The 72089-nt window shown below is 44.6% G+C and overlaps 1 protein-coding gene and 1 long non-coding RNA gene across 2 annotated transcripts; both read left to right on the top strand.

The window, feature by feature from the left end:
- Window positions 1-13457: 13457 nt before the first annotated feature.
- LOC143773836 (uncharacterized) lies at window positions 13458-18125 on the top strand. The gene is made up of 2 exons (XR_013215390.1): window positions 13458-13612; window positions 16936-18125. It is a non-coding gene; the product is annotated as an uncharacterized LOC143773836 (long non-coding RNA).
- Window positions 18126-31494: 13369 nt separating this feature from the next.
- Window positions 31495-62764, top strand: DDX41 (DEAD-box helicase 41). Its single transcript, XM_077265931.1, has 17 exons — window positions 31495-31738; window positions 31814-31897; window positions 39483-39642; window positions 40546-40620; window positions 40898-40958; window positions 43179-43315; window positions 44871-44943; window positions 45037-45190; window positions 45664-45800; window positions 52141-52303; window positions 52629-52760; window positions 56260-56331; window positions 58361-58457; window positions 61246-61395; window positions 61630-61701; window positions 61788-61898; window positions 62254-62764. The coding sequence occupies exons 1-17, from the start codon at window positions 31715-31717 to the stop codon at window positions 62388-62390; spliced, it is 1839 nt and encodes a 612-aa protein (XP_077122046.1). The 5' UTR covers window positions 31495-31714; the 3' UTR covers window positions 62391-62764.
- Window positions 62765-72089: the final 9325 nt, after the last annotated feature.

The following is a 72089-nucleotide window of genomic DNA, read 5'->3' as shown; positions in this document are numbered from 1 at the left end:
TTAGTAGATTGAGGGCAGAGGAAGGGACGGATTCTGGCAATATGTTTGAGTTGGAGGCGACAGGAGGTGGCAAGAGTTTGGACGAGCGGTTTGATGGACAGGGCAGAGTCGAGAGTTACCGTGAGGTAGCGGATTTCAGGTGTGGGAGAGAACGTGATTCTGCTTACCATAATAGATAGATCAGGTAGGGGAGATTGGCATTGTCTACATTGAGTTTTAGGAAGCGAGAGGTGAAGAAGGAGGATATGGCTGATAGACACTTCGGGATTCTGGACAGCGGAGAGGTGACATCTGGGCCAGAGAGGTAGATCTGAGTGTCATCAGCATACAGGTGATACTGGAAGCCATGGGACTTTATGAGTTATCCTAGGGCAAGGGTATAGATGGAAAAAATTAGGGTCCCCAGGACAGAGCCTTGAGGGACACCAACAGAGAGAGGGCGGAATGAGCCAATACAGTCTGCTGTGCCTGCCCAACGACCGCAGAGTTGCCCAGATAATACCCCTACTGATTACTGGGTGGCCACCCTGCTGCATCCCTGCTGCAAAGACAAAGTACCATTATTACTTCCGTCACTGGAGCGGGATGGCAAAATGTGTGAATACAAGCACATGCTGGTAGGGGCACTACTGACGGCATTCCCACCTGACAGAAGAAACACAAGGCAGAGGAGGAGGAAGTCGCCAACGCAGCTGGGGCACCACCTCAGAAGGGAGGGTTAACATGGCTAAAATGTGAAAAAAATTCATCAGCATGACACATCATCCAGCACCACCATCTGATACGGTCTATACAACCAGGTGCCAGCGTTATAACAACATGGTGGAAGAGTACATGTCTATGTCCACACGTCTGCATGTACTAAGTTGGGTCTGCCCATTTAACTTCTTGGTTTCCAAACTGGACACATGGCCTAGGCTTGTACTTTTTGACTTGGAAGTGCCGGCATGCCCCGTGGCAAGTGTAATGTTGGAACATGTTTATCACAGCAGGGGATAGGCGCATCCACCTGTCCAAAGCCAACGTGGCCACTCTCGCATTCATTAAAAGAAACCAGGAGTGGAGTCCACAGGACTTGTCTGTACCTCTGGCAAACCAGACAAATGTACCATCTGCACCCAGACATTGTTATATTTTATTTGCCATTTGTTTTATTTTGGGGCCTTACCAAAAAGGAAGAGAAATAAAATCCACAAAAATAATGTTGGATACCATCAGACCTGCCTCTTCCACCTACACTGCAATGTCCACCTCCTGCTAGTCCACCTACACCACCTCCTCCTCCACTAGGACATCCGACTACTGTATCTACATTGTTCTTTTTTTATTTTATATTATGTTCTTCTAAGTGCTGTCCCTAAAAAAAAAAAAAAAACTTGGATACCTCATCCCCTGCCTCTTCCACCTTCATCGCCACATTCGCCTCAAGCTCCTCCACCTACTACACCTCCTACATTTGGACCTATGTCTCTTTTTTCAAGATTATTATTATTACTTTTTATTCTCTGTTCCATTTTTCACCTTTACCGCTTACTACCCCCATTTTACAGCACGAAAGTTCGAGACCACATTGGCTGTGAGCTGGTCTCATTATGCTGGGAAGGGCCCAATAAACATTTACCTTTTCAGCCTATTAATCAGTGAACAGCTCTCTGCTTTTTCTTAGCTGGTTATTAAAAAATGGGTGGACTCACCCAAAAAATTAATTGGGCCCCCTCCATTTTTAATAACCAGCTAAGGCAAAACAGACCGCTAAGGGCTGATGTTAAATAGCTGTGAAGGTCCATGGATATTGGCCCCTACCAACACTAATAAGACTAGTCCTCAGCTGCACGAGAAATGGAGCATCCTGATTGCTTTTGTGCAGTGGCAATTGGGGTAATATATACAGCTCTGGCCAAAATTAAGAACCCACCACATCAAAACCCTGTCATGGGCAGCCCATTCTCCAGACCTGAACCCAATTGGAAAACTTGGAATGTAATCAAGAGGATGATGGATAGTCACAAGCCATCAAACAAAGAAGAACTGCTTATATTTTTGCGCCAGAAGCAGTGTGAAACACTGCTGGAAAGCATGCCAAGATGCATGTAAGCTGTGATTAAAAATTATGGTTATTACACAAAATATTAATTTCTGAATAGTGATGGGCGAGCACTAAAATGCTCGGGTGCTCGTTGCTCGGGCAAATTGGAATTCTCAGGTACTCGGCCAGAACAGCGAACCCAATATAAGCCTACGTGAGACCAGAGTATTTTTACTGCGATCCCCCGGGGGTCCTTTTAATTTCTAAAAACATCTGAAAATGATGGAAACACTGCTCAAAAGACACAGGAACATCATGGGGATAAGCCCTAGAAGCATTCCTGACTCCTAGTTCACAGCCTTAGGCCGGTTTCACACTTGCGTTGGTAGCAGCTGCGGACTTCCTCCGTGAAGCTCCGCCGCTAGCTCCGCCTATTTCTGCATGCGGCCGGCATGCAGCCTGTATACCTATATTTAACATTAGGTACGCAGGCCGTGCCGCAGTATGCGGATGCTTCCGCATGCGTCGTTTTGACGATGCGGAGAAAAAAAATTGCTACAAGCTGCGTCCTACGCTGGTCTCCGCATCGTCAAAACGACGCATGCGGCAACATCTGCATACTGCGGCACGACCTGCGTACCTAATGTTAAATATAGGTACACAGGCTGCATACCGGCCGCATGCAGAAATAGGCGGAGCTAGCAGCGGAGGGCGGGGCTTCAAGGAGGAAGTCCGCAGCCCTCCGCAGCGGCTACCAACGCAAGTGTGAAACCGGCCTTAATCATTTTTTTCCGAGATTCATGCCATTTTTCCCGGTGCCACAAAAAACACATTAAAACGAAACCAAAACAGGTTTTGCTGCGAAATATGTCAAGGTACATCCTTTGTAGGTTAATCACTTGCCTGTAAGGCCAAATATTTAACCCCAGACCGAAAATTTCCTCTCCCTCTTAGGCTTAGTTCAGACGCAGCGTTTTTGAAGCGTTTTTCAACTTTAACATTGCTTTCAACCACTACAAATGCATTCACTGGGAAATGTCAAAAATACTTTTCAAAATTTATTTTACAATTGCAAGGTAAGGATGCATTCCAACTAGCGCTGGGGTCCGCCAGGAGGGGATCCGTAATGGATCTGACCTCCTGGTGACCCCAGCTAAGGCTGGCGGAATCCTGGAGTTACCAGGAGGTCAGATCCATTATGGATCCCCTTCTGGCGAACCCCAGCGCTACTGGGAACACAGCCTAAGATGTGTATATTTCAAAACATAATTATGTGCATAAAACAACAAAAAAGTAAGTAAATGGGCACGCCAAATATAGGCATTTTATATGCAATTTTTTTATGAAAACCTTTTTTGGTTGTAGCAAATTTGGTGCAGGAATATTTATTTGTAACTTTACATATTCCCCCGACAATTCTCACATATTATTTTTTCGGCTGAATGTTCCTTGCATACATTTTGTCCGCAAGTAGAACAGAAACGCTCCGATTTTCTTTCCTTCTTTGCTGGACAAATACAGCAGCGCTGTCATGCAGAATCCACACTCTTCCCAGCAATAGCAGAGTCATAAAAGTTCTTCCCCAGCAACAATACAGACAAAAAGACTGAGTATCACATGTAAACCTAGTACAGGCCTAAAAGGCCCCAGGAGCGTGAATATGGGGTAGTCCCAAAAAAAGGTTGTTATACCGAAATGTCTGTAACATAAAAATATATGACTAACTGGAAATTACTAACAACTATATACCTGAGGATTACCTAGATTTTCAAAATTCTAACTAAAGTACTTTTACAGAAAATAGAAAACAGGGTTAAACTGAGATATCATGGAGTCATCAGACGAGTGGCCATAAACCACTAGAATATAAAAGCCACAAGGATTTAGACCAAACCACCACAGGCAGAGTTTCAGTAAACCTTAATGTTTTACAATGACAAACCGCAAACATATAGAGGCTTCGAACTGTTTCTGAAGTGAGAAAACAAACATTTATCAAGATTGTGTCACTATAAGCATTGTCTGTCACATCTGTAAATGTTTTACAAGAAATGCAGCTATGTGATTGTCTGAATGCATTTGGTATACAGTATTTAAATCTTGTTTACAAATCGCCATTTGTATATTCGCCATTTGTACATTTGAGGCAGCCAAAGTTATGTCTCTCAAGGAGAGAAACTAATGTAGTGGACAAAGAAATATTTGTAATAAACTACTGAGCCAAACTAACATCATTGCATTATCAAATTTATATGAAGTGTATTGTGTCCAATTTGTGCAACCAGGCAACACAAAAAGGAGCTTTTCCAGTGAGCTCTTTAAGGTACACAAATGTGAAGTGTTTGCCATCAAGGATCTGGTTTCACCAATGGGGGGTACCTTTTTTAAAAATATACTATTGCCATCACAGCCACCCATGCCCAAACTTTACGGGCCTATAACAATTCAAAGCATGTTCACCCAGGTCATGTCGTCGGAGATAAGGAAGAGACATTGCAGGAGACAGTTAAGAATTAGGGCCAATGTAGTGGTGTGGGTCTCTGAGACTTGTAATGCAGTGCATGATCTGCCAAACAATTCCCCAATGGGGGTACCTTTTTTTAAAGTACACTACTGCCATCGCATGCCCCTAGCCCAAATATCAACGGCCTATAACAGTACTGAGCACGTTTACCCTGGTGATCTAGTGGCAGGAACATTTTAGATTGCAGGAGACCGAGTTAAGAAGTCGGCCCAATGGAATGTCATGTCCAATTCCCCAATGTGGGATCCTTTTTTAAAAAAAATAAGAGAGTGCCATCACAGCCCCCTTGGCCAAAATGCACCGTACAGAGCACGTTCACCCTGGTGATCTACTGGCAGATACAGGATAGATTGCAGGCGACCGAGTTAAGAAGTAGGCCCAATGTAATGTCATGCCCAGTTCCCCAATGTGTTGTCCTTTTTTAAAAAAAAATAAGTGCCATCACAGCATCCTTGGCCAAAATGCACCGTACAGACCACGTTCACCCTGGTGATATATTGGTTCTGGATGAGGAGGATGAGGATAAGAACAAACAGACCAAATCTGTAAGCGTATACCCATGTGGGGTTGTGAAGAGGTGCATGAGAATACGCCTCCCCAAAAGAGAGAATGTATTTGAGGTTATGTTTCGCTGTTTTCACTTGGTGGTGTACAGAAGTCTTTCCCAATCCAGGTTCATTTTTATAAGAGTCAGCCTGTCAGCATTTTCAGTTGACAGGCGGATGCGCTTTTCTGTTATAATTCCACCAGCGGCACTAAAACCCCTCTCTGACAGAATGCTAGCAGCAGGGCAGGCCAGGACCTCCAAGGTGTAGAGAGCCAGTTCATGTCACGTGTCCAGCTTGGATACCCAATAATTCAAAGGCACATAGGAATCCCGGAGGATGTTTGTACGATCTGCAAGGTACTCCCTCACCATCTTCCCAAACATTGCACTTCTTGTGACAGCGCCCCTTGCCTCTGTGCCGCCACGATGGGAATGTCTGAGAAAACTGTCCCAGAACTTGGCCATTGTTCCCCTGCCTGAGCTGGATTGTACTTCTGTCTCTCTCTTGCTTGGAGTCCTTGGTTGTACAACAAACTCTTGACGTCTGCTGCCAGCGTTCTCACATGGGAATTTTCTAAGTAATTCCGCTACAAGGGCCCTGTGGTACTGCAAAATTTTAGTACACCTCTCTGCCTCAGGCAGAAGAGATTGAAAGTTCTCCTGGAAGCGTGGGTCTAGAAGTGTCACCCAAAATTTTGATAATCTGAGGGTCACGTGAAATACAGTGCAACATAAAGTCAGCCATGCGTGCCAGACTGCTAACAGGCAAGACTTCCGTGTCCTCATCAACAGGACGCCTGATGATGCTGTCCTCCTCCCTGTCCTCAGGTCATCCCCACTGAACAGAAGCTAATACAGATGTGTTTGTAGTACCATCTATAGCACATGAAAGTAGCTCCTGTTCTTCCTCCTCCTCCTCATTGCCTAACAATCCAGGTTGAGAAGACATGAGGCTGGGCTGAGTGTAATCCTCCTGTATGTTTCCTTGCTCCATGTCCTCGTGCTCCGCCTGCAATGCATCCTCTCTGATTGTGAGCAGATAGTTTTTCAGAATGCTGAGAAGCGGGATAGTGATGCTAATTATGGCATCATCACCACTCACCATCTTAGTGCAGTCCTCAAAGTTTTGGAGGATGTTACATATGTCTTACATCCATGTCCACTCCTGAGGTCTTATGTGTGGAGTCTGACCTGAAATTCGATGGCCTTGTTGATGTTGGTAGTCAACAACGGCCCTCTTCTGCTCACAAATCCTTTCCTACATATGCAGCGTAGAGTTCCAGCGCGTGGGGATGGGGACATCATACAATAGTCGGTGAGCTGGAATCTGAAAACGCTGCTGAAGCATGGCAAGGGCGGCTGAAGCTGTAGCTGGCTTTCTAAAATGGTCAGACAGACGGCATACTTTCACTAGCAGATCCGGCAGCTCCGGGTAGCTTTTCAGAAATCGTTGAACCAAGAGGTTAAGCACATGGGCCAAGCAAGGTGTGTGTATGAGCTCACCTTGCCTCAGAGTAGCCATCAGGTTACGGCCATTGTCACACACGACCATGCCTGGCTGTAGGTTCAGTGGTGTCATCCAAACATCTGACTGCTTTTTCAGCGCTGTCCACAACTCTTCTGCATTGTGCGGTTTGTCACCTATGCAGATTAGCTTCAGCACAGCCTGTTGCCGCTTGACTGAGGCAGTGCTGCAGTGCTTCCAGTTTCTGACTGATGTGTTGATTTCAGAGATGGAGGATGAAGAGGAGGAGGAGGAGGTGCAGGAGCTGTAGACTGTGGGGGCAACCCTGATTGACATAGGGCCAGCAATCCTCAGCGTGGGGAGGAAGTGTTCCATCTCAAGGTCCAACTGGGTCCCGGCTTCCACTATATTAACCCAGTGTGCCGTCATTGAGATGTACCGTCCCTGCCCACAAGCACTTGTCCACGTGTCCGTGGTTAGGTGGACTTTCCCGGTAACAGCATTGTTGAGGGCACGGGTAATGTTGTGGGACACATGCTGGTGTAATGCCGGTACAGCACACCGGTAGAAATAGTGGCGACTGGGGACCGAGTACCTTGGGACAACCGCCCCCATCAGGTTGCGGAATGCTTCTGTCTCAACAAGCCTAAAAGGCAGCATTTCTAGCACAAGCAGAAGAGAAATATTAGAATTGAGGACTGTGGCCTGTGGGGCGTTGGCTGGGTATTTCTGCTTGCGTTCCAAAGACTGGGTTATAGACAACTGAACGCTGTGCTGGGTCAAGGACGTGGACGGGCTTGCTGATGGTGCTGCTTGACTGTGGGCCACAACAGGTGCAGGGCTAGAGGCATCTTCACATGCACGGTGTACTTGGGATTGGCTTCTATGCAAAACAGTGGAAGAAGCAGTGGTGTGACCAGCAGGCAGTGGTCCTCGAGCCTGGGGTTCGGCCCACAAAGTCAGGTGCTTTGCTTGCATGTGCCTGATCATGCTGGTGGTCAGGCTGGTTGTTTTACTACCCCTGCTGAAGCAGGCATGGCAGGTGCTGCAAATGGCCTGTTTAGGGTTATCGGCATAGTCTTGAAAAAATAGCCAGACTCTGGAAGATCTCACAGGTGGAATGGCAACTTCACTCATGTTGGTGTTACAGGGAACGGATGCATGCCCTCTGTCTGTGGCCACCACACTGCTTCTTCCTGCCTGTTGGGGGATATGCCTCCTTCCCCATTTGTGCTGCTGTCCTCACTACGCATGTCCTCCTGCCAGCTTGGGTCAGTTACTATGTCATCCACCACCTCGTCTTCCACATCTGCACCCTGATCCTCCTCCTGACTTTCTAGAAATTGTGTCTCATCATGGTCCACCTCTTGTGACACTTTCCCACCATTGCCTTCGTGTGACTGGGGCTGGTCAAAGCTTTGGGCAGCTCTACATGCGATCTCATCTTTCCCCACTTCAAGTTGACTGGGAGAGATTTCTGAATCTTGAAATGGAAAACTGAACAGCTCTTCAGAGTGTCCAAGTGTGGGATCAGTTGTCTCAGGGCACTCGGCATGGTGGGCGGAAAGAGGATCAGGGTGAGGAATATCCTGGCCTCACTCACGGCTACTCAGACTTGACTGTGTGGAAGACAAGGTGGTGGTGGCTAAGTGACTGGAAGCATTTTCCGCTATCCAGCCAACCACCGTTACACACTGCTCTGGCTTCAATAGTTGTGTGCTGTGGTCCCCTAGAAACTGGGACAGGAATGTCGAGAGAGAAGATGTGGGTCTTTGTTGTTGCGCACTTTCACCTTGCCCATGGCCTCATCCTCTGGATGCACCATCAGCATCACATCCACTTCCCTGTCCCTTGCCCCTTGCCTTAACCATTTTAAATGGACTACTGCACTATTTCAAATGCTCAACACAAATGTCTTTATTAGTAGCGAAATAATATGTGATCAGTATGCCTGCAAATCTATGATTTTTCAAACCCAAACACCAGGCAGGCCTCAGCCTGACCTAACAGACTGTATTCAATTTTTTTAAGTTAATTCATGCAAAATAGTGCTGTATAGAATTTGAGCATCACACAGCCAAAAAATAAGTACACCGGTCTCCAATGCCCAAACTAGGAGCACAGAGATATATGACGGCTCTAACGGAAATACCACACTGGCAAATCTGTGGCCTTTGAATTTTTTGATATGAAATAGCGCCGTATAGAATTTGAGTATCACACAGTCAAAAAATAAGTACACAGGCCTCCAATGACCAAACATGGAGGACGCAGATATATGAGGCCTTTTTCAGTGAATTTAAAACACCAAAAAAAAGGGAGCACAAGGGTCGCACAGACAACTATGCTACGTATGCCTGACAAACTATAACTTTTCAACAGGCCTCAGTCTGACAGAACAGACTGTATTTTTTTTTTTTTTTTTTTTTGGGGGGGGGGGAATTTTTGGAAAAAAAAAGAAGGAAAAATAGGTATATAGACAGTAAAGAAGCTGCAGCAGCAGCAGGCGGTTATGGAGCTTTGGGAGGGATGCAGTGGGAGCAATGGACGCACATACAGTGCCTGCAGGCCTTGCACTGATGTGGATATGCTGTGCCCTGCCTGCCTAGCGCTGCAATATCGGGACCCACAAATTAGCCCTACAAAGGACTTTTGGTTTCTGAGGAGTTGTGGATGTAAGAGTTGCAGGCCTACACTAACTCTAAAACCACGATTCTGACCCTATCTCGGCAGCAGCTCTCCCTATTCTCGCTGAAACAGGAACAGAATGCGGCGAGCAGGGCGGCACAAGGTCTCTTATCCTCGGGATGATGCTGTACGGCCAAGCCAATCACTGCACGACCACAACAAAGATGGCTGCGGCGTTTCATGGCCTGGCAGACAATCCCTGCACCGTGATTGGGTCTCTTAGGCTACTTTCACACTAGCGTCGGGAACAACCCGTCGCTGTGCGTCGGGCCGAGTTTCCCGACGCTAGCGTGGTCTCCGCCGCACAACGGGGGCAGCGGATGCATTTTTCCCACGCATCCGCTGCCCCATTGTGAGGTGCGGGGAAGTGCGGGGAGGTGGGGGCGGAGTTCCGGCCGCGCATGCGCGGTCGGAAAAAGCGGACCGTCGGGAGCAAAAAACGTTACATGTAACGTTTTTTTCTCCCGACGGTCCACTACCACACGCCCAAGCGTCGCAAAACGGACGCGACATTTGGCAATGCGTCGCAAATGCGTCGCTAATGTTAGTCTATGACGAAAAAACGTATCCAGCACGAACTTTTGCTGGATGCGTATTTTCGGCAAAACTACGCATTTGCGACGTATTGCAGTTAACGCTAGTGTGAAAGTAGCCTTAAGTCTGCCAAAATTGCTGGGTGAAGACTGCAGTTACTGCCGAATAATACCGGAAATGCTCGCTGCTCGCCGAGTACACCGATACCTGGGCGAGTAACGAGTAGTGGCGAGCACGTTCACTCATCACTATTTCTGAACTCTTCCGGAGTTAAAAAATTAGTACTGTTGTTTCTAAATGACTATGGACTTGTTTTCTTTGCATCATTTGAGGTCTGAAAGCACTGGGTTATTTTTATTTTGACCATTTTTCTTTGTTAGAAAAAAATACTAAATTTATTGCTTGAAAATTCTGAGACATGTCAGAAGTTTATAGAATAAAACAACAATTTACATTTTACTCAAAAATATACCTATAAAGAGAAAAATCAGACAAACTGGACATTTTGCAGTGGTCTCTTCATTTTTGCCAGGGCTGTAAGTATAATTACAACTGTGATTTGTCAAAAATCACAGCTGACATCAAGCCCAGGGTTAGTAATAGAGAGGTGTCTATGAAACACCCCGTTTACTAACACTGTAAGTAAAACTAAAGAAACACAGATTAAAAACATGTAATTAAAATATAAAAACAGACACCCTCTTTCACCCATTTACCCCCCCAAAAAACACCTGCAGGTTCAATGAGATCCACAAGGTCCAGCGTAATCCACATCGAGGTCCCAAGACGATCCCCTGCTCCAATACATACAGAAGCCATAGTGACATCATAAAACGTGACCCCTCCCCGTGTCCGCCGTACACACACTAAGGGTGGCATGGAAGCCGCCACCTGTGAGGTCACTGGAGATGACAGTTTGCGGTTATCACAGCACCCTCTGAGCTGTCACTTGAGGTGAACTCAAGGAGCACAGTGACCGGCAATACGCATAACCTGGCGGAAACATTGTAGTAGGTTGGATTGCCGGACTGCCCCCTGCGTGACACAGGGGCACTACAGTACGGATGTCCGACAGTGAACCAGTGGGATCATCACAGTGCATCAGATTGGTGAATCACTGTTGGACTGCGTTGCCCACTAGACTTTGTTATATACAGCAAGCTAAAGCTAAGTGGGCAGAAGGACCTGGTGTTTTAGCTTATAAGTCTGGTATTAAAACACTCAGAGGGACCTGGTCCTTTATCCCACTTGGATTTAGCTTTCTCACAGTGAGCAGGCTAAATCCAAGTTGGCAGAAGGACCTGGTCCTTTAGCCTGCTAGATCTAGTATTAAAACACTCAGAGGGACCTGGTCCTTTATCCCACTTGGATTTAGCTTTCTCACAGTGAGCAGGCTAAATCCAAGTTGGCAGAAGGACCTGGTCCTTTAGCCTGCTAGATTTAGTATTAAAACACTCACAGAGACCTGGTCCTTTACCCAAATGGGATTTACCTTTCTCACAGAGAGCAGGCTAAATCCAAGTTGGCAGAAGGACCTGGTCCTTTAGCCTGCTAGGTCTAGTATTAAAACACTCAGAGGGACCTGGTCCTTTAGCCAGCTGGGATTTAGCTTTCTCACAGTGAGCAGGCTAAATCCAAGTTGGCAGAAGGACCTGGTCCATTTGGCCAATAATTATAGTATTAACCCCTTCACAACGCATGATGCAGTTACGTCATATATCATAGAAATATAAGAAAAAATATTGATTTTGCTCAATTAAAAAAATACACAAATTGGGACTTGACATGTTTAGAAAGGTCTGACCAATCAAAATGTAAAATAATCTGATCAGTAAATGGCATAACGAGAAAAAACTCGAAACGCCATAATGACTTTTTTTGGTCGCCGCAACATTGCAATAAAATGAAATAAGAGGTGATCAAAACATGGTATCCGCGCCAAAATGGTATCAATAAGAACGTCCCGCCACAATAAAAAAAAATTCCCAACGGCGATGTGGATGGAAAAATAAGTTATGGGAAGGAAAAAAAATTTAAAAAACGGAAAATCGCCTGAGGGTTAAAACACTCCTAGGTGCATGCATGGAAAAAAAATCTGTGGTTGTGTGATCTACAAAAATGATCACCAGTAAATAAAACGGGACAAGGATGAGATTTGCGCAGAATATTGTACACACTGGGATTAAGGGGAAAATTTGTGTGTATAATTGTCACATATAAATAAATATGTAATCAGATGTCATATCTAGTCTGCGGCTCAATATTACTGCAAAAAAATCACATGACAGGATTCATATCTATCTATATACAATAAGGGTCCTTCTATCTACTGGGATTTAGCATTCTTATATAGAGCAGGCGAAATCCAAGTCGGCTAAAGGACCTGGTCCCTCTGCCGACTGGGAAATAGCCGCCTCTGTGTGAGAAAGCGAAATCCCAGTGCACAGAAGGACCTGGGCCTTTAGCCGACTGGGATTTAGCTTTCTCACAGAGAGCAGGCTAAATCCAAGTCGGCAGAGGGACCTGGTCCATTTGGCCAATAATTATAGTATTGACCCCTTCACAACGCATGATACAGTTACATCATATAACATAAAAATATCAGAAAAAAAAATATCGCTTTTGCTCCACTTAAAAAAATAAATAAATTTGGAATTGACGTGTTCAGAAAGGTCTGACCAATCAAAATGTAAAATAATCTGATCAGTAAACGGCATAACGAGAAAAAAACTAGAGACGCCATAATTACGTTTTTTTTGGTCGCTGCAACATTGCAATAAAATGAAATAAGAGGTGGTCAAAACATGGTATCCGCGCCAAAATAAAAAAAAAATCCCAACGGTGATGTGGATGAAAATATAAGTTATGGGAAAGAAGAAAAATGTAAAAAAAAATGAAAATCGCCAAAGAGTTAAATCACTCCTAGGTGCATGCATGGAAAAAAATCTGTGGTTGCATGATCTACAAGTTACGTCATATATCATAAAAATATAAGAAACAAAAAAAATCGCATTTGCTCCATTACAAAAAACAAATAAAAAAATAAAAAATCCCCGCCAAAATGGTATAAATAAGAACGTCCCGGGGCCAAAATAAATAAAAACTCCCAATGGCGATGTGGATGGAAAAATAAGTTATGGGAAGAAAATTAAAAAAAAAAAAAAACGGAAAATCACCCGAGGGTTAAAACACTCCTAGGTGCATGCATGGAAAAAAATCTGTGGTTGTGTGATCTACAAAAATGATCACCAGTAAATAAAACGGGACGCGGATGAGATTGGCGCAGAATATTGTACACACTGGGATTACGGGGAAAATTTGTGTGTATAATTGTCACATATAAATAAATATGTAATCAGATGTCATATCCAGGCTGCGGCTCAATATTACTGCAAAAAATCACATGACAGTATATATATATATATATATATATATATATATATATATATATATATATATATATATATATATCCATATACAATAAGGGTCCTTCTATCTACTGGGATTTAGCATTCTTATATAGAGCAGGCGAAATCCAAGTCGGCTAAAGGACCTGGTCCCTCTGCCAACTGGGAAATAGCCGCCTCTGTGTGAGAAAGCGAAATCCCAGTGCACAGAAGGACCTGGGCCTTTAGCCGACTGGGATTTAGCCACAACCTTGCCTTTAAGGTAGATGCTAGAGTGTATGGGCTCCTTCCAGGTGTGACGTCATTTCCGGGGGCGTGTCCTATCGGGAGGGGGCGTGTTCTGAGTTCACATCATGGGCGTATTCTCTTTTTACCAAGGCGGCAGAGGAAAGCAGCATGACAGCTAGTGGACGCCATGGAGGTCAGTGGTTTCAGGGTGAAAAAATGCTACTTGCTGATCGCTATTGGGGGGAGGCCCTGTGGTGGTCGACCTTCTTGTCTGTGTGGGGAGCGATCTGTGGTGGGATTTTGGGGGGCTCCGCTGCTGCTGGCTATTGAGGGGGACCCTTGTGTGATTTGGGGGACCTGCTGCTGGCTATTGTGGGGGACCCCTGCGGTGGGATTTTGGGGGGCTCCGCTGCTGCTGGCTATTGTAAGGGACCCCTGCGGTGGGATTTTGGGGGGCTCCGCTGCTGCTGGCTATTGTGGGGGACCCCTGCGGTGTGGTTTTGGGGGGGCTCCGCTGCTGCTGGCTATATTGTGGGGGACCCCTGCGGTGGGATTTTGGGGGGCTCCGCTGCTGCTGGCTATTGTGGGGGACCCCTGCGGTGTGGTTTTGGGGGGCTCCGCTGCTGCTGGCTATTGTGGGGGACCCCTGCGGTGTGGTTTTGGGGGGCTCCGCTGCTGCTGGCTATATTGTGGGGGACCCCTGCGGTGGGATTTTGGGGGGCTCCGCTGCTGCTGGCTATTGTGGGGGACCCCTGCGGTGTGGTTTTGGGGGGCTCCGCTGCTGCTGGCTATATTGTGGGGGACCCCTGCGGTGGGATTTTGGGGGGCTCCGCTGCTGCTGGCTATTGTGGGGGACCCCTGCGGTGTGGTTTTGGGGGGCTCCGCTGCTGCTGGCTATATTGTGGGGGACCCCTGCGGTGGGATTTTGGGGGGCCTCGCTGCTGCTGGCTATATTGTGGGGGACCCCTGCGGTGGGATTTTGGGGGGCCCCGCTGCTGCTGGCTATTGTGGGGGACCCCTGCGGTGGGATTTGGGGGGGGCTCCGCTGCTGCTGGCTATATTGTGGGGGACCCCTGCGGTGGGATTTTGGGGGGCTCCGCTGCTGCTGGCTATATTGTGGGGGACCCCTGCGGTGGGATTTTGGGGGGGCTCCGCTGCTGCTGGCTATATTGTGGGGGACCCCTGCGGTGGGATTTTGGGGGGCTCCGCTGCTGCTGGCTATATTGTGGGGGACCCCTGCGGTGGGATTTTGGGGGGCTCCGCTGCTGCTGGCTATATTGTGGGGGACCCCTGCGGTGGGATTTTGGGGGGCTCCGCTGCTGCTGGCTATTGTGGGGGACCGCTGCGGTGGGATTTTGGGGGGCTCCGCTGCTGCTGGCTATTGTGGGGGACCGCTGCGGTGGGATTTTGGGGGGCTCCGCTGCTGCTGGCTATTGTGGGGGACCGCTGCGGTGGGATTTTGGGGGGCTCCGCTGCTGCTGGCTATTGTGGGGGACCGCTGCGGTGGGATTTTGGGGGGCTCCGCTGCTGCTGGCTATTGTGGGGGACCGCTGCGGTGGGATTTTGGGGGGCTCCGCTGCTGCTGGCTATTGTGGGGGACCGCTGCGGTGGGATTTTGGGGGGCTCCGCTGCTGCTGGCTATTGTGGGGGACCCCTGCGGTGGGATTTTGGGGGGCTCCGCTGCTGCTGGCTATTGTGGGGGACCCCTGCGGTGGGATTTTGGGGGGCTCCGCTGCTGCTGGCTATTGTGGGGGACCCCTGCGGTGGGATTTAGGGGGGCTCCGCTGCTGCTGGCTATTGTGGGGGACCTTTGCGGTAGGATTTTGGGGGGCTCCGCTGCTTATGGGGTGACCTGTTTGGGGTGGGAGACCTGCTGCTAGTTATTCGGGTGACCCCTATGGTGGGACCCCTGTGGTGTGATTTGGGGGCGACCTGCGTGCGGGGGACCCCTTTTAGTGAGGGTAATCTGCTTATGGTTGGGTTTGGGGAGGCGACCTGCTTGTTGCGGGACTCCTTTTAGTGGGGGCGACCTGCTTGTGGAGGGGTGACCTGCTGATGGCTATTGATGGGCCCCTGTGGTGGGGTTTGGGGGTGACCTGCTGGCTATTGGGGGGACCCCTGTGGTGGGGTTTGGAGGTGACGTGCTGCTTACGGGGTGGACCCCTTTTAGTGGGGGCGACCTGCTGCTGGCTATTGGGGAGACCCTGGTGGTGGGGTTTGAGGGCGACATGCTTGTGGTCGGGTTTTGGGAGGGCGTGACCTGCTGTCTATTGGGGGGGACCCTTGTGGGGGGAGACCTGCTGCAAGCTATTGGGTGACCCCTGTGGTGGGATGTGGGGGTGACCTGCTTGTGGTGGGATGTGGGGAGGAGACCTGCATGTGAGGGGGGTGACCTGCTGCAGGCTATTGGGGGGACCCCTGTGGTGAGATTTGAGGGCGACCTGCTTGTGGGGTGCGACCTGCTTGTCCTTGAATGTTGGGAGGCGACCTGCTTGTCGTGGAATGTGGGGAGGCGACCTGCTTGTCGTGGAATGTGGGGAGGCGACCTGCTGCTGGCTATTAGGGGGGATCCCGTGGTGGGATTTGGGGACGACCTGCTGCTTACAGACGGAACCCTTTTATTGGGGTTGACCTGCTGCTTACTGGGGGATCCCTTTTATTGGGGGGTGACCTGCTTATGGGTTGGGTTTGGGGGGGCTGAAGAGGGTTTAAGCTGGGTGGGGGGTGGACATCGAAGGGGGTGTGTGCTGGGTGGGGGGGTTGGACGTCCGATGGGGGTTTGTGGGGGTTGGACGTCCGAAGGGGGTGTGTGCTGGGTGGGGGGTCCACGTCTGATGGGGGTTTGTGCTGGGTGGGGGGTCTGCATCTGGGGGTTTGTGCTGGGTGGGGGGTCTGCATCTGGGGGTTTGTGCTGGGTGGGGGGGTTCCGCGTCCGGTGTGGGTTGGACGTCCGATGGGGGTTTGTGGGGGTTGGACGTCCGATGGGGGTTTGTGGGGGTTGGACGTCCGATGGGGGTTTGTGGGGGTTGGACGTCCGATGGGGGTTTGACGTCCGATGAGAGTTTAAGCTGGGGTGGCGTTCGATTGGGGGGGTGTCTGATGGGATTTATGGTTGGGGCAGGGGGCGTCATATTTGGATTTACGCTTGAGGGGAGGGAATGTCTGGTGGGCTTTGGATTTATCCTGTGGGGTCCGCTGGTTAATGTGAGGTAGAGGTTTCTGACTGGGGGGAGCGAGGTTATGCTGTGTGGCCATCTGGTTGATGTGGGGGGGCTAATGCTTCATTGGGGTACACAAAAAAAATGAGTGTATGCTGCTTATGCTATGCAAAAAAAAAATTTTGGTATTTCCCTGTAGAGTAGGCTACCCCACCAACTGGCACGAAGCTAATCCTTTTTAGCTTAATGTCAGTAGGAGGCAGACATGGGTCTGGACCACCCAGCCCAGTTTCTGACTTATGTTTTGGGGGGTTTTTTATTAACGATTTTCCTTTTTCTTTTTAATTTTTTTTTTCAGATACGGCTTTTGAGGGCGACAGTGCAATTGTCACTCTAATCTCCCACCTAGAATTGTCACTACCGTATCATCTGTGGTCTACGAGGCAAGGCCCTAACACATCAAGATTGTTTGTGGTTCCCCAGAGGACAGACCATGCCACGAATCCCCCTACCCTCTTGCCCCCCTAGAGCCAGATAGAGTAGGGAGGGAAGACGAATCCGTTAAGTGCCAGTCGCCGAAAGGTCTGCGTCCAGGTTATTCCATGATCATCTTCATCATCGGTCTGCGAAGAAGGATTTGTGATCTTCAGGACAGGTATATCCTACCGGGCAGTGAGGGGGCTACTTTAAAAAAAAAAAAAAAAATGGAAAGGACAGGACAAATATGTCCTAGTTTGCCCCAGAGCAATATGGACATCTACTGGGGAAACCTTCCTATTCATGCAGCCTCCATGTTTTCCAGGGGCTCCTGGGACCCTGCTCTTAAAATATCCAGGCTTCGGTCTAAGCCTTCTCTGGTGGCCGGTCCACACCGCCAGCGTCCTGAACAATCATGCACGCCAACTTTCTAGTGCGTTCTACTCTGCGCCTATCAGTTTAAGAGTACTTCGCTTCTGCAACAGAGGACTAAAGTCTGCCTCCCAAGAGATCTGCTGTTCAATTTTGGTTGTTTTGGAAATGTTCTGTCCAAAAAACCGACGGGACAACTCTCTGACCCGCCAGGAAAAGACGAGACCTTCCTTTAGGCCAGCCCCCTCCTGGCATCCATGAACCACCAGCACTGGTCTGCTAGGCCTGGATCTAGCAGACTCTCTTCGACATGATGGGGCTTTCCCACCTTGGATCTTTCTCAGGGTCGGCTGCCGTGTCCTTCACAATTCAAGGCCGGTATTATGATCTCTGGTCTGGGACACCGAAACCTCAGACATCGGAGGCAGGCCTGGGAGGAACAGAGCCACATACCAAACCGACAGTCCAGCCCGCAGGCACCAACAGCATATTACAGTTTTACAATACTTTAGAAATGCATAAAATGAAACAAGCAAAGGCAGAAAGTTATTCAATGCAAAAAAATGCAGTTTTATCAAATTAGAAATGTTTCTATATCTAATGTATATCTAAAGTCTGAGATTTCTGTGGGAAATGGCAATTTGTTCCTCGTAAACCAGTTCTGAATGTAAATAAAACATTGCTCTGATTAAGTCTCCACATTGTATTTTAGCCTTTCATTTCATGCTTAGGGCAGGACAAGCCCATGATGTATCTGTGTATTACATGTAAGGTGCTATATTAACAGCCTTAGGCTGGTTTCACACCAGCGTTCGGCAGGGCTGCGGACGGCAGCCTTCTTCCTCCGTTAAGGCTACCTTCACATTAGCGTCGTGTGACGCACGTCTCAATGCGTCGTTTTGGAGAAAAAACGCATCCTGCAAAGTTGTCTGCATGATGCGTTTTTTCTCCATAGACTTTCATTAGCGACGGATTGCCACACGTCGCATCCGTCGTGCGACGGATGCGTCGTGTTTTGGCGGACCGTCGGCACAAAACAGCGTTCCATGTAACGTTTTTTGTGCGTCGAGTCCGCCATTTTCGACCGCGCATGCGCGGCCGAAACTCCGCCCCCTCCTCCCCGGAACTCACAATGGGCCACGGATGCGTTGTAAAACTGCCTCCGCTGCCCACGTTGTTCTACATAACACACTGTCCGTCGAGCCGACGGTTTGCGACTGCCCGTACCGACGGACTAGTGTGAAAGTAGCCTAAGCCCCGCTCACTGCCACAACTCTTCATTCAGTTCTGCCTACGTCTGCATGCATCCTGCATACCCTATCTTTAATATTGGGTACGCAGGCCAAGCGGATGCCTCCGCATGCGTTGTTTTAACGTGTGTCTGTGTCTGCACAAACGGTTAGAAACCGACTCCATGAGGATGGTCTGAGTGCCCGATGACCACAGATGGGAGTTGTGCTCACAGCCCAACACCGTGCACGACGCTTTACATTTGCCACAGAGCAGGATTGGCAAATTCACTATCTGTGCTCTTCACAGATGAAAGCAGGTTCACACTGAGCACATGTGACAGACGTGATTGGAGACACCATGGAGAGAGATCTGCCTGCAACATCCTTCAGCATGACCGGTTTGGAAGTGGGTCAGTAATGGTGTGGGGTGGCATTTCTTTGGAGGGCCGCACAGTCCTCCATGTGCTCGCCAGAGGTAGCCTGACTGCCATTAAGTACCGAGATGAGATCCTCAGACCCCTTGTGAGACCACATGCTGGTGCATTGGGCCCTGGGTTCCTTCTGATGCATGACAATGCCAGACCTCATGTGGCTGGAGTGTGTCAGCAGTTCCTGCAAGATGAAGGCATTGATGCTAAGGACTGGCCTGCCCATCCACTAGCCCTTAATCCTATCGAGCACATCTTTGACATCATGTCTTGCTCCATCCACCAATGTCACGTTGCACCACAGACTGGCCAGGAGTTGGCAGATGCTTTATTCCAGGTCTGAGAGGACATCCCTCAGGATAACATCCACCGCCTCATTAGGAGAATGCCCAGGCATTGTAGGGAGATCATGCACGCACGCGGAGGCCACACACATTACTGAGCATCATTTCCTTGTCTTGAGATATTTCCGCTGAAGTTGGATCAGCCTATAACTTCATTTTCCACTTTGATTTTGAGCATCATTCCAACTCCAGACCTCCGTGCTATATTAGTTGTAATTTACGTTGTTCTTTTTGAGCTTTTATTGTTCTCAACACATTCCACTATGTAATGAATAAAGATTTAGAGCTGGAATATTTCATTCTGTGATATCTAGGATGCGGGATTTTAGTGTTCCCTTTATATTTTTGAGCAGTGTATATTAAGGTTTTTAATATTAGTTAGGACTGTCCCAATTAGGTTCACCATGAAGTGGTGGGATTGCTTTTGCAATTACATAGTTATTAAGGTTGAAGGAAGACTGTAAGTCCATCTAGTTCAACCCATAGCCTAACCTAACATGCCCTAACATGTTGATCCAGGGGAAGGCAAAAAAAACCCCATGTGGCAAAGAGTAACTCCACCATGGGGAAAAAAATTCCTTCCCGACTCCACATACGGCAATCAGACTAGTTCCCTGGATCAACGCGTTATCAAGGAATCTAGTGTATATATCCTGTAACATTATACTTTTCCAGAAAGGTATCCAGTCCCCTCTTAAATTTAATTAATGAATCACTCATTACAACATCATACGGCAGAGAGTTCCATAGTCTCACTGCTCTTACAGTAAAGAATCCGCGTCTGTTATTATGCTTAAACCTTCTTTCCTCCAGACGTAGAGGATGCCCCCTTGTCCCTGTCTCAGGTCTATGATTAAAAAGATCATCAGAAAGGTCTTTGTACTGTCCCCTCATATATTTATACATTAACATAAGATCACCCCTTAGCCTTCGTTTTTCCAAACTAAATAGCCCCAAGTGTAATAACCTATCTTGGTATTGCAGACCCCTCAGTCCTCTAATAACCTTGGTCACTCTTCTCTGCACCCGCTCCAGTTCAGCTATGTCTTTCTTATACACCGGAGACCAGAACTGTACACAGTATTCTAAGTGTGGTCGCACTAGTGACTTGTATAGAGGTAAAATTATGTTCTCCTCATGAGCATCTATGCCTCTTTTAATACATCCCATTATTTTATTTGCCTTTGTAGCAGCTGCCTGACACTGGCCACTGAATATGAGTTTGTCATCCACCCATACACCCAGGTCTTTTTCATTGACGGTTTTGCCCAGAGTTTTAGAATTAAGCACATAGTTATACATCTTATTACTTCTACCCAAGTGCATGACCTTACATTTATCCCCAATTTTCTTTTATCAAAAAAACGTGTTAACCAAGTACCCTATATTTTCTTGCACTATAGCCGTTCACGTACTACAGGTTATTCAATCATTGTTTCTGTCCCCCCCCCCTCCCCATATAAAGTACAACCCCCATATCTATATGCACGTATATACAGCATTCTAGAATGCTGTGTATATATAGTAGGCCAACTGCCTGTATACCCTTTTATATACAGCATTTTATAAAGCACAACCACTATCTGTTTGCCCTTAAGATAGTGGCATATTAGACTTGCCTAGCCCCATCCAATGGGCTTCACTAGTCTTAATCCGGTGCCTTCTCTTCTATCACCATCCTTCTTTCTTTGAGTCGATGACGCGTCCTATGTCATCCACACGGTGTCTTCCATCGCGCTCCTTTGCAAGTGCACTTCTTTCTGCCCTTTGCAGTACTTTGCTTTGTGCTCGGCAGAGAAATGTTCCTGCACAGAAGCGTGATGAGGGAGGTTGTGTTGATGATGTAGAACACATCATCCACGGGAAGGACTGCGCCGGATGAAGACCAGCGCCAAACATAACACCGAACCGCCCCGTAGGTGAGTATAAGAAGTTATTTACATTATGCACATTGGCTTAGGGACATACCATATATACTCGAGTAGAAGCCGACCCCCCCTAATTTTGCCACAAAAAACTGGGAAAACTTATTGACTCGAGTAGAAGCCTAGGGTGGAAAATGCAGCAGCTACCGGTAAATGTCAAAAATAAAAATAGATACCAATAAAAGTATAATTAATTGAGACATCAGTAGGTTAAGTGTTTTTGAATATCCATATTGAATCAGGAGCCCCATATAATGCTCCATACTGTTCATTATGGCCCCATAAGATGCTCCATATTAAAATATGCCCCATATAATGCTGCACAAATGTTAATGGCCCCATGAGATGCTTCATAGAAACTTTTGCCCTGTACAATGCTGCATAAAGGTTGATGGCCCCATAAGATGCTCCATAGATTATGCCCCATGAGATGCTCCACTGATTATGCCCCATAAGATGCTCCACACATTATTCCCCATATGCTGTTGCTGCGATTAAAATTAAAAAAATCACATACCTCTCTTCGCTCAGGCCCCCGGCACTTGCGATAGTCACCTTCCACATTCCACCGCTGCGCGCTGCTCTGTCTTCCATCCTCTGCACTGACTGTTCAGGCAGCGGGTGGCGTGCACACTAACTATGTCATTGTGCCCTCTGACCTGAACAGCCATAGCCAGAGGACGGAAGACAGAGCTGCGCCCTGCGGTGGAACGGGGAGAGGTGAGTATTGCGCAATGCTCACCTCCCCCCGTCATACTCACCTGCTCCCGGCGCGGTCCCTGGCAGCTTCTCACTGTCAGATGGTCTCCGGGAGCCAGCAGCATCTTCCTATGTTCAGCGGTCATGTTCCGCTCATTAAAGTAATGAATATGCGTCCATATTTATTACTTTAATGAGCGGAACCACGTGACCGCTGAACACAGGAAGAGCTGCCCGGAGACCATCGGACATGCAGGGACCGCGCCAGGAGCAGGTGAGTATGTGACAGCCGCCGACCCCTCCGCCAACAATGACTCGAGTATAAGCCGAGAGGGTCACTTTCTGCCCAAAAAAGTGGGCTGAAAATGTTGGCTTATACTCGAGTATATACGGTATGTATGGGGAAAACCTGGTGACAGGTTCCCTTTAAGAAACCTAAGGAACTAGGTTAAAATTAGCATTTTTTTGGATGGTGAAAAACTTGTAATTTAAATATTGATGGTGGCTGAACTGCAGGTGGTCTGTGTCGCTTCATAAGTTTAAGGCCGGGGTCACACTAGCGTAGAATACGGACGAGCGCTATGTGAGAAAGCATCGCATGGCACTCGGACCAGTGTTAATCTATGGGGCAGATCACATCTGTGATTATTTTTTCATGCCGAATCAGCATAAGAGAACAATCGCAGCATATATACCTGACAGGGGCCCATACATTCTGATATTATCAGTAATATATACCTGACAGGGGCCCATACATTCTGATATCATCACTAATATATACCTGACAGGGGCCCATAAATTCTGATACCATCACTAATATATACCTGACAGGGGCCCATGCATTCTGATATCATCACTAATATATACCTTACAGGGGCCCATGCATTCTGATATCATCACTAATATATACCTGACAGGAGCCCATGCATTCTGATACCATCACTAATATATACCTGACAGGGGCCCATACATTCTGATATCACCACTACTGTAATATATACCTCACAGAGGCCCATACATTCTGATATTATCAGTAATATATACCTGACAGGGGCCCATACATTCTGATATCATCACTAATATACACCTGACCGGGGCCCATACATTCTGATACATCACTAATATATATACCTGATAGGAGCCCATACATTCTGATATCATCACTAATATATACCTGACAGGAGCCCACACATTCTGATATCATCACTACTGTAATATATACCTCACAGAGGCCCATACATTCTGATATCATCACTAATATACACCTGACAGGAGCCCACACATTCTGATACCGTCACTGATATATATACCTAATAGGAGCCCATACATTCTGATATCATCACTAATATATACCTGACAGGAGCCCGTACAGTCTACAGTATATCTACAGTAATATATCTGACAGGAGCCCATACATTCTATATATACAATAATATATACCTGACAGGAGTCCGTATCTACAATAATATATACCTGACAGGAGCCCGTACAGTCTGTATCTACAATAATATATACCTGACAGGAGCGCGTACAGTCTATCTACAATAATATATACCTGACAGGAGCCCGTACAGTCTGTATCTACAATAATATATACCTGACAGGAGCCCGTACAGTCTGTATCTACAATAATATATACCTGACAGGAGCCCGTACAGTCTGTATCTACAATTATATATACCTGACAGGAGCCCGTACAGTCTGTATCTACAATAATATATACCTGACAGGAGTCCGTACAGTCTGTATCTACAATAATATATACCTGACAGGAGCCCGTACAGTCTGTATCTACAATAATATATACCTGACAGGAGCCCGTACAGTCTGTATCTACAATAATATATACCTGACAGGAGCCCGTACAGTCTATATCTACAATTATATATACCTGACAGGAGTCCGTACAGTCTGTATCTACAATAATATATACCTGACAGGAGCCCGTACAGTCTGTATCTACAATTATATATACCTGACAGGAGTCCGTACAGTCTGTATCTACAATAATATATACCTGACAGGAGCCCGTACAGTCTATATCTACAATAATATATACCTGACAGGAGTCCGTACAGTCTGTATCTACAATAATATATACCTGACAGGAGCCCGTACAGTCTATATCTACAATAATATATACCTGACAGGAGCCCGTACAGTCTGTATCTACAATAATATATACCTGACAGGAGCCCGTACAGTCTATATCTACAATGATATATACCTGACAGGAGCCTGTACCGTCTGTATCTACAGTAATATACCAGACAGGAGCCCGTACAGTCTGTATCTACAATTATATATACCTGACAGGAGCCCGTACAGTCTGTATCTACAGTAATATACCTGACAGGAGCCCGTACAGTCTGTATCTACAATTATACCTGACAGGAGCCCGTACAGTCTGTATCTACAATAATATATACCTGACAGGAGCCCGTACAGTCTGTATCTACAATAATATATACCTGACAGGAGTCCGTACAGTCTGTATCTACAATAATATATACTTGACAGGAGCCCATACAGTCTATATCTACAATAATATATACCTGACAGGAGCCTGTACAGTCTGTATCTACAGTAATATACCAGACAGGAGCCTGTACCGTCTGTATCTACAATAATATATACCTGACAGGAGCCCATACATTCTGATATCATCACTAATATATACCTGACAGGAGCCCGTACAGTCTACAGTATATCTACAGTAATATATCTGACAGGAGCCCATACATTCTATATATACAATAATATATACCTGACAGGAGTCCGTACAGTCCGTATCTACAATAATATATACCTGACAGGAGCCCGTACAGTCTGTATCTACAATAATATATACCTGACAGGAGCGCGTACAGTCTATCTACAATAATATATACCTGACAGGAGCCCGTACAGTCTGTATCTACAATAATATATACCTGACAGGAGCCCGTACAGTCTGTATCTACAATAATATATACCTGACAGGAGCCCGTACAGTCTGTATCTACAATTATATATACATGACAGGAGCCCGTACAGTCTGTATCTACAGTAATATATACCTGACAGGAGTCCGTACAGTCTGTATCTACAATAATATATACCTGACAGGAGCCCGTACAGTCTGTATCTACAATTATATATACCTGACAGGAGTCCGTACAGTCTGTATCTACAATTATATATACCTGACAGGAGTCCGTACAGTCTGTATCTACAATAATATATACCTGACAGGAGCCCGTACAGTCTATATCTACAATAATATATACCTGACAGGAGTCCGTACAGTCTATATCTACAATAATATATACCTGACAGGAGCCCGTACAGTCTGTATCTACAATAATATATACCTGACAGGAGCCCGTACAGTCTGTATCTACAATTATATATACCTGACAGGAGTCCGTACAGTCTGTATCTACAATAATATATACCTGACAGGAGCCCGTACAGTCTATATCTACAATAATATATACCTGACAGGAGTCCGTACAGTCTATATCTACAATAATATATACCTGACAGGAGCCCGTACAGTCTGTATCTACAATAATATATACCTGACAGGAGCCCGTACAGTCTGTATCTACAATAATATATACCTGACAGGAGCCCGTACAGTCTGTATCTACAATAATATATGCCTGACAGGAGCCCGTACAGTCTGTATCTACAATAATATATACCTGACAGGAGTCCGTACAGTCTGTATCTACAATAATATATACCTGACAGGAGCCCATACAGTCTGTATCTACAATAATATATACTTGACAGGAGCCCGTACAGTCTGTATCTACAATAATATATACCTGACAGGAGCCCGTACAGTCTGTATCTACAATAATATATACCTGACAGGAGCCCGTACAGTCTATATCTACAATGATATATACCTGACAGGAGCCTGTACCGTCTGTATCTACAGTAATATACCAGACAGGAGCCCGTACAGTCTGTATCTACAATTATATATACCTGACAGGAGCCCGTACAGTCTGTATCTACAGTAATATACCTGACAGGAGCCCGTACAGTCTGTATCTACAATAATATATACCTGACAGGAGCCCGTACAGTCTGTATCTACAATTATACCTGACAGGAGCCCGTACAGTCTGTATCTACAATAATATATACCTGACAGGAGTCCGTACAGTCTGTATCTACAATAATATATACTTGACAGGAGCCCATACAGTCTATATCTACAATAATATATACCTGACAGGAGCCTGTACAGTCTGTATCTACAGTAATATACCAGACAGGAGCCTGTACCGTCTGTATCTACAATAATATATACCTGACAGGAGCCCGTACAGTCTGTATCTACAATAATATATACCTGACAGGAGCCCGTACAGTCTGTATCTACAATAATATATACCTGACAGGAGCCCGTACAGTCTGTATCTACAATAATATATACCTGACAGGGGCCCATACAGTCTGTATCTACAATAATATATACCTGACAGGAGCCTGTACCGTCTGTATCTACAATAATATATACCTGACAGGAGTCCGTACAGTCTGTATCTACAATAATATATACTTGACAGGAGCCCGTACAGTCTGTATCTACAATAATATATACTTGACAGGAGCCCATACAGTCTATATCTACAATAATATATACCTGACAGGAGCCTGTACCGTCTGTATCTACAATGATATATACCTGACAGGAGCCTGTACCGTCTGTATCTACAGTAATATACCAGACAGGAGCCCGTACAGTCTGTATCTACAATTATATATACCTGACAGGAGCCCGTACAGTCTGTATCTACAGTAATATACCAGACAGGAGCCTGTACCGTCTGTATCTACAATAATATATACCTGACAGGAGCCCGTACAGTCTGTATCTACAATAATATATACCTGACAGGAGCCCGTACAGTCTGTATCTACAATAATATATACCTGACAGGAGCCCGTACAGTCTGTATCTACAATAATATATACCTGACAGGAGCCTGTACAGTCTGTATCTACAATAATATATACCTGACAGGAGCCCGTACAGTCTGTATCTACAATAATATATACCTGACAGGAGCCTGTACCGTCTGTATCTACAATGATATATACCTGACAGGAGCCTGTACCGTCTGTATCTACAGTAATATATACCTGACAGGAGCCCGTACAGTCTGTATCTACAATTATATATACCTGACAGGAGCCCGTACAGTCTGTATCTACAGTAATATACCTGACAGGAGCCCGTACAGTCTGTATCTACAATTATATATACCTGACAGGAGCCCGTACAGTCTGTATCTACAATAATATATACCTGACAGGAGCCCGTACAGTCTGTATCTACAATAATATATACCTGACAGGAGCCTGTACCGTCTGTATCTACAATAATATATACCTGACAGGAGCCCGTACAGTCTGTATCTACAATAATATATACCTGACAGGAGCCCGTACAGTCTGTATCTACAATAATATATACCTGACAGGAGCCCGTACAGTCTATATCTACAATAATATATACCTGACAGGAGCCCGTACAGTCTATATCTACAATAATATATACCTGACAGGGGCCCATACAGTCTATATCTACAATAATATATACCTGACAGGAGCCCGTACCGTCTGTATCTACAATAATATATACCTGACAGGAGCCCGTACAGTCTGTATCTACAATAATATATACCTGACAGGGGCCCATACAGTCTATATCTACAATAATATATACCTGACAGGAGCCCGTACAGTCTGTATCTACAATAATATATACCTGACAGGAGCCCGTACAGTCTGTATCTACAATAATATATACCTGACAGGAGCCCGTACAGTCTGTATCTACAATTATATATACCTGACAGGAGCCCGTACAGTCTGTATCTACAATAATATATACCTGACAGGAGCCCGTACAGTCTGTATCTACAATAATATATACCTGACAGGAGCCCGTACAGTCTATATCTACAATAATATATACCTGACAGGAGCCCGTACAGTCTATATCTACAATAATATATACCTGACAGGAGCCCGTACAGTCTGTATCTACAATTATATATACCTGACAGGAGCCCGTACAGTCTGTATCTACAATAATATATACCTGACAGGAGCCCGTACAGTCTGTATCTACAATAATATATACCTGACAGGAGCCCATACAGTCTATATCTACAATTATATATACCTGACAGGAGCCCGTACAGTCTGTATCTACAGTAATATACCTGACAGGAGCCTGTACCGTCTGTATCTACAATAATATATACCTGACAGGAGCCCGTACAGTCTGTATCTACAATAATATATACCTGACAGGAGCCCGTACAGTCTGTATCTACAATAATATATACCTGACAGGAGCCCGTACAGTCTGTATCTACAATAATATATACCTGACAGGAGCCCGTACAGTCTATATCTACAATAATATATACCTGACAGGAGCCCGTACAGTCTATATCTACAATAATATATACCTGACAGGAGCCCGTACAGTCTGTATCTACAATAATATATACCTGACAGGAGCCCGTACAGTCTATATCTACAATAATATATACCTGACAGGAGCCCGTACAGTCTGTATCTACAATTATATATACCTGACAGGAGCCCGTACAGTCTGTATCTACAATAATATATACCTGACAGGAGCCCATACATTCTATATATACAATTATATATACCTGACAGGAGCCCGTACAGTCTGTATCTACAATAATATATACCTGACAGGAGCCCGTACAGTCTATATCTACAATAATATATACCTGACAGGAGCCCGTACAGTCTATATCTACAATAATATATACCTGACAGGAGCCCGTACAGTCTGTATCTACAATTATATATACCTGACAGGAGCCCGTACAGTCTGTATCTACAATAATATATACCTGACAGGAGCCCGTACAGTCTGTATCTACAATTATATATACCTGACAGGAGCCCATACAGTCTGTATCTACAATAATATATACCTGACAGGAGCCCGTACAGTCTGTATCTACAATAATATATACCTGACAGGAGCCCGTACAGTCTGTATCTACAATTATATATACCTGACAGGAGCCCGTACAGTCTGTATCTACAATTATATATACCTGACAGGAGCCCGTACAGTCTGTATCTACAATAATATATACCTGACAGGAGCCCGTACAGTCTATATCTACAATAATATATACCTGACAGGAGCCCGTACAGTCTATATCTACAATAATATATACCTGACAGGAGCCCGTACAGTCTGTATCTACAATTATATATACCTGACAGGAGCCCGTACAGTCTGTATCTACAATAATATATACCTGACAGGAGCCCGTACAGTCTGTATCTACAATAATATATACCTGACAGGAGCCCATACAGTCTATATCTACAATTATATATACCTGACAGGAGCCCGTACAGTCTGTATCTACAGTAATATACCTGACAGGAGCCTGTACCGTCTGTATCTACAATAATATATACCTGACAGGAGCCCGTACAGTCTGTATCTACAATAATATATACCTGACAGGAGCCCGTACAGTCTGTATCTACAATAATATATACCTGACAGGAGCCCGTACAGTCTGTATCTACAATAATATATACCTGACAGGAGCCCGTACAGTCTATATCTACAATAATATATACCTGACAGGAGCCCGTACAGTCTATATCTACAATAATATATACCTGACAGGAGCCCGTACAGTCTGTATCTACAATTATATATACCTGACAGGAGCCCGTACAGTCTGTATCTACAATAATATATACCTGACAGGAGCCCGTACAGTCTATATCTACAATAATATATACCTGACAGGAGCCCGTACAGTCTGTATCTACAATTATATATACCTGACAGGAGCCCGTACAGTCTGTATCTACAATAATATATACCTGACAGGAGCCCATACATTCTATATATACAATTATATATACCTGACAGGAGCCCGTACAGTCTGTATCTACAATAATATATACCTGACAGGAGCCCGTACAGTCTATATCTACAATAATATATACCTGACAGGAGCCTGTACAGTCTGTATCTACAATAATATATACCTGACAGGAGCCCGTACAGTCTGTATCTACAATAATATATACCTGACAGGAGCCTGTACAGTCTATATCTACAATAATATATACCTGACAGGAGCCCGTACAGTCTATATCTACAATAATATATACCTGACAGGAGCCCGTACAGTCTATATCTACAATAATATATACCTGACAGGAGTCCGTACAGTCTATATCTACAATAATATATACCTGACAGGAGTCCGTACAGTCTATATCTACAATAATATATACCTGACAGGAGTCCGTACAGTCTATATCTACAATAATATATACCTGACAGGAGCCCGTACAGTCTGTATCTACAATTATATATACCTGACAGGAGCCCGTACAGTCTGTATCTACAATAATATATACCTGACAGGAGCCCGTACAGTCTGTATCTACAATTATATATACCTGACAGGAGCCCGTACAGTCTGTATCTACAATAATATATACCTGACAGGAGCCCGTACAGTCTATATCTACAATAATATATACCTGACAGGAGCCCGTACAGTCTGTATCTACAATAATATATACCTGACAGGAGCCCGTACAGTCTATATCTACAATAATATATACCTGACAGGAGCCCGTACAGTCTGTATCTACAATAATATATACCTGACAGGAGCCCGTACAGTCTGTATCTACAATAATATATACCTGACAGGAGCCCATACAGTCTATATCTACAATAATATATACCTGACAGGAGCCCGTACAGTCTAGTCACTAGACTCTAGTGTCTTCACCAGTGAGTCGGCTAGACTGTATGGGCTGCAGTCAGGACCTGGCAGGAGCCCATATATTCTGCTGGCTTTAATAATTTATACCTTGAAGGAGTCCATACATTCTAGTGTCATGCGGTCAGGGCCAGGCAGCAACCTATAAAGTCTGCTATCTTCAAGAATATATACCTAGAAGGAGCCCATACAGTCTAGCATCTTCACAGTGAGCCGGCTAGAGTGTATGGGCTGCAGTCAGGACCTGGAAGGAGCCCATACACTCTAGGCTCAACCTTGCCTTTAACGTGCTAGCTCGGAACCCCGGAAGTGCGTCATCACAGGTGCCGTATCACGTGGTGGTCACGTGACAGAAAAGACGTCCTCCAGTTGTCATGACCGCGGGGAGATGCCAGCGCATGCGCAGTAGCAGTTTCACCCCGGCTCCCACCACAGACATTCCTTCCAGCATTATGCACCCACCAAATGCCATCAGACCTGCCCCAACTCCCAGGACGTACACCCACACATCCCACCACAGACATGGCGCTGCCCTTCGCCCCTTCTCGCCTGCAGTTTGTCACTGCCGATGGGACGCTCTTCACAATGTTCCCACCTGGATGGATGACCAACACGTGACAGAAATGACGTCATACCGACCAGGCAGCCATACAGTCTAGCATCTGCTGTTCTAAAGGTAGTGGAAGCTGCCAGTGACGTCACCGGCGCGTAGTCGGCACATCCCCGTCCTCTGGGCCAATAGGAAATGGTGTGTGGCCGATAGTCTCCGCCCCTCCCTAGTGTCCGGTAGCGCTTACCGGCTGTGCTGCGTGTGAGAGCGCCGGGTGTGATGGAGGGCGGTGAGGCCCGGAAGGTGAGTGTCCCGCCGCGGAGCGCGCCTGCCGGTAGCCCCATACAGCTGAGTGATAACGCGCTTGTGCCTTTGCAGAGGGCCGCGGACCAGGAGGAGGACGCGCTGTCAGACGACGACTACGTGCCGTATATCCCGCTGAAGCAGCGCAAGCAGCAGCTGGTGAGAGGCCTTGTGTGCGGTGACTTCCTGTCCTTCCTGCCGGCCGGTGACAGGCAGCGCGTTCCCCTGGCGGCAGTGTACGGAGACGGCACGCAGCGTCCCCCCCGTGGTGTGTGTCATTGGGGCTGCTCAGGACTGTGTGTGGTGTGTAGGCTACCTTCACACTAGCGTCGGTACGACGACGCACCGACGCATACTGTGAAGAAAATGCCCGACTTGGGCAGCGGAAGCAGTGAGGCTACGTTCACATTTGCGTTGTGCGCCGCAGCGTCGTCGCCGCACCAAAACGCATGCGTCGTGCGGCCCTATCTTTAACATTGGGGCCGCATGGCGCCGCATGTACATGCGTTGTCATGCGTTTTGGTGCGTCGTACGCCGCATGCGGCGTTAGGGCGCACCTGTCAGGGCGCGGCAAACGCAACATGTTGCATTTTTTTTGCGGCGCCGACTTTTTAAAAACGCATGCGTCGTGTTTGCGTCGCTTTTGCGTCGTCGATGCGCCTTTTTTCCCATTGATTTGCATTGACAACGCAGACGACGCAAGTACTTGCGTCGTGGTGCGTTGTACGACGCATGCGTTTTCCAAAAAAATTGCAAAAATTGTCTAGACTTTGGGGGGGCGCATGCGGCGCAAAACGCTGCGTTTTTGTTCATAACGCAACTGCGTTTTTGTTTGCGTTGTGCGTTGCGGCGCCGACGCTGCGGCGCACAACGCAAATGTGAACGTAGCCTAAGGCTACGTTCACATTTGCGTTGTGCGCCGCAGCGTCGGCGCCGCAGCGCACAACGCAAACAAAAACGCGGCAAAACGCATGCACAACGCTGCGTTTTGCGCCGCATGCGTCCTTTTTTTTCATTGATTTCGGACGCAGCAAAAATGCAACTTGCTGCGTCCTCTGCGCCCCGACGCGGGCGCCGCAGGGACGCATGCGGCGCCAAACGCAAGTGCACCGCATGTCCATGCGCCCCCATGTTAGGCTACGTTCACATTAGCGTTGTGCGACGCAGCGTCGGGCGCCGCTGCGTCGCCGCATGCGTCATGCGCCCCTATATTTAACATGGGGGCGCATGGACATGCGTTGTGCTGCGTTTTGCGACGCATGCGTTTTTTGCGGCGCACGCGTCAGGGCGCACAGGACGCAGCAAGTTGCATTTTTTTTGCGTCCAACTTTCGGCCAAAAAGGACGCATGCGTCGCAAAACGCAGCGTTTTAGCGTGCGTTTTGCTGCGTTTTTGTTTGCGTTGTGCGTTGCGTCACAGACGCTGCGTCGCACAACGCAAATGTGAACGTAGCCTTAAATATAGGGGCGCATGATGCATGCGGCGCCCGACGCTGCGGCGAGGACCGCAAATGTGAACGTAGCCTAAGGCTACGTTCACATTTGCGTTGTGCGCCGCAGCGTCGGCGCCGCAGCGCACAACGCAAACAAAAACGCGGCAAAACGCACGCTAAAACGCTGCGTTTTGCGCCGCATGCGCCGTTTTTGGCCGAAAGTTGGACGCAAAAAAAATGCAACTTGATGCGTTTCTTGCGTCCAACGCTTGCGGCCATGCGGCGCAAAACGCAGCACAAAGCATGTCCATGCGCCCCCATGTTAAATATAGGGGCGCATGACGCATGCGGCGCCGCTGCGGCGCCCGACGCTGCGGCGCTGACCGCAAATGTGAACGTAGCCTAAGTCTACGTTCACATTTGCGTTGTGCGCCGCAGCGTCGGCGCCGCAGCGCACAACGCAAACAAAAACGCGGCAAAACGCACGCTAAAACACTGCGTTTTGCGCCGCATGCGTCGTTTTTGGCCGAAAGTTGGACGCAAAAAAAATGCAACTTGATGCGTTTCTTGCGTCCAAAGCTTGCGGCCATGCGGCGCAAAACGCAGCACAACGCATGTCCATGCGCCCCCATGTTAAATATAGGGGCGCATGACGCATGCGGCGCCGCTGCGGCGCCCGACGCTGCGGCGCTGACCGCAAATGTGAACGTAGCCTAAATCTACGTTCACATTTGCGGTCTGCGCCGCAGCGTCGCCGCATGCGTCATGCGCCCCTATATTTAACATGGGGGCGCATGGACATGCGTCGCACTTGCGTTTTGCGCCGCACGCGTCTGGGCGCAGAGGACGCAGCAAGTTGCATTTTTGCTGCATCCAAAATCAACCAAAAAAAGGACGCATGCGGCTTAAAACGCAGCGTTGTGCATGCATTTTGCTGCGTTTTTGTTTGCGTTGTGCGTTGCGTCACCGACGCTGCGGCGCACAACACAAATGTGAACGTAGCCTTACGACGCTTCCACTGCCCCATTGTAAGGTCCAGGGAGGAGGGGGCAGAGTTTCGGCACAAAAAACAGACAACTTTGCAGGATGCATCTTTTCTCCACAACGACGCATTGCGACGTGCAGTGCAGGACGCTAGTGTGAAAGTAGCCTAAGGGTCAGGCTCCTCCAGGTTGCCGTGGGCGATCACCCTCCTCCATGTTGCCGTGGGCGATCACCCCCCGTGTGCTGTGTGCATGCTCCGCTCACATCCCGACTAGCGGGCCCAGCCTTGCCCAGTGCACCTGATAGGATGAGCACGTCTAGTCGGGATGTGAGCAGAGTATGCCAATCCCCCCACACTTCTGTGTCTGGCCCCTAACAAACTGCCGTTATACTGAAGTCTGCAGACTTTCATCTGAAGAACGAACAACCCTCTTAGGCCAGTTCCACACATCGGTGTGTCCGCTATGTGTGGTGACAGTTTTCTCATATAGACACATTGAAATCTGTGTGGCTGTGCACATGTCGGTATGTTTCCACAGACCGTGTGACCCAGGCGTAGACGTGTCCCTTATTTTACCGGCAGTACAGACTGCGAAACGTCCCTCACACTAATGACATTGGTGTGACCTGTCCCGGCACCTGAGAAGCAGCAGTGCACTAAGCAGAAGCAGCAGTACTCCTGTATTTTCTATAACCAGCCAGGCAAACTCACAGCCGGGGCTGCAACCCTTAGCTGTCAGCTTCAGCAGGGCTGGTTATCAAGAATAGAGGGCCTCCCAAACTGTGTTTTTTTTTTTTTATTATTATTATTATTATTATTATTATTATTATTATTATTATTATTATTTTATTTAAATAAATAAAAAAAGGCGTGGGGGGTCCCACCATTTTTGACAACCAGCCTTGCTAAAGCAGACAGCTGGGGGCTTGTATTCTCAGGCTGGTAAGGGACCATGGATATTGACCTCCCTCCCCAGCCTAAAAATAGCAGCCTCCCAGAAAAGGCACATCTATTAGAGGCGCCAATTCTGGCTCTTCCCACATGCCCTGTAGTGATGGCAAGTGCGGTTCATATTTGTGGGGTTGATGTCACCTTTATATTGTTTGGTGACATCAAGCCCAAGGCTTAGTAATGGAGAGTCATCTATCAGACACCCATCCATTACTAATCCAATAGTTATGTTAAATAAACAAACATGAAGTATAAAGTCCTTTATTTGCAATAAAACAAAATACACTTTTACTTTTTTATTTAAAATAACAAACACAGTTATACTCGCCTAACGACCAGTCCACTGAATCCCTCGTCTCCTTTAATAAAACAAAAATAAAACAACCATATCCCTCACCTCTCTGTCATTTTGTCCCACACCGTAATCCCTGTCTGGGTATAAATAGTTGTCAACCTGGACGGTGCCAAGATGCGATCGTCCAGGCTGAGAACCACCGGTGAATGAGCTGCTGCAAGCGCTGCGTCAGTGACTAGCCGTGCCCTCATCGTGGTTACCGCTGGTCAGTGAAGCTGCTTTCCCAGCCAGGGTGAACTGCGGTGTCCTCAGCCCTGTTTAAAAGCTTGTGATGAGGTCCCCACGGTTCAAGCTCAGTGAGTTCACAGCAGATCACCCTGAGAAATTCTCACCATAATCTGTGCTGATCGCTGGCAGAGCAGGGGAGAATGATGAGAGCAGTCTTCAGCACCTGGTGCCGGGGAACAGCACTTCCTCTATCGCTGCTTCCCTGGCACCTGTGCATGTGGTACTGATGCAGCGCACGTGTGTCGCAAGTATTACAGACGCTGATCTCTCCGGGACCGGTTTTTCTGGTACAGGAAATATGAGGACGTGTGAAACCGGCCTAAGTCTGCAAAGGGGGATTTCAGGTATGTTCCCTACTACTAATAGCCTTGGACATCGTGCATCCAATAATATTGGTCTCAAAAGACCATGTCTACTATGTGGACAACCCCTTAGATGTCATGTTTACCCTGGAAATCATGCTCAATGTTGACCATAGCATCTAAACAGTTAAATGGCTTTTCCACAAATAAAGTACCTTTTAATCATTAGATCTTGGAGTAATAATAATTTCCACAATTTGATGTGTTTATATAAAATGTTCCTGTGCTGAGATAATCTTATAAATGTGCCCCTGCTGTGTACTGTGTAATGGCTGCGTCTGACCGTGCGGGACATGGTCTGATCATACCACAGCTCCTGGGCAGGAAGGAAAAAAGTATACAGACATTACAGCACAGGATCACAGCTGGTTCTGTCTGTGAGGTAAAACATGTCACTGTTTTTAAGCAATTATTTACCTGAAAGAAAAATTCAGCTGTGATCCCCTTCTGTCCTGTCTGTATACTCTTCCTTCCTGCCCAGGAGCTGTGGTATGATCAGACCATGTTCCTGCACAGTCAGACCCAGCCATTACACGGCAGGGGCACATTTATAAGATTATCTCAGCACAGGAACATTGTTTTAATCAGAAGGAAAAGGTTCCAGCTTCATTGATCGCAAAATGTATTGAGTGAAAAGAATTCCATACTGAGGATAGACACCGCAAAGCGTTTTGAATGCACAGACCGCGTTCTTTGTCAAAGCTAGCTTTTTTCTTTATCTTCTGTTCACAAGTGGTCCCTTGAGGTCCGGGCGTCAGTATGCCAGGAGCCAGGGTGAGCTGGTCAATCTTTTTTTTTTTTTTATTAATCGTTTTTAAAAAATGCATTAAATCGTGGAACTTATTATTATTTCAAGATCAATTAATTAAAATGTTGATTAAAATGAACTTTTTTTCGTGGGAAAACCCTTTTGAATTGTCCACTATTTAAATACTGTAGTCCCCATTGTAAAATGAAAATAACAGCTACTCTTCTTCCGCAAAGGGGCCATGTATACAGTATATACCGTATGGGAATAAACATACTAGAAATAGGAGGAAACCAATATGGCTAAATAGAGCTGTAAGGGGCGCAATAAGGGACAAAAAGAAAGCATTTAGAGAATTAAAGGAAGTAGGTAGTGAGGAGGCATTAAATAAATACAGAAAATTAAATAAATTCTGTAAAAAGCAAATCAAGGCAGCAAAGATTGAGACAGAGAGACTCATTGCCAGAGAGAGTAAAAATAATCCCAAAATATTCTTTAACTATATAAATAGTAAGAAACTAAAAAATGACAGTGTTGGCCCCCTTAAAAATAGTCTGGGTGAAATGGTGGATGAGGATGAGGAAAAAGCCAATATGCTAAATGACTTTTTTTCATCAGTATTTACAAAAGAAATTCCCATGGCAGACAAAATGACTAGTGATAAAAATTCCCCATTAAATGTCACCTGCTTAACCCAGCAGGAAGTACAGCGGCGTCTAAAAATAACTAAAATTGATAAATCTCCGGGCCCGGATGGGATACACCCCCGAGTACTGCAGGAACTAAGTACAGTCATTGATAGACCATTATTTTTAATCTTTAAAGACTCCATAATAACAGGGTCTGTACCACAGGACTGGCGTATAGCAAATGTGGTGCCAATATTCAAAAAAGGGGCAAAAACTGAACTCGGTAATTATAGGCCAGTAAGCTTAACCTCTACTGTGGGTAAAATCCTGGAGGGCATTCTAAGGGATGCTATACTGGAGTATCTGAAGAGGAATAACCTCATGACCCAGTATCAGCACGGGTTTACTAGGGACCGTTCATGTCAGACTAATTTGATCAGCTTCTATGAAGAGGTAAGTTCCGGACTGGACCAAGGGAACCCAGTGGACGTAGTATATATGGACTTTTCCAAAGCTTTTGATACGGTGCCACACAAAAGGTTGTTACATAAAATGAGAGTAATGGGGATAGGGGAAAATATGTGTAAGTGGGTTGAGAGCTGGCTCAGGGATAGGAAACAAAGGGTGGTTATTAATGGAGCACACTCGGACTGGGTCACGGTTAGCAGTGGGGTACCACAGGGGTCAGTATTGGGCCCTCTTCTTTTTAACATATTTATTAATGACCTTGTAGGGGGCATTCAGAGTAGAATTTCAATATTTGCAGATGACACTAAACTCTGCAGGGTAATCAATACAGGGGAGGACAATTTTATATTACAGGATGATTTATGTAAACTAGAAGCTTGGGCTGATAAATGGCAAATGAGCTTTAATGGGGATAAATGTAAGGTCATGCACTTGGGTAGAAGTAATAAGATGTATAACTATGTGCTTAATTCTAAAACTCTGGGCAAAACCGTCAATGAAAAAGACCTGGGTGTATGGGTGGATGACAAACTCATATTCAGTGGCCAGTGTCAGGCAGCTGCTACAAAGGCAAATAAAATAATGGGATGTATTAAAAGAGGCATAGATGCTCATGTGGAGAACATAATTTTACCTCTATACAAGTCACTAGTTCGACCACACTTAGAATACTGTGCACAGTTCTGGTCTCCGGTGTATAAGAAAGACATAGCTGAACTGGAGCGGGTGCAGAGAAGAGCGACCAAGGTTATTAGAGGACTGGGGGGTCTGCAATACCAAGATAGGTTATTACACTTGGGGCTGTTTAGTTTGGAAAAACGAAGACTAAGGGGTGATCTTATTTTAATGTATAAATATATGAGGGGACAGTACAAAGACCTTTCTGATGATCTTTTTAATCATAGACCTGAGACAGGGACAAGGGGGCATCCTCTACGTCTGGAGGAAAGAAGGTTTAAGCATAATAACAGACGCGGATTCTTTACTGTAAGAGCAGTGAGACTATGGAACTCTCTGCCGTATGATGTTGTAATGAGTGATTCATTAATTAAATTTAAGAGGGGACTGGATACCTTTCTGGAAAAGTATAATGTTACAGGGTATATACACTAGATTCCTTGATAAGGCGTTGATCCAGGGAACTAGTCTGATTGCCGTATGTGGAGTCGGGAAGGATTTTTTTTCCCCATGGTGGAGTTACTCTTTGCCACATGGGGTTTTTTTGCCTTCCCCTGGATCAACATGTTAGGGCATGTTAGGTTAGGCTATGGGTTGAACTAGATGGACTTACAGTCTTCCTTCAACCTTAATAACTATGTAACTATGTAACTATGTCGGTCCTGTGTCTCCCATGGCTCCCATGACATTGTTATGCTGCATCCGGGCAAGGCTACATCATGAAGCTGAGAAGTTAGGCGGGATTCACACATACATGGTTTGTGGTCTCCTGACTTGACCTCAATAGCCTTAAGGGCATATGGTTGAGGGAGTTGTAGTATTTGTGTCAGGAGACCTATGACTGATATGTACTTGGACCATGAAGAAGCACGTGTGAATCCTACCTTTTAAAAGCATTTTTCTTGCAGCTTCAGAAGCGTCTACAGATGCGGAAGAAAGGAGTCATAGAAGAGGAACAGAAGGACAGTGGTAGTGAACATCGGGCGGATGAAGATGACATTCCTCTGGGCCCCCGATCTAATGTCAGTCTTTTGGATCAGCATCAACACTTAAAGGAGAAAGCAGAAGGTCTGTGTGTGTGTGTGGAACCTTTACTATTGTCTCCATTACATATTTATTTTGTGCCGTCTTATCCAATGAATATCTGTAGCGGAACTACTTGAGCACCTGAATATTCTGCTTTACGACAACAAATTAGAGAGAGAGGTTAGGTCTGCTATGAAGTCAAATAGCACTGCACAATAGAAACCATAAAGAACAGAATTCTGATGACCATAATCAGTGGTAGAGAGTATCTAGCATCACAATTAGCATAGAAATGTAGGAATAAATCTGCCAATCTACCACCTACGCACGGATATATGGATAACTGCAAGAAACCAAACAAGAACAAGCAACTACTAAGCAGTCATAGAAACCAAAAATGACAACTTTATTATATAAAATATAAAACCTATTACATCAGACAGTCGGGTTCAACGGGGCCAAAATATGGTATCCAGATAATACCCACATACAAAACAATAGAAACCATGCAAGAATTCGGGCGAGTCTGTTGTATCCATGTGGAGAGGGCTACTGCTCCGCTCCTCCACCTTCCATACAGTGATTGGCCGCCTACTATGTATTCTCATTAAAGTGGCCACCCATCAGTCACCGGTGAGAGGTTCTTCTTATGAATACATTTTTATACCAATCTGACCGAATAGAAAGATCTGAGCTTGGGTAGAGCAGAGTATTCAGGTGACTGGTCCGCTGTAAAGTGTCACTTCACTGTTTGCTTTCATGCCTGATCGTTCACTAGGCATATCTGGTGGTAGTTACATATTATATTTATTATTGTTATGTTGTTACATATTATGCAGAGTTATTTATTTTATTTGCATGTATTGCTCCGAATAATTTCCGCAGCGGTTCACTGGCATCATCACTATATAGGATGCTATTTTCATGCATATATTTATTTGACAGCAAGAAAAGAATCTGCAAAGGAGAAGCAGCTGAAAGAAGAAGAGAAGATCTTGGAGAGTGTGACAGAAGGAAGAGGTGAGCACAATCTTGAATCATCTAATATGCGGGTGTATTCATGACCTCGGTGCATATTTTTATCCCTTCATCATAAAGAACAAAACAATTTTTTTTTCGTTTGGTATAGAATTAAAAATAATAGTAAAATTGATAGTGTTGAACATTTTCCATATCTAGTCAATGAGTTACTAATCATAGAAAATTATATTTACTTGATGACAACCAAAAAACGTCTGGATTAAATAATGAGATCTTCCTATTTTCATTATTATTTTATTGTTTTCTTTCCATAAAGCTTTGATGTCTGTGAAAGAAATGGCAAAAGGTATTACATATGATGACCCGATAAAAACCAGGTAAGGCCACATTTCTAAAGTGCATTGCCACAAATGTGAATGTCAGAAAAACCTTTTTTTTTTTTAAAGTCTTTAAATGGAGTCTGTCAGTTAAAACTGACAACATAAATGAACATATGGGTCCTGTTCATCAAAGTTTTCACTCCAGAATTCTGTTGTAAAAGCTTTGAAAAGTTGCAAAATATAGGTACAAATCAATATTGCGCCAACATGTTGTGACTTTTGGTGTTTTCACGCCAGTTTCTCCCAGCTCTGCCAAAATGCACCTGAGGTGGTACATCACAGCTTGTCTAAATCATGGTGAGTTGTGGCATTCCTCATGCCAGAAATCTTACTCTAGTACCTGACTGGAGTAAGATTTCTGGTGTAGCACACCTCTTCATAAATCAGGAGCAACTGCCTCCAGCAGGCCCCCCACATCCAGACCAGCATTCAGTAGGCTTTTTGCTTTGTTGCGGAATTAACTCTTTCATTCTCGGTTCTTCTCCTCCCTCACTGATAACACTGGCTTGCCTGACATTTGCAGGCATTGCTCACTCCCAGGGCCGTATTTAGAGTTTCTGCTGCCCTAGGCACTTTTAGTGCTGCCTCCCCCTTTGGTGAGTATGACACTATCGGCAGTGACTTTGCCGAGAATCGCTGATGTGAAAGTCGCCTTTTGCAGCAGATCGGGCAGTTTTTCTGCATCTGCCGCATAACGGATCACTTACGGCAACACTGCGTTCGGCCTCATTCATTCCCTATGGGATTTGCGGCACTTGCCATGATCTGGCAAATGCGGTACCATACCTCCTAACTTTTGAAGAAGGGAAGGAGGTCTAAAGTTTGCGGTGCGCGTAGTGCGCCGCGGCAAATTTTAGGCCACGCCTCTGACCACACCCATTTCACAACTAGTCACACCCATATCCACGTCCCAACCACAGCCATTTAGCACTGCTGATCACACTGTTTTATATACAATAATTATAAACAAAAAATATGGCCACACAGTGCTCCATACTGTATAATGGCCACACATGATGCTCCATACTGTATAATGGCCACACATGATGCTCCATACTGTATAATAGCCACACACGATGCTCAATACTGTATAATGGCCACACAGTTCTCCATACTGTATAATGCTCCCACATGATGCTTAATACTGTATAATGACCCCCCCCCTCCTGTATGCATGGCTCATACTTCACCCCCCCCCCCCCCCCCCCGTATGCATGGCTCATAGTTCCCCCCCTGTATGCATGGCTCATATTCTCTCCCCCCCCCCCCCCGTATGCTTACCTGTTCCTCACCGCGCAGCCGCGCCGACATTCTTCTGGCTCTGTCCCGACGCAGCACCTTCTTCCTGCGTGAGCGGTCATGTGATATCGCTAATTAAGGTCATGAATATGCGCACCGCTCATTCAGGAGCGCTGCAGAAACAGAGACCAGGCATCGCTGGAGCAGGGTGAGTATCGTCTTCAAGGAGGGTGGGTGGGAGGCGGGCGGGCTCATGGCCGGGCTGCGGGGTGGGGGTTGAGGGGGCGGGGTCGGTCGGGAGGTGACCCAGCTTTTATTAAAAAAAAAAAAAAAAACAACAAACCTTGCTCAGGTGCTGCCCCCGGCATTGTCCCAGCTCTAGGCACGTGCCCTCACATGCCTAGTGGCAAATACGGCCCTGGCTCACTCCAGTCAGACCATTGCTGTCAATCACTAGTGGGATAGGTGTGGGTCGTCTGGTACATTGAGGCTGTTGGCCACCCCAAGGTTGCATCGCTCGCCCTATAGCAATGATGTAGCGATTAGATCTATATCTGCTCCAGTATTGCCTGTACATGAAGGGACTCCTAAACTTTGACCCAAACTGCTTATTGTGAGGAGTGAGGTCACAGGTAACCCCATGCTGCTGTTTGGCTCTGCCTGTGTGAAGTTCATGTACAGTAACTAGAATGGAACTCTGGTGGCAAAAGTGACCTCCTGGAACATAACTAAAGGGGATTCAGTTTTGAACTCCGTATTGTTTCAGCTTTCAATCTAAACTGAATGAAAATTTGTGTTCTTAATTTCATAGAATATTTATCAATTTCTAATGTTATACCTGTGCATAGGGGATGTGTTTTCCACCTCTAAGCTGTAGCCAATCCTTTATTCCTCAGGGTAAATTTACGGTAGCTAATTTATAGCTATAAATTGTACTTTTTAGTCTGTAGCTGGTAACCATAGTCTTTCTTTTGTAAGCTGGAGAGCACCACGAAATATTCTTGGGATGTCACAAGCTCGGCATGAGCGTGTCCGAAGAAAATACCATATCTTGGTTGAAGGGGATGGCATTCCTCCTCCCATAAAGAGCTTCAAGGAGATGAAGTTTCCCGCAGGTCAGTATAGGCTACGGACACTTGTATAATATTTGTATACTATCTATGTTAACATTTAGTTCTAATAATTTTATTGAAATGTTTAGATTTGTTCAGAATTATGATCTATATTCAAGTATTTAGATTGGTAATTTACCCATGACTGACAGCTCTTGCCCTAAACCAGTGTTCCCCAACTCCAGTCCTCAAGAGCCACCAACAGGTCAGGATTTCCTTAAGGCTGAGTCACACCTAACGATATCGTTGCAACGTTACGCTTTTGGTGACGTAAGCAACGATCCCGCTAACAATCTCGTTATGTGTGACAGCGACCAACGATCAGGCCCCTGCTGGGAGATCGTTGGTCGATGGGAATGATCAGGACTTTTTTTTTGGTCGCTGATCACCCGCTGTCATCGCTGGATCGGCGTGTGTGACGCCGATCCAGCGATGTGTTCACTTGTAACCAGGGTAAATATCAGGTTACTAAGTGAAGGGCCACGCTTAGTAACCCGATATTTACCCTGGTTACCATTGTAAAAGTTAAAAAAAACCAAAACAGTACATACTCACATTCTGATGTCTGTCACGTCCCCCGGCGTCCACAGGGTTGACTGTGTCAGCGCCGGCCGTAAAGCAGAGCACAGCGGTGACGTCACCGCTGTGCTCTGCTTTACGGCCGGCGCTGACACATTCAGTGCAGGGAAGCTCTCGGCAGCAGCGCGTGCATTACCAGCGCTCCTGCCGAAAGCAGTTTTAACCCTGTGGATGCCGGGGGACGTGACAGACATCAGAATGTGAGTATGTACTGGTTTTTTTTTTTTTTACTTTTACAATGGTAACCAGGGTAAATATCGGGTTACTAAGCGCGGCCCTGCACTTAGTAACCCGATGTTTACCCTGGTTACCCGGGTGCTGCAGGGGGACTTCAGCATCGTTGAAGACAGTTTCAACGATGCCGAAGTCGTTCCCCTGATCGTTGGTCGCTGGAGAGAGCTGTCTGTGTGACAGCTCCCCAGTGACCACACAACGACTTACCAACGATCACAGCCAGGTCGTATCGCTGGTCGTGATCGTTGGTAAGTCGTTTAGTGTAACGGTACCTTAAGTATTGCCCAGGTGATGGAATTGTTGCCTGTCTAGATGATGGAATTCTCACCAGGGCAATACTAAGGAAATCCTGAAAACATGACCTGTTGGTGGCTCTTGATGACCGAACTTGGGGAACACTGCCCTAAACCATATCGCCCTGCTTCTTCCTATGTGCCAGGTCACATCTCTTTATAACGGTCCACTGAGCACAGACCAGGCTCTATTGCACTGCTACTGGATTTTTTGCGGGTGATATATTAAAGGTGCCCAACATTGGAATGTTTCCATTCTCCATTATGCCACTTCCCAGCTTTCATACTCTTTCTGTATTTTGCAGCATGTGTGGTGGTATAATGCCATGTGAATGACAAATTGGTAATGTCAGGCTGGTTGTATAGCAGGAAAACTGGAGAAGTTCTCTGTAACCTAGTAAATATACATGTTTGGTAAAGGAACTATTTACAGTTTGTGAATTTAATGACAGCTATTCTGCGTGGACTGAAGAAGAAGGGAATTCTGCATCCTACACCTATCCAAATCCAAGGCATCCCAACAATGTGAGGACTACAGTTCAATACTTATTTTCCCCATTTTGCTGTGGTATAACATTTGTAAGAAACCACAAGATCTTTTTTTTTTTTTTCTTACAGCCTCTCCGGAAGGGATATGATTGGCATAGCATTCACAGGATCAGGCAAAACTCTGGTTTTTACATTACCAGTTATCATGTTCTGCTTGGAGCAAGAAAAGAGGCTGCCATTCACTAAGAGGGAGGGACCATACGGACTTATTATTTGCCCGTCAGTATGTATCTTTAGTGCTCGGCATGTGCTCCTCTTATTGTACTTAGTGGTTGGTGCTGAGGAATAGAAATGTATTCATTTTGCCAAATTGAGGAAAAAATAATGCCTACAAATGGCGATGGGAATTTGCTTTCAGAGAGCCTATAGTTTTCCACAGTGTCATGGAGACTAGCAACGCTCGGAGCATATTGTTCTACGTTTACACCGGGGTTGTCTGGCAGCGTAGCGGAATATGAGTGGTAATAGGGGTTATCGATTCCCCCATATGATGATTTGTGTCTGTGTAGGAAATGCACTGTGCCCAGAGTAGAAGTCAGTCTGTACAATGTAAATCCATGACGTGATGAATACTCAATGGTGATTTCAGTCCATGAGCCTGACCCAGCGTGTGATTGTATAGCCGGGTTAGGAGATATTTCCGTAGGTTTCCCCTATAGTGGTAACTTACTGAGCACTGTTTCCTATTTTACTCAGAGAGAATTGGCCCGTCAGACACACAGCATCATTGATTACTACTGCCGATTGCTGCAAGAAGACAACTTTCCAACCTTACGTACAGCACTGTGTATAGGTGGTATGTCTGTCAAGGAGCAGATGGAAACCATAAAGCAGTAAGTTCCACTTTCTTATGTGGCCTATACATAGAAATTATGACCAGATTATCTTTAAACCTTAAAGGAACGCTGTGATCACAATTTAAGCCCCTAAACTATTTATATGCGCATGTAACTCTTGCAAAGGAAAGTCCAGACATAATCTTAGCTAGCCTGTCCATTCCTTGGTTAGCAAGAAATCTGTGTTTGAGTTGTAAGCAAATGATGGTAAAGTGCTTTGGATGCTTGGAAGCTCTTCCCAAGTGTCACTCCAGCTTTGTACCCCACTGGGCGCTGCCTTCTCCTGTGACAGCCTTTGTTACGTTCAAGTAGGAGATGAGCGTGCTGGGCAGGGAATAGAGCTGGAGAGACAGCGGCCTGAGAAGTGCTTCCATGGTACAGTTTAATTTGCTTATTGATTCAAACGCAGATGTTTTGGTAACAGAGAATTGGGTGGTCTAGGTAAAGGTATTTCTGGACTTGCTTCATGAGCAGATAAAAAGCTGCTGACAGATTCCCTTTAACATTGTCAGGATCCCTGCCTTTCGGAAAGATAAATTGGGCTTAGTACACTATGTTCCAAATTATTATGCAAATGACATTTTTCTCTGATTTTCCTAAATGGTTGGTGCAAATGACAGTCAGTCTAATAAAAGTAATCACCCGTTAGAGTATACATCGAATTTTATTGAATAAACCTCCCAATGATAACAGTATAATCTCCAAAATGGATAAAACTTAAAATGCACTGTTCCAAATTATTAGGCACAGTAGAATTTCTAAACATTTGATATGTTTTAAAGAACTGAAAATGCTCATTTGTGGAATTTGCAGCATTAGGAGGTCACATTCACTGAATAAAAAAGCTATTTAACGCCAAAACATCCTAACAGGCCAAGTTACATGTTAACATAGGAACCCTTCTTTGATATCACCTTCACAATTCCTGCATCCATTGAGGTTCTGCTTGTGTTTCTTTGCATGAAGTCAGAATAGCCTCCCAGAGCTGCTGTTTTGATGTGAACTGCCTCCCACCCTCATAGATCTTTTGCTTGATGATTCTCCAAAGGTTCTCTATAGGGTTGAGGTCACGGGAAGATGGTGGCCACACCATTAGTATATCTCCTTTTATGCCCATAGCAGCCAATGACTCAGAGGTTTTCTTTGCAGCATGAGATGGTGCATTGTCATGCATGAAGATGATTTTGCTCCTGAAGGCACATTTCTGCTTTTGGTACCATGGAGGAAAGTTGTCAGTCAGAAACTCTATATACTTTGCAGAGGTCATTTTCACACCTTCAGGAACCTTAAAGGGCCCTACCAGCTGTTTCTCCATGATTCCGGCTCAAAACATGACTCCTCCACCTCCTTGCTGTTGTTGCAGCCTTGTTGGGACATGGTGGCCATACACCAACCATCCACTACTCCATCCATTTGGACCTTCCAGGGTTGCTCAACACTTATCAGTAAACAAGAATATTTGGAAATTAGTCTTCATGTATGTGTGGGCCCAATGCAACCATTTCTGCTTGTGAACACTGTTTAAGGGTGGCTGAATAGTAGTTTTATTGCACCACCGCAAGCCTTTGAAGGAGCCCACACCTTGAGGTTCGAGGGACTCCAGAGGCACCAGCAGCTTCAAATAACTGTTTGCTGCTTTGTAATGGGTTTTTAGCAGCTGCTCTCTTAATCCGATAAACTTGCCTGGCAGAAATCTTCCTCATTATGCCTTTATCAGCACAAACACATCTGTGCTCAGATACAGCCACTCTCTTAACAGTACGATGATCACGCTTAAGTTTTTGGGAAATTTCTAATGTTTTCATCCCTTCACCAAGGCATTGCACTATTTGATGCTTTTCAGCAGCAGAGAGATCCTTTTTCTTTCCTATGTTACTTGAAAGCTGTGACCTGCTTAATAATGTGGAATATCATTTTAAGTAGTTTTCCTTTAATTAGAATCACCTGGAAAACTAATTATCCCATGTGTTTAAGATTGATTTCAGTGATCCATTGAGCCCTGAGACACAATACCATCCACGAGTTTATTTGAAAAACAAAACAATTAAATCTTTATCACACTTAAATCCAATTTGCATAATAATTTGGAGCACAGTGTATATGCACTGGACAAGCCTCCACTACAATGCAAATTGGTCTTAGTTTGGTCAATTGTCATGACAAATTGCTCATAAATGTGAATGGAAAATTTTTTAAGCTCTTTCTGCACTTTCTGTGTATGTTAATGCAACAATGCATCTATCAATCATGTGCACCTTAGGAATGCTGGGACAGGGCATAGCTATAAAAAAACAATAGTGCTCACATTTAGCCAATGGCTGACCCAAAACAAGGGGATTTTATAGTGAAGAATCAATCGTAATCAATGCATTTTGCCAGTTTAAGATCTAATTCGGTCCTGACAGCAGTTGTTGGATATGTGATATAAGATGCATTAACTTCATTAGATATCCCTGCTAAACACTTTAGAGCTTGTTACCATAACCACTTGCTGTATGTCCTCTATTATAAGTAAGGTTCATCAGGAGTATTAAATACCTTACTTAGCAGCAAAAGAATACTTAGCTTACAGTTGTCCTCAAATCTCACAAAACTGCAAAGATTATTATTATTATTATTATTATTATTATTATTTTGTTTGGATATCCCACAATAAGGCCTTGAGTTCACAAGGTCCAGTCCCTTCAGATGTGCGCCAGATCTACAAATCGGAGGAGGCACAAGTATTCTGGCAGCTGGGGGGCAGTTTACAGGGCTCCTATCCAGTGGCCTCAGGGTACTGATGTGGCCGCCGGACCTAGTTACTGCAAAACGATGCACTCATCTCTAATAAAAATGGCTTTCTGAAAGCTGGAACGTCATGAAAATAGCACCAGAAGTAAAGACAGGTTAATTCTCTATTATAGTCTTCTACTTGATCCGAGGACAGTGTGACGAAAGTGCAATATATGTTAATTTCATGGCTCATCCTCTGGTCTATTGACCCTAATTGTCAACGTTATATGGATCTGTTCTGCTTGTGTGAGACTGTGCCAATGGTGCGGCTGTACACCAGGCCAAGCTCTGCTTTGTTCAAGCGGTATCTATTTGGAGAGATTGGTTGTCCTAACTATAATGGAATACTAGTATTTTACATAGATACATCCTAATCACGAGTACTTTACTATAATAACATGCAGAGGCCTGTACCCGCTTATTGTGTGAAACATAAGCAGATCACTTGTCTAATTTTTGCTTCTTAGTTTGAAACTTAATCCATTAGTTCGGGGACACACAACGTATAAAAAAAAAAAACGGTCAGTTTTTCACGGACGAGAATCGCACAAATGTTTCAAAAACAGTGATCCGTGTGCAGTGCGAGGATGCGATTTCCTCGCATCAAATGATCCGTGTGACATCCGTCATTGACCTACATTTCCTTCAGTCGCGGTGATGCGCCCCCTGGTGGATGTCCTCATATGACCTGGAGCGTGGGAAAAAGTTCCCAGGCTGCAGTTCATGAGAACATCCAGCAGGGGCGCATCACCGCGACTGAAGGAAATGTAGGTCAATGACCTACATTTCCTTCATTCGCCGGGGAATTACAAGCACGAGCACAGCTGCTTTTGCAGGGCTCCTGCTTGTAAATTATTTTAACCCCTTCAGATGGATTACCTCGTGGGACGTGACGGGTCAGCAGAAGGGTATGTATATTGTGTGTTTATTGTTTTGCCAAGCGAGGGTCTGAAAATGGATTGAGGGAGCAATAAAATATTAAAACAACCGCTGTGTTTTTCATTAAAATACTTTTTAATAATGTGTGTGTGTGTGTTTTTTAACACTTTCAAACAATTGGATTAATAATGGATAGGTGTCATAATTGACGCCTCTCCATTATTAATCTGGCTTAATGTCACCTTCCAATAGCAAGGTGGCATTAACCCTTCATTACCCCATAGCCCACCGCTACAGGGAGTGGGAAGAGAGTGGCCAAGTGCCAGAATAGGCGCATCTTCCAGATGTGCCTTTTCTGGGGTGGCTGGGGGCTGATGTTTTTAGCCACGGGTGGGCCAATAACCATGGACCCTCTCCTGGCTATTAATATCTGCCCTCAGTCACTGGCTTTACCATTCTGGCGGAGAAAATTGCGCGGGAGCCCACGCCAATTTTTTCTGCCATTTAACCCTTTATTTGAGCAGCTACAGCGGCCAAATTTTGCACATACACACTACTAACATTAGTAGTGTGGAATATGCAAAAAAAAGGGGGATATGAGATGGTTTACGGTATGAAAACCTTGTCTCATATCCTGTCGTGTTTGTGAAGGAGAAATGCAAAGCCGGCAATTGAATTACCGGCTTTTCTATAGAACACCGCTGCGTATTTCTCGCAATGCACACGCATGGTCCGTGTGTAATCCGATTTTTTTCTTGCACCCATAGACTTGCATTGGCGAGTCTCGGCCGAGATACGCTGACAATCGCAGCCTGCTGCAAGTTCCCTCGGATCCGAAATACGGTGGAGAAAATATCGGATGATGGGAGCTGAACCATAGATTAACATTGGGCCGAGTGCTATGCGATTTTTTTATCGCATAGCACTCGTCCGTATTACGGTCTAGTGTGACTCCGGCCTTAATAGCCTACTCACTCTACTTACAGACTTGTGGGTGAGATGTCTGCACTTGTGAAGTCAGAAGTTGTCATTCATTTCTTTCTGAGAAACTGAGGAAAAATGCAAATAGGACGACATTTTACACAAAGCCCCAAAAATGGGATGGACAGATTTATTGGCACCTTTCCTTAATTACTGGTAAACAAAGAAGCACCAACCGAAGAGCATTGTAGCTTCACATGAGGGAGGTGAGGAGCTGAGGGGTTAAAGCTCCACTTTCTTCATAGAGGGGAGGAAAAATCCTATTCTTCCCCCCCCCCCCCCCCTTCCTTCCTGGTCAGCCTCTCCTCCTCCGTTTCAAGCATGTGATATTCATACAAAATCAGCTGTGGCAAGTAACAGGTGTGGGCAATATGAAAATAACACCTGAAGCAGATAAAGGGGAGAAATTGACTCAAACCTTGCATTGTCTGTGTGTCTGCCACATGAACCATAGAGAACATAGAGGTGAAGAGAATTTTCCAAGGGCTTGAGAACTAAAATTGTAGAAAAATATAAACAATCTCAAGGTCACAAGTCCATCTGCAGAGATCTCAACCTTCCTTTGTCCACGCTGAGCAACATAATGAAGAAGTTTACAACCCATGGCACTGTAGCTAATATCCCTGGACATTGAACGGCAGAGAAAAATTGATGATGGGTTGTAACGCAGGATAGTCCGGATGGTGGATAAGCAGTCCCAATCATGTTCCAAAGAAGTTCAAGCTTTCCTACAGGCTCAGGGTACATCAGTGTCGGCACGAACTATCGTCAATATTTGAATTAAATGAAACGCTATGGCAGTAGACCCAGGAGGATCTTACTGCTGACACAGAGACATAAAAGACTGCAGTTTGCCAAAATGTATGTAAGCCAGAAACCACCTGGAAAAGCGTCTGGTGGACCAATGAAACAAAGATAGAGCTTTTTGGTAAAGCACATCATTCTGCTGTTTACTGAAAATGGAATGAGGTCTACAAAGAAAAGAACACATTACCTATGGTCAAATATGGTGCAGGTTCAAAGATGTTTTGCTGCCTCTGGCACTGGGTGCCCTGACTGTGTGCAAGGCATAATGTAATTTGAAGATTACCAAAGGATTTTGGGTCTTCAATCAGGATAATGACCCCATACATTCTTCAAGAAGCACCCAGAAATGGATGGAAGCAAAGCACTGGGGAGTTCTGAAGTGACCAGCATTGAGTTTGGCTCTAAATCCCATTAACACCTGTGGAGAAATCTTAAAATTGCTGTTGGGAGAAGGCACCCTTCAAATATGAGAGACTTGGAGCAGTCTGCAAGAGTGGTCCAAAATTCCAGTTGAGAGGTGTAAGAAGCTTGTTGATGGTTATAGGAAGCCATTGATTGCAGTTATTTATTCCAAATGGTGTGCAACCAAATATTAAATTGAGGGTGCCAACAATTTTGTCCTGCCCACTTTTGGGGTTTTGTGTGAAACTATTTCCAATTTGCCTTGTTTTTCTGTGTTTTTTGTGTTGTTCCTATACACCCAAAGGAAATAAAAGTGTATAATAAAACGTGTAACTGCATTAATTTTTTGGGATAAATATGGGGTTAAATATTTCCTGGAACAATTTCAAGGGTGACAATACTTTTGGCCATGACTGCATATTTAGAAATTGTAGTACTTTGCACATAGTTTGTGACTATACATGCATATGAAAAAATCATATTCTTCCTGCAGGGGTGTGCACATGATGGTGGCAACTCCAGGGCGGCTCATGGACCTGCTTCAGAAAAAGATGGTGAGCCTGGACATCTGCAGGTATCTTGCCTTGGACGAGGCTGATCGTATGATTGACATGGGCTTTGAAGAAGACATTAGGACAATATTTTCTTACTTTAAGGTACATTTTTTTTGATTGAATATGTATTTTTGCTTTTTGCATACTTTCTACTTTCATAAAGTTCAAGATTTTGCACAATGCCACAAAGCATATCAGTAACCCAATTTTCAATGTTTATTAGCATATTGATAGCTTAGACCAGTGAGCCGCATTTTAATTTATTTCTGAAGCCATTTGCATAAATTGGTAATTAGTCATTTATAAATGGCACTGGTTCTCTAAGAAAACGTGATGAATATTCTAATAGTCTGTTACTTTAATACTTTCATTTATGAGATGTATTTTTCTGTTAAGAACTGTACTTCATTGATCCTTATTTCTTTAGGGTCAGCGACAAACTCTACTTTTCAGTGCCACTATGCCCAAGAAGATCCAGAACTTTGCTAAAAGTGCTCTAGTAAAGCCAATAACTATCAATGTGGGGCGAGCAGGTGCAGCCAGTTTGGATGTCATACAGGTGAGTGATCTGGAAGTGCTTGCTTAATAGGCTTTGCCGGGCATGTTTGCAATGAATATTGAGCTTGACTTTTTTCATTTGTCAGTGGGACACACAGTTGTAAACTGGGATCCTAGAATTGTACTTGTAATTTTACATGATATCTATGCAGTTGAATGCTTGCCTCGGTTAGGGGGTCCCTGGCATATAAATAAATTGACTTCTGGGTGTTAAGGCCCTCATACACATTAATCAAAATTTTGACAACCCCACCGATTTCAGCAAGACTAGTCGACCATCCGATGTGTTTGGGGGCTCTTTCATTTAGCCTCCCACAGATATGGTGAGGGTGGGAGCAGAAACATCCTCAGGTGACTAGTTGCTGTCTGAGGTATCTAGCAGTAGCTTTCTCATTTGTCTCTGCTGGAAACACAAGTACCTATGTGTATGATATCCTTAAGAGAATGGTGTCTGCCAAATGAAAGTTTTTCCAGCAACAAGCTCGTGTGTATGTCCAGCTCTACGAGTGTGGTGTCTGTCCTGACAATCACATTGTGACACTGCCCAAACACTGCTTCCACTGTCAGACTTTACATACCCCTTGAACAATAAGACCCAGTTTGCAATTTGCTCATACATTTCAAAGAGTGATGTTGTAACTTGAAGTTTAGACTGGAGGCTCCAGGATTGTTGTTTTTATTGGCAATGCACAGTACTGGTCAAAGGTGTGGACACATCTGTTCATGCAACGGTTTTCCTTGTTCTTATTGGAATGTGCACATTATAGATTCAGACTGAAGGCAAGAAAACCACAAGAGAACACATGTAAGCAAAGAAAGTAAAGTGAAACAAACCAGAATAAGTATTAAACCTTAGATTCATTCCTCAAAGCACAACCTTTTTCCTCTGATGGCAGCCTTACACACACTTGGTGTTCTCTGAAGCAGCTTCTTCAGGGTGTCACCTGGGATGGCTTTCCAACAGTCTTGAACTAGTTTCCGGACGTGCTGAGCACTTGTTGGCTGCTTTACCTGCACTGTGTGGACTAAATCAAAGCTCCGGTGATTGTGCAGACCATGTCATCTGGCAAAGCACTCCCTTAGTCTACTTATTGTTCACATAGCCCGTACTTGGCCTGTAGATGTGGTTTGGGTCCTTGCTCTATTGTAACACAAATTATACCATCCCATCTAGTTCTAAGTTAGTGGGACCATGTCATTGCAGAATGCTGTAGTGCCATGCGGGGTTAATCTGTCTTGAATTTGGATTACATTACCAACTGTGTCACCAGGAAAGCATCCAGACACCATCACATGTCCCCTCCGTGCTTCGGAGTGGGCATTACACATGAACAAACAATCCAGTTACCTATCCTACTTCTCACAAAAACATGGCTGCAGTTATCAAAAATCTCAAACTTTGACTCATCAGACTACATTTCCATTGATCTAATGTCCAGTCCTTGTGTTACTTTACCCAAACAAGTGTCTTATTGTCAGCGTTCCTCAGTAGTCAGTTATTGAATGCAATTTACCCATAAAGTCCTGCTTCTCTCTATACAGTTGATGATAAGCTGTGTCAATTGTGTGACGTCTGTGCATAATTTATGATGGCTGTTCTCTGAGGTGCTGGTAACTCTGATATCCTCGGCAGCAGAGCAGTCCTTTCCTGGGCCTCATGGGAGCCAGTTTAATCATAGTGATTGATGGTTTTTATGACTGTACTTGAAGATATCATCAAGGTTTTAGCAATTTTGTGGATTGGCTGACCTTCATGTCTTTGAGTAATGATGGACTCTCGATTCTCTTAGTTGAGTGGTTTTGCCATGTTCTGGCTTACAGCAGTTGTGTGATAGGGCTGAGCACTGTATTTAGCTTTGTACCAACACTGCCTCTGGAAAACATACCTGATGGTCGCAAACCTTTTCTGAAGGGTGTAATTCCACAAATGTACTCTACATTTCTGCATACCTGTTCATTGGATGCTATTCCAGATTACTTGGTGAAGCTGCTTGAGAGAATGCCATGGGGATGTAAATCTGTCATCAGAGTAGGGGGGGAATGTGAGGACGGTTTGGCACATACTCTGGTCTGTTTCATTAGCATTTCTTTACTCTGATTCCTCATATGTTGCTTTGTGGTTTTGCAGCCTTCAATCTGAATCTAAAATATGCACATTCTAATAATACATAAACCATTGCAGGAACAAGTGTGTCCCAGCTTTTGAGTGGTATGTGATATGTTTGTTGGTTGAGTTGTGATTGGTTGCAATAAAGACAGCGCTTTTAGACAGATTTATGTATTTCACCCATGTAGAATCTTCATAGGTAAAAGGAGGGCACAGTTGAGTGGTAAGGGGTCTGATGCTCCTGTTCACATAGAATTGGAGACTGACTTTCTGTCTACATGTGAGTGCAAGTACTGGACTGGTTGTTAGACTGGAGATCACATGAAAATTTTTCTAAACGGTATAAATGAGACTTGCTAACGATACCATACTATACTTGGATTTTCTGAAAATCTGCAGAGAAAATCCACAAGAGATACACAATGTGTGCACTTACCCTGTGCCATGAAGGCATCTACCTAGTCAAGCTTGCAGTTGTTGTTATTATTATTATCGGTCTGTGCCTTGATCTCGAGTCATGGCGACTTGATGGATGAACTCAGGAGGATTGATGCAAGTCTAGATAGATCCACCAGGTTCTTCTCCACTAGTATCTTGATAGTATAAAACCATCTGGTTGCAGGTCTTCCTCTTCGCCTTGTTCCTTCTATTCTTCCAACTATGATGTCCTTCTCCAGTGATTGCTTAACTGAGTGGTATGCAAAATCAACATCCAACATAATACATAGTGTGGTGTTTTTAAACAGTATCTTTTGATGCATAATTCTATTTAATATTCCCTTTATTATCATGTTTTTACACATACATCAACATTTAGTAGCAGACTCAAAACTATAGTTATGTTACTAGGTCACCCAGTATTAGAAAGAAGTGGTCTGGTTTTTGGCCTTGAAGCCAAACCAATTTTGTCAGACTGTATGATTTCATATGGCGGCATACAGAAGTTAAAGTATTTTTTTTATTGTTTCTTTTTTTTTTTTTTGACAGTGTGCAACATGTTTCTCTTCCTATCAGATGCTGTAAATATTGTTTAGGGATGGAAAACTCCTTATTAGAACTTATTCACACCATATACCATAATCACGAGCATATATTGGCCAGCTTTTACATTCCTCGTTATTCCCTGCTGTTGGGCAATTAATTGCAGATGTAAAACAGACCGTAAAATATGGCTGCTGTACATCCATGTAAATGAGCCCTAAGGTGCCAAAGCTTGTGACCGATTACAGAACCGCTGGGAATCAGCGTGTCTCTGCACTTTTGCAAATAGAGCTGCTGTGTGCTTGAGGCCGACGTTGTTGCTGGAATGTTTATTCTAGTAATATTCTTTTAAAAAATGTTGAGTGTCATGAAAATCTTTGCCACTGATGTTCTGGTTTGTCCCTCCTTTTAGGAAGTTGAATATGTCAAGGAGGAGGCCAAAATGGTTTATTTACTGGAGTGTCTGCAGAAGACGCCACCTCCTGTGAGTAGCACTTAAGGTTTTCTAAAGGACAAGTTGATATATGATGTCTGATGCCTATAATCATTACTTCGTCCTGCACCTTTTCTTTTTGTCTTTTGAGCCTTGCCTTAGTTAGTACAGGCTTCTGTAAGTACCAGAGAGAATGGCTCACTACCTGTCAGTTGTTCCTTGTAATTGGTACACTAACTCTGCACACAAATTATTACAGCATCAGCTAGACAGTGGTCCCCAACCTTTCTGACCTTGAGAGCCACATTCAGCTTAGAGAGAGGGTCGCGAGCCACATCCAGGTCCCACCCCCATCAAAGTAGTGTCAACCAAAGCCCCCATTACGGGTATAATGATAACCAAAGCTTTTCCACAGAAATCACTCCAGAGCAGTACACTGAGATCCAGGGGTTCCCACAATACCCCATTCAGTATTCTCCCAACACACTGTGACATCCAGCTTTGAGCACCTCCTCTAACAAGTAGTACAAACCTCCAGCGTACCATACCTAAAACATCTCTAAACCCCTAAGACCAGTAAATGTGCATCCATATCTGCAATTCTGTGTGGGGCTACTCACAGAATTCACAATTTTGAGATGTGGTCTTCATACCTGTTTGCTAGACCTGGACCTATTGCATCAAGCTGGCAGACAGCCGCGAGCCACAATTTATGGGACCGCGAGCCACATGTGGCTCCCGAGCTACAGGTTGGGAAGCCCCGAGCTAGAGAGAAAAAAGAGGGCAACCTCAAATATCATTTGTATTAAACATCCATTAGTCATTATTGTGTTCATTGGGGTCTCTTCAACTGCAACTAGGATTCTAAGATGGGGCCAACCTGCCTTACTTCACCACCACTGGTTTTTGTTTGTTTTTTTGGCATTGGGGGAAAAAACAATTCCTCAGCACTGATTGAGCAGAGCGCTTTGATGAAACTGTCTTCTTGATCATTGAGAGGAATGTGCAGCAGTACAGGAAGGAAACCGAAATCTGAATGGTGCAGCCCCCAGGTCTTCTAACTCTCCCCACTCGCTAGCTCTAATGTCGTAGAGGGAATGCTGTTTACACCACTAATTGATGGGTCTTGTAAAAATGATGTCTCTCTCTAGGGACATTTAACACATACTCTGTGGATTTTCTATTGTTCTAGACAATATCTTATGGATATGCCATAAATGTCTCTCCTGAGAAAATGCCTTGTAAAGGGGTTGTCTACTACTCGAACAACCCCTTTTCAATCACCATAGTTCCCCAGTTTGAAATAATTAGTTATTCTTACCTCTGCTGCCATTCATGCGATTTTAGCACTGGCTCTCCTGGGGCTCGCGTGACATTATCACTCGATCTCTGCAGCCAATCAAAGGCATTTCACTGTCTCCTCTTTCCAATGTGTCTGACATTTGGAGGAAGTCAGAGCTGTGGCTGCTCTTACTTCCTCTGGATGTGTAATTTGTCCAAATGGGGACTGTGAAGCGGTTGCGAATTGGCCACAGGGATCAGGTGACATAATAATGTCAGATGAGCCACAGTAGAGCAAGTGCAGACACTGCCGGAATGGTGCAGACACCAGAGATGAGTATAGGTTTTGGAACATAGTGATTGAGAGGGCATTGCCCAAGTAGTGGCCAACTCCTTTAAGTAAAACGGCAATGTAATTCGGTTATTGGTGGGCAGCAACCTCTGTCCCAGTTTAGAAGTTGATCTGGGTAAGGGGGACAAGCTTTTGCACCAGGTGCCATGAGCCTAGCAGCACCCCTGATCAGAAGTAATGAACATTTTTTTTTCATCTGTAAAATAGCAGCATTCTATTGCCACACTAGAAGTCATTAAGGTCTTTAGAGTGACCAATTTGACAGTCAACCATTGTCTTTAGAGATGGTGTGCCTTATATTATGCATCTTTTAACAAATGCAGTTGCAGATTATCAAATCAGTTGCTAGGTTTTTAACGGCTACAATATTAGTATAACATGGTTTGATTCGGTCATAGATTGTTTCTCCAACCTTTCTTGTCATGTTATTTGTACATCTTGTTCCAGGTGCTGATCTTTGCAGAGAAGAAAGCTGATGTAGATGCTATCCATGAGTATCTTCTATTGAAGGGAGTGGAGGCAGTAGCCATACATGGAGGCAAAGGTTTGTGAAATCTTTTGCTGTACCTTATTTAAAATGAGTTGTTTAGGACTGGAAAAACATGGCTGCATTTTTCTGAAAACAGAACATTAGTCCAATAGTCGTATTGCAACTCAATGGCGCTAATATGCAATACCAGGTGATGCCCATGGATTAGTGTGGGGGTGTTTCTGGATGAATGCAGACATATTTTTTTTTTTTTATACAGCCCTTGTAATTAGATTTGCGTCTATATCATTTTGATTATACTGTGGGTAATAATCTTGATTAAATTAGAAGATTAAATTAGTTGAAGCACATGGGCCTCAAATTGCGGAATGCATTAAAGGGAACTGGTCACCCCCAAAATCGAAGGTGAGCTAAGCCCACCGGCATCAGTGGCTTATCTACAGCATTCTGTAATGCTGTAGATAAGCCCCCGATGTATCCTGAAAGATGAGAAAAAGAGATCAGATTATACTCGCCCAGGGGCGGTCCCGGTTCTGTTCTGGTCCGATAGGCGTCACGGTCCGGTCTGGGGCCTCCCATCTTCTTACGATGACGTCCTCTTGTCTTCACGCTGCGGCTCCGGCGCAGGTGTACTTTGTCTGCCCTGTTGAAGGCAGAGCAAAGTACTGCAGTGCGCAGGCGCCGGGAAAGGTCAGAGAGGCCAGGCGCCTGCGCACTGCAGTACTTTGCTCTGCCTTCAACAGGGCAGACAAAGTACTTCTGCGCTGGAGCCGCAGCGTGAAGACAAGAAGAGGACGTCATCGTAAGAAGATGGGAGGCCCCGGACCAGACCGCAACGTCTTATCAGACCAGAACAGAACCGGGACCGCCCCTGGGCGAGTATAATCTGATCTCTTTTTCTCATCTTTCAGGATACATCGGGGGCTTATCTACAGCATTACAGAATGCTGTAGATAAGCCCCTGATGCCAGTGGGCTTAACTCGCCTTCGACATTAGCTAGGCATATGCCTTAGTTCTCTCATTTTCTCTAATTAAAAGAAGCATATATCATAGAATGTTTGTTAGATATGAGCTTCAGGGTCATCGTGTCCAACCCCCTTCTTAATGCAGGATTCACTAAAACCTCTCAGACAGATGTCTGTCCAGCCTCTGTTTGAAGGTTTCCATTGAAGGGGAACTCTCCACCTCTTGTGGCAGCCTGCTACACTCATTGATCACCCTCACTGTCAAAAAGATTTTTCTAATATCTAATCTGTATCTTCTCCCATTCAGTTTCATTCCATTTCTTCTCATTGTTCCATGTGCAAATGAGAATGATGATCCCTCTACACTGTGACATCTCTTGAGATATTTGTAGACGGCTATTAAGTCTCCTCTTAGCCTTCTTTTTTGCAAGCTAAACATTCCCAGATCCTTTAATCGTTCCGTTTGGGACATACTTTGCAGTCTGCTCACCATCCTGGTCGCTCTTTTCTGAAATTGCTCCAGTTTTCAATGTGTGTTTTTTTGTTTTGTTTTTTTTTTGTTTTTTTTTAATAAATGTGGTACCCAGAACTAGACACAGTATTCCAGACGAGGCCTGACCAAGGTGGAGTAAAGGGGGATAATTACTTCACGTGATCTAGACTCGATGCTTCTCTTAATACATCCTAGCACTATTTGCCTTTTTTGCTGCTACATCACACTGTTGACTCATGTGCAGTCTGTGATCTGTTAGTACACCCAAGTCTTTTCACACATGCTGTTGCTTAGTTCTATTTCTCCCATTCTATATATGGAATTTTCGTTTTTGTTGCCCAGATGTAGATTCTTGCATTTCTCCTTGTTAAATGTCATTCTATTAGTCCCTACCCATTGTTCAAGTTTATCTAGATCCTTCTGAATCCTTTCTCTAGTGTTAGCTATCCCTCCTAGCTTTACATCGTCTACAAATTTGATCCATTTACCTTCAGCTCCTTTATCTAGATCACTTATAAAAATGTTGAACAACATTGAGCCCAGAACAGAGCATGATGGTACCCCACTTGAAAGACTCTTTCAATTTGATGTGCAACCATTTATTCCCACTCTTTGAGGACGATCACTGAGTCAGTTATGAATCCATAACTCCTAACCTAACCCAAAGCCATGTCAATCCCATACTTGGTTATTTTTTCAATAAGGATAGTATGAGATACTTTATCAAATGCTTTTGATCCACCCAGTCAGTGATTCCATCATAGAAGGTAATTAGAGAAGTCTGGCATGACTTATTTGCTACAAACCTGTGCTTGCTCCTGATAGTCTTCCCAAAATCTACACATCATTATCTTTAGTTATCTAAAGTCTCCAGATTATAAAGAAAGATGCAGAAAGCTGTGGTTATAACTGAATCGTAACCTTTGTTGTCAATCTCTTCTCCATATCTACAAACGTAAAGGCGGTTATCCTTTCGAGAACATACAAAGCCTACAACATTAGTTCACAAATTACATGCTTGCAAGAAGAAGATGCGATAACTGGCAGGTAGCAGTGGTGCAGTTGTTTAAATGTATATACTGGGGTGCGGGCATCACAGGCTGCCATCCAATGTTGTACACTACCCAGACTGCCGGAATACCCCCTAAACATCTGGGGAAAGGCTGTAGAGAGTTGAGACAAATTCTCCAATGACCAGGACCATATGTAGACCCTGGTCTCTGAGAGCCCTAAAGTGGGTTATTTCTGCGTGCTATAGCAAAATGCGCCCCTGGAGCGGTCTCTGGCAGGAGGACACCTTACCTGTAGGAGTGTTTAAGCAGCTTGCTGTCAAAAGGAAGTGAAAAGTTATTTATGTGTTAACTGTGTTTTATTCTTTTGTAGACCAGGAAGAGCGAACCAAAGCTATTGAGGCTTTCAGGGAAGAAAAAAAAGATGTCTTGGTCGCTACAGATGTTGCTTCCAAAGGTTTAGACTTTCCAGCTATCCAGCATGTTGTCAACTATGATATGCCTGAAGAAATTGAGAACTATGGTGAGTTTTGAATACTTGGTGATGATGCAGGCACTTCAAGGAGCATTATTGTTTTACTGCAGACCACATTATATATGAATGTATATGAATAGCACCCCTCATAACTCGCGCATATCTTCTATCCTGATGAGATACAGATACCGAGGCATGTGTTGTCCTGCGTATGGGGTCTTGTATGGTCTGTCCCTGTGGTATATGTAGCATCTTCAGCTAACTACAGCTCTTCATATCTAGTTCACAGAATAGGACGTACAGGGCGATCTGGTAACACAGGAATCGCTACCACTTTCATCAACAAGGCATGTGGTAAGTGTTCATGCAGAGATGATATGTGGGCATTAGTGTATGGCCATGCTGCCTGATTTCTGTAATTAACCTTCCCTCTCCCACAGATGAGTCTGTATTAATGGACTTGAAAGCTCTACTTATGGAGGCGAAGCAGCGAGTGCCCCCTGTCCTGCAGGTACTCAACAGCAGTGACGAGACCATGCTGGACATTGGAGGTGAGTAATAAAGCCTCTCCCTGTCATTTTATGGGTTTGCTGTGTCTACTTGTAACTCCTTCTTTAGGGATTTTCACACAAATGAGAGGAACTGAATTTTAAAGATTAAGGTTTGTAACTGATTCATCTTGGGCTAGGAACCCATTATGATAAAGGGTGGTGCCATAGAAGATGTGAATGTGGTATGTTGGAGCATGTATGTTCTGTGCTTACTCCAGAAAGTACAGGAAAAAGTATTTAGATTTTGAAGGACTGTCTTGTAAATACTAGATAATAGACCGTCCTAGTTTCACAGTCAGGACAGTGAGGTGCTCTGTAAGCTGTGCTGTGGTAATTGTGCCTACTCTTTTCCTAGGTGAACGCGGCTGTGCATTTTGTGGAGGTTTGGGTCATCGTATTACGGACTGTCCCAAGCTGGAGGCTATGCAGACCAAACAAGTCAGCACCATTGGAAGGAAGGACTACTTGGCCACCAGTTCCATGGACTTTTAATGGAAGAACTTTACATATGGAACTTGGTTGGAATCAAAACATTGACTGTAGTATGCTAACTCGTTGTCTCTACTCTACAGGGGCAAAATCTCAGGTTTCTGTGAAACACTTTATCTGTTAAAATATAAAATAAGTAAAAAAAATATATGTCCCCAAAAACCAGCATGTCAGTAGATAATCGTGTTTGATTTCTATTTAGCTGCTGTTGTGTTGATCCATCATTGTCTTGTCTACTGTTTATACCGAAGAAAAGCGTGAAATTTCTGCTGATTTCATGGACCTTATTTTTCTGTATAATTTACTGCACTACTCCAGCATTTGTCAGATTAGTAGCACAACTCAAGTGCTGTAATTAAAGTTCCTTGACCCTGGTATTATACTTGCCAGCCGCTGTCTTCCATTCTTCCCAGCACCGTTCCGGTCCCACACCGCCATCTTGTGGCCACAGCCCCTGACTGTCAGAAGTTAGAGGTAACAGTTACAAGCTCAGTGTAAATCTGAGAGCTCCATTCTGACTCTTGTAGACTTACATTGAGAAGTGACTTCCAAATCGCTCCAGCAGGTCACAGACTGTTGGAAACTGACTGGTGCTACACTGGCAAAAGATGAAGACAGCGACTGGTAAGTATATGACTGAGTGCAGGGAACTTGGATGAGTGGCAGCATTCCAGCTCTGCTTTAAACTAAATGCTTTATCCCAGCTCAGCACATTATCACCTAGGATAGTTAATCTTCTGATTGCAGGTGTTCCGTCCGTTTGGGCCCTAATGTGACAGAAGGGAACTGGGTGAGCATACGCATCACTTTACTGTTTATCACACTGCCAGCCATTGCCAAGCACTGCATTCAGCAGACCAACACAAAGGTGGCCACCGTTCAGTTCTAACTGGTCCTTTCAGAGCCCTGTATTTTGGGACAGTCTTTTTAAGATTATTAAAATCATGTATTTCACAATATTGGTATAAAATGTTCTTGCCAAAATTTGTTATTCTGTGTGAGCAAATGTACACTTTTTTTTATATATATTTCAGTTTGTGCATTGTCTCTTTAAATATGTAAATGGTAATTGTGGTGCAATAGGCATGATCAAGCTACCACATTGGAAAAATAGCATGGGTTAATGGGATTCTACTACCAGCACAGACAAGGATTCTTCTTACTGTAAGAGCAGGGAGTCCATGGAACATTCTCCATGAATTGATGAATTTAGAAAAACCATTTAAAAACAGCCTGGATTTTTTGAATGATTTTTAACAATATTAAAAGTGACGGTTATCAAATTTCTTGGAAAAGGGTTGTTGATCCAGATATTTAATCTGATGTTTGGATTTGGTAGACTTTTTCTATATGTGGGTATTTGCCTTCCTTATCAATATTGCAAGAGGCTGAACCAGACTAACTAGTTTTTTGTTTTTGTTTTTTTGTTTTTTTTAACTCTTAGAGGGCCATTTCAATCTTGGGGGGAAAAAAAAAATTCTATTCCGATGCTGAACACTGGAGGTGGGTTATGGAAATAACGGAGTGGAGTGACAGAAACTAGGCTCTTTCTATAGCATCACCTCCAGTGTCCACAACCTCTCTTCTTTATAAATTATGGTGCAATATCTATTGAGCCCTTCCAATACTATTACAATACACACTGGGCCTGAATCACCAAGCAGTTATAGCCGGTTTTCTGGCATAGAACCACTTGAAATGTTGCTAAATGTATGCACAATATGCGGTTGCACAGAAAAATTGCACCTTTTGATGGGTTTTATGTGAGTTATGCCAACTTTTTGAAACCTTTACATTGTCCAAGCACTCCCACTGAATCATAACAGAAATGCATGGGCTAGTTGCTGACTAGTAAATGTCATTGGTGCACGGCAGCTGAAAGATGCTCTAAATTTCTACTCCAGAGCACACATCCTCAAGACAAGTGTACAAAACACCAAGCTTGGTGTGTCCGGGCCAGCTTATCCTAAAATTGTATTTTTCACTTGGTCAAACATAAAAAAACAAACTGCTTTCCTTGGCGATTTTCTTCTAGGAAGACTATGGACACCTTGGTGGAACGCAACCTATCCATCTGTAAGCCGATGTAGCTGGTGTCCGCTCTTCGGTGGCTCTGACACTGCTTTGTTTCTGGTATGGATGAAAAGCAAAATCAAACAACCCAATAATTGTGAAACAAAAGCACCGAAAATGTTCCTTATACCAAATTTTATTGCAAATCACATTCCTGTAATTTCGTTTAGTGCCTGAAATTCATAATCTGACCAACTTCTCTGAAAAAGATGCTAAAAATGTCCAACCTCTGATTCACAAAGCATCATCTTTCATTTCTCAGAAGAGGAAAGCACTTCGAGAGGAAATCTCTAGGGATCCAGGGCTAGAGTATTACATTTCTATAAGCTTAAAAACAAGATGCAACAATATACAGGTCCTTCTCAAAAAATTAGCATATAGTGTTAAATTTCATTATTTACCATAATGTAATGATTACAATTAAACTTTCAGATATTATAGATTCATTATCCACCAACTGAAATTTGTCAGGTCTTTTATTGTTTTAATACTGATGATTTTGGCATACAACTCCTGATAACCCAAAAAACCTGTCTCAATAAATTAGCATATCAAGAAAAGGTTCTCTAAACGACCTATTACCCTAATCTTCTGAATCAACTAATTAACTCTAAACACATGCAAAAGATACCTGAGGCTTTTAAAAACTCCCTGCCTGGTTCATTACTCAAAACCCCCATCATGGGTAAGACTAGCGACCTGACAGATGTCAAGAAGGCCATCATTGACACCCTCAAGCAAGAGGGTAAGACCCAGAAAGAAATTTCTCAACAAATAGGCTGTTCCCAGAGTGCTGTATCAAGGCACCTCAATGGTAAGTCTGTTGGAAGGAAACAATGTGGCAGAAAACGCTGTACAACGAGAAGAGGTGACCGGACCCTGAGGAAGATTGTGGAGAAGGACCGATTCCAGACCTTGGGGAACCTGAGGAAGCAGTGGACTGAGTCTGGTGTGGAAACATCCAGAGCCACCGTGCACAGGCGTGTGCAGGAAATGGGCTACAGGTGCCGCATTCCCCAGGTAAAGCCACTTTTGAACCATAAACAGCGGCAGAAGTGCCTGACCTGGGCTACAGAGAAGCAGCACTGGACTGTTGCTAAGTGGTCCCAAGTACTTTTTTCTGATGAAAGCAAATTTTGCATGTCATTCGGAAATCAAGGTGCCAGAGTCTGGAGGAAGACTGGGGAGAAGGAAATGCCAAAATGCCTGAAGTCCAGTGTCAAGTACCCACAGTCAGTGATGGTGTGGGGTGCCATGTCAGCTGCTGGTGTTGGTCCACTGTGTTTCATCAAGGGCAGGGTCAATGCAGCTAGCTATCAGGAGATTTTGGAGCACTTCATGCTTCCATCGGCTGAAATGCTTTATGGAGATGAAGATTTCATTTTTCAGCACGACCTGGCACCTGCTCACAGTGCCAAAACCACTGGTAAATGGTTTACTGACCATGGTATTACTGTGCTCAATTGGCCTGCCAACTCTCCTGACCTGAACCCCATAGAGAATCTGTGGGATATTGTGAAGAGAAAGTTGAGAGACGCAAGACCCAACACTCTGGATGAGCTTAAGGCCGCTATTGAAGCATCCTGGGCCTCCATAACATCTCAGCAGTGTCACAGGCTGACTGCCTCCATGCCACGCCGCATTGAAGCAGTCATTTCTGCCAAAGGATTCCCGACCAAGTATTGAGTGCATAACTGAACATTATTATTTGATGGTTTTTTTGTTTGTTATTCAAAAACACTTTTATTTGATTGGACGGGTGAAATATGCTAATTTATTGAGACAGGTTTTTTGGGTTATCAGGAGTTGTATGCCAAAATCATCAGTATTAAAACAATAAAAGACCTGACAAATTTCAGTTGGTGGATAATGAATCTATAATATATGAAAGTTTAATTGTAATCATTACATTATGGTAAATAATGAAATTTAACACTATATGCTAATTTTTTGAGAAGGACCTGTATTTTATTAGAAATGGGGCAGTGTTTCATACAACTCCTGTTTAGAAAAAGGAAGGCAGGAAAACAAGAATGCAATGATATGGGAATCTCTCATAGTCACGTTTTATTCACAACAGAACACAGGTCAGATGGTGATCGTTCATTTAAATAAATTACATATAGAAATTCATGACAAGACGAGCCCATAATCAAGCGACAATTGACTGCATACAAGTTTTCACATGGCCTGCTATCAACTGTGTAGGAACAGACAATTGGCTTCCATCTGATATATATATATATATATTATAGTACAGACCCAAAGTTTAGACACACCTCATTTAAAGATTTTTCTGTATTTTCATGACTATGAAAATTCTATATTCACACTGAAGGCATCAAAACTATGAATTAATACATGTGGAGCTATATACTTAATTTCAGTTGTTTCACACCTTTTTGTTATGTCTTAGGGTATGTTTCCACGTTCAGGAAACGCTGCTTGTTTGATGCTGCGCAGCGCTGCAGCGTCAAACAAGCAGCGTCCAGATGTTCCTGCATAGTGGAGGGGATTTGATGAAATCCTGTCTCCACTATGCGTGGAAACCCGCACGCGGCGGCCCTGCGACTACGGACATGCTGCGCGTCTTTTCAGATCGCAGCATGCCCGTACACCTTGCGGGGACGCAGCGTCCCCGCAAGGCATATCACAGGGCCCTATGGGAGAGAGCGATCATCCCGGATGTGAAGAGTTAACACATCCGGCATGATCGCGTCCCATTAAGGGGGCGGGGCTTAGCGCCGAGCGGCTTCGCCGCTGCGGCGATACCGCCGCCCATCCGTACCGTGGAGACATAGCCTAATATTCTAGGTTCTTCAAAGTAGCCACCTTTTGCTTTGATGACTGCTTTGCACACTCTTGGCATTCTCTTGATGAGCTTCAAGAGGTAGTCACCGGGAATGGTCTTCCAACAATCTTGAAGGAGTTCCCAGAGATGCTTAGCACTTGTTAGCCCTTTTGCCTTCACTCTGCGGTCCAGCTCACCCCATCTCGATTGGGTTCAGGTCTGCTGACTGTGGAGGCCAGATTATCTGGCGTAGCACCCCATCGCTCTCCTTCTTGGTCAGATAGCCTTTACACAGCCTGGAGGTGTGTTTGGGGTCATTGTCCTGTTGAAAAATAAATGATGGTCCAACTGAACGCAAACCGGATGGAATAGCATGCCGCTGCAAGATGCTGTGGTAGCCATGCTGGTTCAGTATGCCTTCAATTTTGAATAAATCCCCAACAGTGTCACCAGCAAAGCAGCCCCACACCATCACATCTCCTCCATGCTTCACGGTGGGAACCAGGCATGTAGAGTCCATCCGTTCACCAATTCTGCGTCGCACAAAGACACCGTGGTTGGAACCAAAGATCTCAAATTTGGACTCATCAGACCAAAGCACAGATGGTCTAATGTCCATTCCTTGTGTTCTTTAGCCCAAACAAGTCTCTTCTGCTTGTTGCCTGTCCTTAGCAGTGGTTTCCTAGCAGCTATTTTACCATGAAGGCCTGCTGCACAAAGTCTCCTCTTAATAGTTGTTGTAGAGATGTGTCTGCTGCTAGAACTCTGTTTGGCATTGACCTGGTCTCTAATCTGAGCTGCTGTTAACCTGCGATTTCTGAGGCTGGTGCCTCGGATAAACTTATCCTCAGAAGCAGAGGTGACTCTTGGTCTTCCTTTCCTGGGGCGGTACTCATGTGAGCCAGTTTCTTTGTAGCGCTTGATGGTTTTTGCCACTGCACTTGGGGACACTTTCAAAGTTTTCCCAATTTTTCGGACTGACTGACCTTCATTTCTTTAAGTTATGATGGCCACTCATTTTTCTTTACTTAGCTGCTTTTTTCTTGCCATAATACAAATTCTAACAGTCTATTCAGTAGGACTATCAGCTGTTTATCCACCAGACTTCTGCACAACACAACTGATGGTCCCAACCCTATTTATAAGGCAAGAAATCCCACTTATTAAACCTGACAGGGCACACCTGTGAAGTGAAAACTATCCCGGTGACTACCTCTTGAAGCTCATCAAGAGAATGCCAAGAGTGTGCAAGGCAGTCATCAAAGCAAAAGGTGGCTACTTTGAAGAACCTAGAATATAAGACATAATTTCAGTCGTTTCACACTTTTTTGTTAAGTATATAATTCCACATGTGATAATTCATAGTTTTGAGGCCTTCAGTGTGAATGTACAATTTTCATAGTCATGAAAATACAGAAAAATCTTTAAATGAGAAGGTGTCCAAATTTTTGGTCTGTACTGTGTGTATGTGTATGTGTGTGTATATGTATGTAATATATATATATATATATATATATATATATATATATATATATATATATATTACACACACACACACACACACACACACACACACACACACACACACTCACTGTTGGCAGCAACGATTTTCATGCCATCATAAACAATCCCAGCGACAATCATGAAATCCCTCATAAAAGTACATATTTGTAAATCGGGTGTTGTCTAAAGCACCTGATGCATCTAATCATAAAAAACACATCAAATAACTGGACTGGCTAGGGTATGGTTGACTGACATTTTATTGCATGAGTGAAATCTGTCAAGTAAAGAACTTGTCCACACAGTTAAAGGGGTTGTCCACTAGTGATGCCTGATAAGACAGGTGGTTAAAAACCCTTGAGTATCTGCAAAACACCTGCAACAAGATTTGATGGCAGTAGGCATTAAGGTTTCAGTTTTCAGAGTAAGGTGCATATGAAAACCAAACCACAAGAAACGTAGGCTCCAGTAGGCTCAAAATCATATCTATAACCCACAGAAGTTTTGGGATTCATTTCTATGGAGCCATGAAACAAATGTGGAACTTTTTGGCCCTATGAATCCGCATTATGTCTTCAGAAGGAAGAATGAAAAATACACTAAAAAGAACACTTGCCTACAGTGGGCAGGGAGGTGATTCAGTGGTGCTTTGTGGCTGCTCTCCTTCCTCTGGCATTGGAAGTCTGTAGCCTATGTAGGGTAGGGTGGATTATCGGAAAATCCTAGGAGAAAATGTCATATCTTCTTTGAAGAAGTTTGTGTCATTGGACTTTCCAACTTTGACAAGCAGCGCTGTTTCTGCCATGAGGTGATACAGTGTGGAGAAATATACAGCATGAGGGAGGACAACATATTATGGAGAGGGAGGAGGATAGTGTGGGAGCTAGCAACAGCGTGAAGTGGGAATGGGGTGGACGCCTTAGTTGATAGGAGTGGAGAGTGTGGCAGTTACAGTTCATAAAGAAGGAGCAATGTGTAATATGTAGTTTGCAAGCTGTAGAGGTTTAAATTCATAAAGGTGGAAAGCATGTCGTGTAGGCAATATTATCAAGGAGAGTGTGGTTTGGCAGTTGGTGTAGAGGCAATGTGGGGATATATTTTGTGCAAGGAGCAGGGTGAATAGCAATATTTGTTCAGCAGCGCAGTATGGGCAGATATTTTTATTCAGGGGGATTATAATGACAGTATTTTGAACAGCACCATGTTGGGATATGCTGCAGAAGGCCAGGTAAAAAAGTATGTGGACCAGATAGAGACAAAAAGAATGAGAATGACTCCAATCACAGATGTCGTCACTAGGGTTGAGCAAAACGGATTGGACAAATTAAAAAATCGCCGACTTTCGGCAAAGTCGGGTTTCATGAAACCCGACCCGCTTTCAGCGCCATTTTTCAGCCCATGAAGGAGGACGCAGAGTGTGGGCAGCATGATGACATAGGTCTCGGTCCCCACCATCTTAGAGAAGGGCATGACACTGATTGGCTTGCTTTCTGCGGCATCACAGGGGCTATAAAGGGGCATGCACGCCGACCGCCAGCTTACTTCTGCCGATCTGAGCATAGGGAGAGGTTGCTGCAGCTTCATCAGAAGCAGGGATATTGTTAGGGAGGGAAGATTAACCCCCAAACTGCTTGTGCTGTAGCGATTTCCACTGTCCAACACCACCTTTTTTTTGCAGGGACAGTGGAGGCTATATTTTTGTGCATCAGCTGTGTAGCTTATTAGGCTGCCTTATAAGGCTCCCTGATAGCTGCATTGCTGTTTGCACGCTGCTGTGCAAACCAACTGCTTTTTTAAAAGCAAAAATCCTGTTGCTCCTTTCCGCACAGTTATCTTGTTTATTTGTCCACACTTTTGTGTGCAGCAGTCCTTTTTATTGCTGCCATACGTGTCCTGAGATCATTGTAGGGAGATTGAAATTGTACTACAGTCCTTGTATTTACTCATATATCTTCCAGCCACTTTCTGCCACTTACATTGTGTTGTTTTATACACTGGGCCTGAGTTTTGGTTCAGTCTCCCCCCCCCCAAAAAAAAAAAGTGAGATTCAAATTCTCAACAAGTTTATATACACCTTCTACCATGTTTTACAGTACCATATAAAGGTTGTTATTTTGGTTAGATTTTCCAAAAAATGAGGAAGTCTGGTGGAAGAGCCCCTGGGCGGTGGTTGCCAGCTGGTACTGATGGTGGTGGTGGTGATGCATCTGGTGGTAGTGGCAAAAGGACAATAGCACCTAAGGCTGGAGCTGTTGAGCCAGGGTCATCGTCTGGTACTGCTGCATCGATTCAAAGTGACAGGAGACAGCATTTGTCCAGTATGGTTGCGAACTACTTTTCCTCCCTTATCGATGTTCTCCCTCACAGGTCATTCCCCTTTGATTACTGGGCATCTAAAATAGACACTTGGCCTGAATTGGCAGAATATGCATTACAGGAGCTCGCTTGCACTGCTGCTAGTGTGCTATCAGAAAGAGTCTTCAGTGCTGCTGGTTCAATACTGACTGAAAAAAGGACACCAATAATGGATTTCAAATTATTTTGCCCCACCTTCCCCTGCTGACACGTAGCTTGCCTGAATAATGTCTTGCTTCTGGCCTCCTCTTACTGACTTCTCCAATTCCTCCATTTGCAGCTGCTGAATGTCCACCATAGGCCATTTTTATACCTCTCTAAATGGGCTGACTCCCCCCACAGGGCCGTGGTCACCACCTGGCGCAAGCACCCGTGCGAGTGCCGTTTGCCTTGACAGGTGGGTGGGCCCACTCTTGGGCGACGGCACTGGCACAGGGTCCCTCATAGTACAATGAAGTGTCTCTGACTGTGGTGGTGCACAACCAACATCAGACACACCGTCGTAATATGAGGGGCCCTGTGCCAGTACCGCCGCCCACGAGAGAGTGTTCCCCCCCAGCTCGAACAGTGCTCTACCACTTGCAATACTTACCTCTCCCTGCTCCACCACTGTGTACTATGTGCTGTTAAATCCTTCAATGGCACTGCCATTACAAATTTGTTGAAATGATAGATGATAGTTAAAATATACAGGTCCTTCTCAAAAAATTAGCATATAGTGTTAAATTTCATTATTTACCATAATGTAATGATTACAATTAAACTTTCATATATTATAGATTCATTATCCACCAACTGAAATTTGTCAGGTCTTTTATTGTTTTAATACTGATGATTTTGGCATACAACTCCTGATAACCCAAAAAACCTGTCTCAATAAATTAGCATATTTCACCCGACCAATCAAATAAAAGTGTTTTTTAATACCAAACAAAAAAACCATCAAATAATAATGTTCAGTTATGCACTCAATACTTGGT

Source organism: Ranitomeya variabilis, chromosome 5 (genome assembly GCF_051348905.1).
Source record: "Ranitomeya variabilis isolate aRanVar5 chromosome 5, aRanVar5.hap1, whole genome shotgun sequence".
NCBI classification, from domain to species: domain Eukaryota; kingdom Metazoa; phylum Chordata; class Amphibia; order Anura; family Dendrobatidae; genus Ranitomeya; species Ranitomeya variabilis.
Note: the sequence above shows the minus strand (reverse complement) of the source record. Positions and strands in the feature narration are given on the sequence as shown.

Bases quoted from the DNA above. Each gene is read 5' to 3' on its own strand.
- DDX41 (XM_077265931.1), top strand. From the start codon at position 31,715: ATGGAGGGCGGTGAGGCCCGGAAG. The intron at 40,959-43,178 runs GTAAGGCCACAT...TTCTTTTGTAAG, and splicing joins GATGACCCGATAAAAACCAG to CTGGAGAGCACCACGAAATA. The intron at 61,702-61,787 runs GTAAGTGTTCAT...CCTCTCCCACAG, and splicing joins TTTCATCAACAAGGCATGTG to ATGAGTCTGTATTAATGGAC.